The sequence below is a fragment of the Pinus tabuliformis genome, chromosome 5_2, assembly GCF_031772625.1.
Source record: "Pinus tabuliformis cultivar Carrire ecotype Pingquan chromosome 5_2, CPIR1, whole genome shotgun sequence".
Taxonomy (NCBI): Eukaryota; Viridiplantae; Streptophyta; class Pinopsida; order Pinales; family Pinaceae; genus Pinus; species Pinus tabuliformis.
The window spans coordinates 135258417-135330505 of record NC_142306.1 but is presented as its reverse complement, the minus strand read 5'-3'; the positions used below and the strand labels follow the sequence as shown (position 1 = coordinate 135330505).

The 72089-nt window shown below is 35.0% G+C and overlaps 1 pseudogene; it reads left to right on the top strand.

The window, feature by feature from the left end:
* The first annotated feature begins 38854 nt into the window (after positions 1 to 38854).
* LOC149157880 (conserved oligomeric Golgi complex subunit 8 pseudogene) lies at positions 38855 to 39899 on the top strand (annotated as a pseudogene).
* The last annotated feature ends 32190 nt before the right edge of the window (positions 39900 to 72089 follow it).

The window sequence follows — 72089 nt, the reverse complement described above, 5'->3', positions numbered from 1 at the left end:
TTTCTTTCTTTTTTTTCTTTATTCTTTATGTTTTGTATATATATATATTCTCATTCTTTATCTTCTTATTTGCTCTTGTATTCTTATTCCATATTTCTTTATTATTACTATTGTCCTAATTTGGGTTTTCACCTAAACCTATGTGTACTTTAGATTATTGATTCACATGTAGGAAAAAATACCTTTACTTATTGATTCTCCTCTTTCACTATGACAAAATGATACAAAAATTGTGATTATTACTTTGATTGTTTCTACTATTTAATCCACTATAGATACAATTAATTTTCCATAGCAACTTTCCTCTTGATCATACTAGAGCTTTGCAAGCAATTGCTCGTGAAGTGATAATTCAAATTCATAATCAAATTCAACTTTCATTGCTAGTTTCTCCTCTCTCTCTCTCTCTCACACACACACTATATCTCAAAAAAAGTTGTTTTATATTCATGTGTATATATTTAGTGGGATTCATTATCTTCATCATGTTCAAGCTTTGAAACTTGCAAAAAATCATCATTTATTCTACAATTTTTTGATTTTCTTTTTCTTTTTTTAGGGAAACTACACTCTCCATGTCTTCTATATACTTTTCTACTTTGACAATCTCTACTTATTTATGAAATCCTAAAATATTGTATTTCTTCTATTTCGACATTAACTTCTATCAACAACCCTAACACCCTACTGATAGATGTTGTAGTCCATGTTGTAGTCCACTTTATGTCACACCCTTGTTCACAATACATAAAAAAATTATTTAAAAGTATACATCACATAAAGAACTTGCTATACTACATGATTATTCCTTATGCATAATCACATATTTAACTTCATATCATATTGTTCCATACTTTATGCCATATATTTTACAGCTAGGTAGCCAATTGTCTATTCATTGTTATAACCTTGTATACGTGTACTATTATGTGGTATTATATTACGCTGTCATATGGTTTAAGACACACATTTGACATACGGTAGCTTCCAGCTATTAGTCTACCTTAGCTTGCAGTAAGTATTAATGTGGCGCGGGGTTTGGTGGTCCGGCCGCAGCCCATGCAGGTGCCAACTCACCCGTCGCCTTAATAACTTCGATACACACCACGACAGGTGGCATGGCTTGTCACTTCGGCCATGTGACACCTCGGTTACAGTTTTCTCAGCGTTCCCGCTTTGCTTTCCCGCCTTGAATGGACGGTCACGATTGCTCCCTTGGATCAAAGGGTTGGAATGTATTCGAGGGTTTAAGTCTTCATATAATTTCATTCGGGTAGGCTCAGGGTTTATTTGTTCCTTCGGCTCTTTCGGCTCCGCTTCGGCGTTTAGTCTCTGGTTCGGTACCACCGTCATTATATTTGTAACCTGCAACCTCTCCGAAGGCCGTGAAGTGCACATCATTACGCCCTTACAGGTATTGACCCTCGTCTCTTGAATCTACAGAAAGCATTTACAGTTCGTTGTGAAATGTAATGAATCTTATGGACTTGTTTCCTTTTTGTTGACAGGGCGTGCGGCTGGGTTATTCAAACCCTTATGCCGGTGCCAAGGTGGCTAAACTCGAAGGTTTAACCCTTCTCGGTGGCCACGGTAAGTTCTCAACTCTTGTTTGCCCTGCTCTGCATACGAGAGCTCGGAGTTCATTAACTATGAGCTGGTTATGTTTTGGTTGGTGCAGACCGTTGTTCGAATGAGGGTTTCCTTGCTTCGATGCCGAGGTATTCTCCAGAGAGAACCCTCACGATTGCATTCAGTTTTTCTTATTGTCTGGTTGAGTCCATGACCCGCCCTGTTAAGTTACCATCCACGGTGGAGTTTCTGAGTGCTATAGCATGCATTTACGATTTCATTTTGTTTGTTTTACTGCCCTTGTGGCATACTTGGACTTTGGTTTGATATATCTGATATAAATCATAAGGCATCGGGTCTGGCCGTAATGCACAGACCTGGACTAACGGATTCAGGTCCTGTTTGAGGTTTTCCTTTTTATTAATGTATGTACAGTTATTGCCTCTTCACGATTCACCACCCGGGTGTTATTTTTTGTAATTTATAGATGGAACTGTTACTCTGTCTATGTTCCCAGGGCAACTTATGCTTGCGTATTTTATGAATATACTCTGTGTATTTAACAGTTATCAGAACAGTGCATGGTGGTTTGTTTTGTTACCATTGGTTTCGCTCATCTCAACGACGGCAGGCTCATAGATTTACTCAGGTTATGCTTATGGTTTCCAGTCATTCGTTCTGGTGTTTGCTATGCGACTCTCGTCTTTGCTAAACTTGTACAGGACGCCCTCGGTTAGTTATGATAACAATATCATGCTTCTTCTTTTCTTTATGAAAATGTCGGAATATATGTTAGTCCAGAGTTTTTCCTTTTGAAGTAGCATGTACAGGGTTTCTGTAAAGATATCTCATTTTCCTTTATCGCTCTTATCAAACTGTTTTCTCTACTATTGTATCTGCGAGCACTTGTAGTTTAATAACGTTGATATAATGGAATGAAGTACGCTCTCTGTTTTGCACAGTTTACAAAATAAATTCTCCTTGTCTGGAATAACTTATTTATTTCTTCACATATCAACAGTCATTGTTATAATAGCTGTAAGTTTATTTCCTTCCATCGACAAGTTAGAATCCGACCACAGTCGGCGCTCTCTACCCAGATGCAGAGGGTTCTAAACTCGTTCCTGTCGACACAATATAGTAACTGCTTGTTTAAATTCAAGGTATTCTACACTGTTTGTTCCATTATTAGCTGTTATGTTATTAAAATAGTGCCTCCGTCTTTCTGACGAGGTTGTGTCAGGTCTATTATTCAATAGCCGGTTTTTGGGTAACTTCCCTTCTTATTCTATAACCAGTCTTTAATTAACTACACCTATTGAAGCTTTATTCACCACATGACTAGTTTTAAATTATGTCTCTCAATTGATAAACTGACCTTTCACTTAAAAATACACCTGTGCAGTTACTTAAACAATATAACAGTATCTAGGAGCATGAAACATAATCCTTATTTACCTACTGTAAATTCACTGTATATTTATATTCAATCAGAGACTCTGCAGCTTGAAACCGTACCTGGTTCACTAGAGTCAGGAATAGGTTCTCAAGCAAGTCACCTGTACTTTGTTTCTACTCTTCCACCCAGCCATGAGATCCATCTCTCAGACGGAATTCTCCCCCCAAGCCATATTGCAGGCCTCAAGCCCTCAACAAGATTTCTGCACCTTGTGCCTAGTTATCTGGTCCTTACCAGACTTAACCAGTTTTCCTTTTTTTTTTTTTTTCCTTTTTCCATTTCCTGGAAAAGGTCTCTTCTGTCTGTCCCCACAGCACAGAACTTCCTCCCTACAGCCAGAACTTTTCCTGTTTGGGAGGGTAGTTTCAATCAGTTATTATAACTGATCTCTTTCTTTTTAAATCCACCTCCTAGAGGCTGTCAGCATTTCAAGAAAACATTTAAATTACTTTAATAAAATAGTTTGTCACAGTTTTGTTTTTAAAACATAAACAACAACTGTCATACTGTCTTTTACCACAGTAAAATCTCACATTTACATTTTCTGGGGTCATTACATCTCCCCCTCCTGTGATTGGACATCGTCCCGATGTCTTTCTCCCTTAAACAAATTCGGGTAAGCTTCTTTAAGGAGTTCCTCATCCTCCCAAGTGCTGCCACTGCACCTTAGCTTGGAAAATAACCCGTTTCCGCAGCCGCACTTCTCTCCGGTCGAGAATGGTCAGTGGTTCGACCAGAACCTCGCCTTCCGGCTCGACCTACAATCAGCAACAGATTTAGTTATTTTCTTGTTTAAGAATGAAGCTTATCTATAATGACCAGATTAATTCTTACCCGAACACTCTGTCATTGAATCACATGTTTAGGATCGTAGACGTATTGTTTTAATACAGAAACGTGAAAAACATTGTGGATCTTAATATGGCTTGGTAGGGCGAGTTGATAAGCTACTGGCCCCACTCTTTCCAAGATTTGAAAAGGTCCAAAATAGCGAGGTGCAAGTTTAGCACACCCGCTCCACTGCAAAGTACTCCTTCTGGGTTGAATTCTTACAAACACATGGTCCCCAACTTGGAATTCTTTGAACCTTCTCTTTCGATCAGCAAAACTTTTCTATATGTCATGAGCGGCTTTTAAGGTCGTACGCACCTTTTTTACCGTATCTTCCATTTCCTTGAGCATTTCAGGACCAATTCGTAACCTATCCTCAGGTCCACCCCAACTTGAGGGTGTGCGGCACTTCCGCCCATACAAGACCTCAAAAGGACTCAGCTGTGTTGAGGAATGATATCCATTGTTATATGCGAATTCGACCAGGTGGAGGTATTTCTCCCATTGAGTTGGTTTCATCATAACACATGCTCTCAGCATGTCCTCCACTACCTGATTCACTCGTTCCGTTTGGCCATTGGTCTGGGGATGATAAGTTGTGCTAAAGTTCAGCTGTGTTCCCAGTTCAGCAAACAATGTCCTCCAAAAGTTTGATGTGAACTTAACATCACGATCAGAGATTATTACCTTTGGAAGTCCATGCAATTTGAACACATTCTGCATGAAAATAGGAGCAATTTGCACAGCCTTATACGCGGATTGCACAGGTATGAAGTGTGCTGCCTTACTTAACTTATCCACTACCACCATAATGGAATCATTATTTTTCTTCGTTCGAGGCAATCTGGTTATAAAGTCCCTGGAAATAGTCTCCATTTCCATTCCGGAACGGGTAAAGGTTGTAGCAGCCCTGCTGGATGCAAATGCTCCACCTTAATCTGTTGACATTCTAGACATTGCGCTAGATACTCAGCTACCTACTTCTTCATTTTTGGCCAGTAATATTCTTTTCGAAGTGCGGTAACCATTTTCTGGTACCCTGGGTGCCCGGAGTAATGGCTGATATGAAATTCGTCCAGAATCAGTTTCTTAAGACTATCTTCATTGGGTACATATAGCTTTTTATTAAAATACAACATTCCGACATCATCTAGCTCATACCCCTGTTGTATTTCCTTACCAGAAAGTTGTTGTACTTGATGTTTAATTTGCTGGTAAACAGCATCTTGATCAGCCGTTGTTTTTATCCTTTCAAGTAGGGTACTCTGCCATTTACTGACCGAAATCTTTCACACGCATCGTACCTTTCGACTCAATGCATCAGCTACTCGGTTCTCCTTCTGCTTTATATGCTTAATTTCAAAATCAAACCCGCTTAAGAAGTCGGCCCAACGAGCTTGTCTCGTATTTAAGGTGGGTTGGCCGAAATAGTTTGTTAAGCTGTGGTGGTCTGTTAACAACAGAAATTTTCTTCCCAGAAGGTAGTGTCGCCACATTTTCAGTGCATGAATAACAGCTGCCAGCTCCAAGTCGTAAGCAAAATATTTCTGCTCATGTTCCTTTAGTTTCCTTGATTCGTATGCAATTACTCTTCCTTCTTGCATCAGCACTCCTCCCACACCTTCTTTACTTGCGTCAGTACAGACCATGTAATCCTTATTAGGATCAGTTATACTCAATATGGGTGCGGTGGTGAGTAAGTGCTTGAGCTGTTCAAAGCTCTGCTGACATTCTGAGGTCCACTTAAATACCTTTCCCTTCTTTTGTAAGGAGGTAATAGGGTATGCTACCCTTGAAAAGCCTTCCACAAATCTTCTATAATAACCCGCTAGCCCCATAAAGGACCTAATATCTGCCATGTCCTTTGGTATGGGCCACTCCATTATAGTTCAGATTTTTTCAGGGTCTACTGCAATTCCTTCCTTTGTGATTACATGGCCTAAGTATTGTATCTCCTCCTTAAAGAAATCACACTTACTAAACTTTGCATATAATTGATGTTCTCGCAAAGTTTGCAACACCAATCTAAGGTGTTCCTCATGCTCCTTCCTTGATCGGGAGTAAATCAGAATGTCGTCTATGAATATCAACGCAAATTTATCTAAGAATCTATGAAACACACTGCTCATCAAACACATGAAGGTAGCAAGTGCATTGGTCAGACCAAAAGGTAGCACCACGAACTCGTAATGCCTATATCACGTTCTGAAAGCTGTCTTAGTGATATCCTCTTCTTTAGTTCTGATCTGATGATAACCAGATCGCAAATCGATCTTAGAGAATACCGTTGCCCCCTTCACTTGATCAAAAAGTTCGTCTATCCTGGGCAAAGGATATATATTTTTAATCGTGAGCTTATTCAGCTAACGATAATCAATGCACATCCGAAAAGTTCCATCTTTCTTTTTGACAAATAACACTGGGGCTCCCCAGGGTGATACACTGGGACGGATGTATTTTTTATCTAGCAGCTCCTGCAGTTGCATTTTTAATTTTGTTAGTTCTGGTACACTCATTCGGTATGGTGCCCGTGACACGGGTGCTGCCCCCGGAATCAATTCAATAGTGAAGTCCACACCTCTGTTAGGTGGTAATCCCGGTACTTCCTCGGGAAAAACATCTGCAAATTCTTGTACCGCCAGAATGCTACCCAGCATAGCAGTTTTTTCTTTCTGATTTGCATAACCCACCTGAATAGCGTAAATTTGACATTTCTTTCTGATGCATTTAGCTAACTGAGATGCTGTAATGGGTCGAATCTGTATGGGATGCTTGATTCCTTGTAATTCCTGCTGTTCTCCACGGTCATCCTTATAGTAAATGGTTTTTGTCTTACAATTCACTAAGGACCACTGTTTCTCCAGCCAATCCATTCCGATCAGGATGTCATATGAACCCAAAGGTAGTATGTTTAAGTCTGCCACTATTGGCTGCCCTGCTATAGTTAGAGAGCAGTTATTTATCTTGGCCAAGACCCGTCTCTTGGCTCCTGTAGCTAACTGGACCAGCCACGAATTCCTGAATTTTTCAGATTGTGACTTACACTGTTCTACTATCTTTGGGCTAACATAACTTAAGGTAGCTCCTGGATCAATAAGAAAAGCTATAGAAAGGTTTGAAATTTTACCTTCAAATTCAACCATAGTCGGCTGGTATTCCGCTTGGCGGTCCTCCAAAGCTGCATTAATTCTGGTTACATTACGTGCCACGTCCCCAACGGTCGAAGCTTCATGAATTTGGGATATCTGGTCTGTCCCCTTTCGCTGTGGGCAGTTTTTAACATAGTGAGGTCCTCCACAGCCCCAACATTGAACTGGAGGTCTGGTCATCCCTTCACCTTCTGGCCTAATAGGCTGCTCACTTACTCTAGATTCACTTATTGGCCTAGCTCGGGGTGCACTCTTTGCTACAGATCTACTGTTTAATCCTTTGCCAGCTCCCTTACTTCCATTGCTGCGACCTCCCTTGCTGCTGCCAACCATCCGACTACTCCTTTTTTCATTCCACCTTTTATTGGAAGTATCCCCCTTCTGTTTATTCTGCTGGTAGCAGATCCTTGCTTTACGAATAGCCTCATCCATGGTCCTAGGATTGTCAAACTCAATCCTCTCCCTTATATACGAAGGTAAGCTGCTCACAAACCTTTGTACCTTGGCCTTTTCCTCTTTGATATAAGGTACATAACGTAGCAGAGAGGTAAAGCGATTAATGAACTCGTCCATGGTCTGTTGTCCCAGTCTTAAATCATGGAATTCTCTTGCCTTTTCATCGTAGAAGCGCTCGGTCAGGTACCTTTCTTTGAAGTATTTCTGGAACTTCTCCCATGTAATGGTCCATTCACTTGCCCCCTTGACAATCTTGATTTCCTCCCACCAAAAGGTTGCCTTACCTTGTAACTGGAAGATAGCTAGTCTCGCCTTCAAGTTATGATCATACTCATACAACTGAAAATATTTATTCATATTTATTAACCATGCTTCAGCTGCTTCCTCCTATTCGCCATCGAAATGTGGGTGTTTAATTTTTCGAAATTCTCCCTGCAGCTCCATTCTCTGACGTTTTGAGGTTTGCTGCTCTGGTACATTGTCAGAGTGATCCTCTTTGCCTTCTGAATTTTCAGGTTCAATCTGATAGTCTTGTTCTTCTGTCATCCTCTGCTGTTCCGCGCTGGGGTTAGATAGAGGTGGATTTTGCCTATCCGACAAACTCTTCAGAATTCTTTCTTGTTCCACCGTCAAACGCGCGTTGTCTTCTCGCAAACGTGCCATCTCATTTTTCAACTCCTGAACAGTTTCCAGTATTGCAAGATTGGTACTTCGTGTTTCCTCACCCAACTGTACCCACAGCTCTGGGTTTTCTCGAGGGTTACTGCCGGTTCCTTGCATTTCGTTTCCTTTTCTGGCTTAACTGTTAGCTGTTATAATTCTGTATCTCACCCCTAAATAGACAGAACAACAGTTAAGTAAATCATTAACTTTCATATGTATGCATGGTGTATGCTTCTGCACAGTGAAACATGTCATGCTTGAGGCCACAGTGTTGAAACTGGGCTCTGATACCAATTTGTCACACCCTTGTTCACAATACATAAAAAAAAAAAATTTAAAGTATACATCACATAAAGAACTTGCTATACTACATGATTATTCCTTATGCATAATCACATATTTAACTTCATATCATATTGTTCCATACTTTATGCCATATATTTTATAGCTAGGTAGCCAATTGTCTATTCGCTGTTATAACCTTGTATACGTGTACTATTATGTGGTATTATATTACGCTGTCATATGGTTTAAGACAGGCATTTGACTTAAGGTAGCTTCCAGCTATTAGTCTACCTTAGCCTGCAGTAAGTATTAATGTGGCACGGGGTTTGGTGGTCCGGCCGCAGCCCATGCAGGTGCAAACTCACCCGTCGCCTTAATAACTTCGATCCACACCACGGCAGGTGGCATGGCTTGTCCCTTCGGCCATGTGACACCTCGGTTACAGTTTTCTCGGCGTTCCCACTTTGCTTTCCCGCCTTGCATGGACGGTCACGATTGCTCCCTTCGATCAAAGGGTTGGAATGTATTCGAGGGTTTAAGTCTTCATATAATTTCATTCGGGCAGGCTCAGGGTTTATTTGTTCCTTCGGCTCTTTCGGCTCCGCTTTGGCGTTTAGTCTCTGGTTCGGTACCACCGGCGTTATATTTGTAACCTGCAACCTCTCCGAAGGCCGTGAAGTGCACATCATTACGCCCTTACAAGTATTGACCCTCGTCTCTTGAATCTACAGAAAGCATTTACAGTTCGTTGTGAAATGTAATGAATCTTATGGAATTGTTTCCTTTTTGTTGAGAGGGCGTGCGGCTGGGTTATTCAAACCCCTCTGCGGGTGCCAGGGTGGCTAAACTCGAAGGTTTAACCCTTCTCGGCGGCCACGGTAAGTTCTCAACTCTTGTTTGCCCTGCTCTGCATACGAGAGCTCGGAGTTCATTGACTATGAGCTGGTTATGTTTTGGTTGGTGCAGACTGTTGTTCGAATGAGGGTTTCCTTCCTTCGATGCCGAGGTATTCTCCAGAGAGAACCCTCACGATTGCATTCAGTTTTTCTTGTTGTCTGGTTGAGTCCATGACCCGCCCTGTTAAGTTATCATCCACGGCGGAGTTTCTGAGTGCTATAGCATGCATTTACGGTTTCATTTTGTTTGTTTTACTGCCCTTACGGCATACTTGGACTTTGGTTTGATATATCTGATATAAATCATAAGGCATCGGGTCTGGCCGTAATGCACATACCTGGACTAACGGATTGAGGTCCTGTTTGAGGTTTTCCGTTTTATTAATGTATGTACAGTTATTGCCTCTTCACGATTCACCAGCTGGGTTTTATTTTTTGTAATTTATAGATGGAGCTGTTACTCTGTTTATGTTCCTAGGGCAACTTATGCTTGCGTATTTTATGAATATACTCTGTGTATTTAACAGTTATCAGAACAGTGCATGGTGGTTTGTTTTGTTACCATTGGTTTCGCTCATCTCAACGACGACAGGCTCATAGATTTACTCAGGTTATGCTTATGGTTTCGAGTCATTCGTTCTGGGGTTTGCTATGCGACTCTCGTCTTTGCTAAACTTGTACAAGATGCCCTCGGTTAGTTATGATAACAATATCATGCTTCTTCTTTTCTTTATGAAAATGTCGGAATATATGTAAGTCCAGAGTTTTTCCTTTTGAAGTAGCATGTACAGGGTTTCTGTAAAGATATCTCATTTTCCTTTATCGCTCTTATCAAACTGTTTTCTCTACTATTGTATCTGCGAGCACTTGTAGTTTAATAACGTTGATATAATGGAATGAAGTATGCTCTCTGTTTTGCACAGTTTACAAAATAAATTCTCCTTGTCTGGAATAACTTATTTATTTCTTCACATATCAACAGTCATTGTTATAATAGATGTAAGTTTATTTCCTTCCGTCGACAAGTTAGAATCCGACCACAGTCGGCGCTCTCTACCCAGATGCAGAGGGTTCTAAACTCGTTCCTGTCGAAACAATATAGTAACTGCTTGTTTAAATTCAAGGTATTCTACACTGTTTGTTCCATTATTAGTTGTTCTGTTATTAAAACAGTGCCTCTGTCTTTCTGACGAGGTTGTGTCAGGTCTATTATTCAATAGCCGGTTTTTGGGTAACTTCCCTTCTTATTCTATAACCAGTCTTTTAATTAACTACACCTATTGTAGCTTTATTCACCACATGACTAGTTTTAAATTATGTCTCTCGATTGATAAACTGACCTTTCACTTAAAACTACACCTGTGCAGTTACTTAAACAATATAACAGTATCTAGGAGAATGAAACATAATCCTTATTTACCTACTGTAAATTCACTGTATATTTATATTCAATCAGAGACTCTGCAGCCTTCAACCATACCTGGTTCACCAGAGTCAGGAATAGGTTCTCAAGCAAGTCACCTGTACTTTGTTTCTGCTCTTCCACCCAGCCATGAGATCCATCTCTCAGATGAAATTCTCCCCTCGAGCCATCTTGCAGGCCTCAAGCCCTCAACAAGATTTGTGCACCTTGTGCCTGGTTATCTGGTCCTTACCAGACTTAACCAGTTTTCCTTTTCTTTTCTTTTTTCCTTTTTCCTTTTCCTCGAAAAGGTCTCTTCTGTCTGTCCCCACAGCACAAAACTTCCTCCCTACAGCCAGAAATTTTCCTGTTTGGGAGGGTAGTTTCAATCAGTTATTATAACTGATCTCTTTCTTTTTAAATCCACCTCCTAGAGGCTACCAGCATTTCAAGAAAACATTCAAATTTCTTTAATAAAATAGTTTGTCACAGTTTTGTTTTTAAAACATAAACAACAACTGTCATACTGTCTTTTACCACAGTAAAATCTCACATTTACATTGTCTGGGGTCATTACACTTTACTATATCGCATCTCTCGCATATCCAAAACTTGTTTGAACATGATTGGTACTTTGGTTTTCTAAGAATGTTGTGAACTAATCCTTATTGAATGATAAATACTATTGTTTCATTGTCTTTCATGTTCTCAAATACCTAATACTTTTCATCTTAACGATCATACTATGCGATTCTTGATTCGAGAGTTTCTCAAACCATTCAACGCAACATCCCATATAACTTCTATGCTCAGTCTTATTGAAACAAACTAAAGATTAATATGTTTACTAGAGAAACTAGGAGATGGTGGCACATAAGAATTACTAAATATATCTATTTCGATAACTCATTTACTAACTTATCCACTTTTCCAAACTAATGAAGAATACAATTTCACATTAAAAAAAATGACTTTCAAAAAAATAATAGTACCTTGGAAAATAATAGTACCTTTTTAAAGTTATTTATTCTTTTATTGCGCTGCCTAGAATGAATGATATATGTAATTTCTTCGATGGTCAATTTGGAAAGTTTCCTTTTTAAAATAAAAATAAAATACATTTGAAGTAGGAAACCAAATAAGCTATAATAAGAAACAAAAATGATTGTATTTGTTTGGTTAGTTTTAATTAAAGACATTATAGAATACATTCAAAGAAGTAGAAAGCCAATGTAAGCTATAATAAGAAACAAAAATGAATGTAAGTTTTTGGTTAGTATTAATTAAATTCATTATAAAACATCAGTAATCTCATTCTTATTGTGCTTTTAATATCAATATTACAAATAGCTTCCTATATTGATATTAAAATCCACTGTGAAACAAATGCAATAAAAATATTTCATTTTCACTCTTAGACAAATAAATTATCTCAACCTTCATATAATTGTATACCTACTTTAGAGTGAAAGAAGCTAACAATAAGAAACAAAAATTAATGTATATGTTTAGTTAGTTTTAATTAAAAATAATATTAAATATCAATAATATCATTATCAATGTGTTTGCTTTGTTGGGTGTTGCTACCTTAGTTGGTTGTTGCACCCAAAGGAACATTAAATAGCACATTCCATAGGGAGATGGGTGATTTCATTTGTTCTCACTTGTCCTTTTTAAAATAAATATAAAATAAACTCAAAAAATAAAAAAATGTGGAGTATAGTAAAATACAAAAATGGATATAAGTGCTTGGTATAAAGGAGATGTGGTAAAACTATTTCACACTATCTCTCAATCATAAATAAAAATATTTGAATTTCCATATGAAATAACATAATTGTATTAATATAGAGAAATAAATTAAATAAAAGTAAAAAAACTTATATTTTTACTTTTGAGTGTGAACTAGATGTATAATTCTCATACTTTTAAAAAATATTTTAATACAATACACTATTTGAATATTTATACTAAATAATTCATTTAAGATCAATTATATATATATATATATATATATATATATATATAGGAGAGGAAAGATAATACTCAAATGTAAATTATAATAAAATACTTTAATGCACAAAGAAAAGAATAATTGAAAGTAAAAAAATCAAGTTGTTTTCTAATAAGAGTATCAATATAAGTAATTCATTGAATTCTTAATATAAAATTAGTATATGACATTTAAAGAATATAACTAATGATTAGAAACTTAAATGTGAATAGTGTATAAAATACTTTAGTGTCAATCATTATATATATAGTTAAACAAAATAATTTTTGTATATATTATATAAAGAAATTAAAAAGAATAAATGTTATGGCTAGAACATTTTTCCATTTTTCACATATATTTTTTTGGTTAATTTTGTATGAAATCTATCAATAAAAACTTAAGCTATGTAATCTAAGTAATCGAAATGGTTTCAAGAAATTAATTATATATATGAAAAGTAATAAGAGAAATATACGTAATTGTATGTATAATAAACCCTTACATTACATAGATGATATTAACCTCCAACGAAGTAAATTGATGTTCTATTTGATTTTTTGTTCTGCCACCGCTTTTTGAGGCATGAGTTGTCACACACTAGGCATCAATCTCTTTTATATATATATATATATATATATATTGATTCATTTCAGCTATATGATTTAATGTCATTTGTAATGTTTTGATATTTGTGCTGAGAACGAAGTAAATTGATGTTCTATTTGATTTTTTGTTCTGCCACCCCTTTATCACCAAAATTTTGAGGCATGAGTTGTCACACACTAGGCATCAATCTCACCTGGTGTATTTCCCATTATGGATCCACTAAGGTCTCAAATGATCAATGGTTTTGTGATTTAGGGTTCACCATCAACGAGAGTGAGAGCTTTGGTCAGTTTTTGTACAAATCCTTATTCCACCGTCGCCCATTTCACTCATTCTGCTCCTCCTCCATTGCTCTGAGAGCATCTGCAACCCTAAACTGCAAATACACAAAATATATTTGTCCAATTCTTATATGAGTTATATTGTGAAGTAGGAGAGTTCACCAATGTAAATACCAGAGGTAACAAGAGGTAACAAGAGGCAATTATTGTTTACTTCTCTTTTTGTTTCTCGAACTTGTAGAGTATCTTTTTTCTGGATAGGTTCTCTTTATTATCCTTACCCCTTTTTTTAGTGTTCAGATGATGAAGCCACTCACACAGTTCTTTCTACCCTTAAGGTTCAAAAGCAGTTTGATTTGGTGCTAGGGTTCATATCTTCAGAATCCTCACTTCAGCAATTTCTTCATGCGGAGAGTTTGTTGGCTCACTGGCAAGGTAAATATAGATTCTTTCATTTTTGTCGTGATATTAATGTTTGGAAACATTATTAACGTTTAATAATTTCCCTTTTTGGTTTTCTCATTTTATGATTTTGCTACTTAAAATGTTACGCTCGCAGGTTGTCGGGTTTTGCAATGAGAGATTTCCTTCTCCATCTGGAGTGCACATGTAGTCTTTACTTCCAGCCTAATTGGACAGGGTAAGTCTGGTTTTTTCCTCTTCTCAAATTTTCAAATTTTTGGGTTTCAATCCCCATTTTAAAATTAACATTATCCCTTCCTCCGTTTTAACATAATTTTCGCATGGGATACTCTAGAGTCTATTTCCAGGTAATTATCAGATACATTTTTTTTCAGTTGAGTTTTACATAATTTTATTTACAATTATATTGTCTCATAATTCCTTTCCTTTGACTATATGCACTGGTACTCCATCTGCACCATCGTGAGAGCGAAAGCTTATCTATTCCACAAGCGTTTTCCAGTTTTTTCTAGTTATGAAATTCTTACTTCTTTGTATAGGACAATTTTCAGTGCAAGGTCGAATTAATGATTTTCCTGAAACATTCTTGTAGGTTTTTGTATGCTACTGAAATTATCTTTATGGTTTGATTGTTGGCCCCATCCCCATGTATTTAGTATTAACGACTTCAAAGCTCCAACCTTTCTGTATTACTTGGTCACATCTTTTGAAGATTATGCTACTCTTAATTTGTATTTGTCTCTATTGGATACTTGACATTACTTAGTTCAACGACATGATGTTGTCTTTAAGCTGAAGACCTCTGTATTCATAATTTTATATAAGTAGACTTATTTGTTGCAATAGATTCTTGTTCTTGGTAGCATAGGGTTGTTGATACTTTCTTAATCTGAATCTTGTATTCTCTACTATGCTGGTTTATCATATACATTGATGAAATTCTGCTTTCTATTTTGTTATTGCTCAAAATGAAATAGTTAGTTAGTATTTTTGGAGTTTTAGATTTTATTTTGTATAAATCGAAAGTCTCATATGTATACAAAATATACCTTTCTTTGCAATTATTTTATTTATTAAAAGCCTTTCATTCTATCAATACTGGGCTAGTGAGTGTAATTATAGTTGTGCTTATATATATTTGAATACATGTTTTTATCGGTACATTAAATCTGGGAGGCTTCGCAGATTCTTACCCACGTACATGCCACCATTTTCCAAATTCTATTATATGGATCCTGGATTGTTCGAAAGTAACAAGTCCAGACCCGTAATGGTTTAGACTAACGTAGGTCACATCGTATTTATGAGTACCATTTATTGTTCAACTTATATGAAGTATAAAATCACTATTCGTTCCTAAACAAAGTGTTTTATAACACAAATTAATCTTCTAACCTTGATATAATAACCATAGAAAGAATTCTCCACATTCTAATAGATTCACGTCATAATAGTAGAACACCTATCTATATGAATTCAACTAGGCTACCAAAAAATTATTGAGGACAAAACACTGCTCCACTCGATCAACAGGTTCAGGGAACATTTACCAGTACTCCCCCAGAGCCAGTTTACTTCCAGAACAATTCTTTAGACATAGACCACAACATGTCATTGTAGAAATTTCTGACTACACATGGTTTTTCTACATTAATTACAGACCTTACAGTTCAAACAAAGAGTTGAACTCGCCAACCAACTCAAAAATTCCTTTCTTTAGCAACATCTTACCCTATCTCAGCAACATCACATCTCAAGAATACATTTCATTTCCTCTCTTGGACCTCCTCCAACCAGGTTCCAAGTTTCTAGATTGCCTCACTATTTTTCCCTCTCACCCTCTTGGCTCCCTTTTCCCAACTAAGATTATTTATCTCTAGGAAGGGGAATAAGCTTATCCTAACTAACTAGTAAGTGAAACTCACACTTAACATATTTCCTCTTCAATAATTCTTTGGATTACCATGACTAATTTTATTAATGAAACATAAAATAATCATTTATATTTTTTAACCATTCATATCAGGCCTTCCATGATAAAAATTGAAGAGAAAAAAAAGATGTGGAAGACAAATATTATTCTCACGATTACGAATTAGTTAAATAATGTTACATTGGAAACAATGGAACTAGCACACTTGGAGGGATGGCTTTGACACCTAACAAGTGGTTGGGATTATATTCTCTAACACTCCACCCTAATTACAACCACATAAAAGTTCAATTAAGGCACCTACTAGTCCATGTCTCATCTAGGCTTACAATTTCAAAAATATGCTTCAACCACATTTACTTTTCTTCTTCTCTTTTTTGAGATCCTATAGCCTCTAAATTGTTTTAGCGTTTTCTTTTTGTCATTTACTTTAAATTTTAGTTACTTCATTTGTTGGTGCATGTATTCCATTTTTCCACGCTATCTAAGCATGTCCAAGACCTCTTCAAAAAATTACTTGTATGTGAATTGTTGCCACATGTCATGTTTTGTTGTATTATTGTCATCAACAGAAGATCATAATAAAATTTCATTTCGTCATGACTCCAATACTTGAAAATTTCATTAATTTTTTCATCATCCAACCTATCTTCAAGGTTCATTTATGTAGTTTCTATGGAGACTTTTTCAAGACATGGTGTTGCAAGCCATGCTCGAAGGAATCTTAACTCTTCTTCATAATGGTCTTGTTTATGTGCAAACTTGAAATCAATGGTAAGTTTAAAAACATCTACAGAACCACATTGGTTCTTTTCCTCCCACTCTGTAAAAAGTGGTTTCTCCTATTGCGCTTCCTTATTTGCCTCCACCTTTGTCCTTGTTTTTGCTTTGTCAGCTTCCTTGTTTTCCATTGCCTCTATCTGTATCTTTGTTTTTGTCTTCTTCTTTTGTCCTTTTTTGTATCTCTTCCACTTCTATATTAGTGTGTGCTCATGCTGACAATTTGTCTTCCACATACTCAATTGGGATTTTCTCACTAAATATCATACTATCTATATGATGTGTTTGTTGCATTATCTTCAACCAATCATAATTACTAAAAAAGTATTCATCAAAGTTTACATCAGCATTGATTGCTCCAACGGAAGCTTCATTGTCATCAACAAGATCCGTTTCTAGATTCACCAAATCTTCATCAGTAAACTATCTTGCTCAATTCATCAAATTTTTGCCATGAGCAAGCTTTGTTGTTGGAATCACTAAATTGTCATCAATATGCATAGTGGGGTTCAGGAGCATCTATGTGCCCCTTCTTTGATCCTTCTGCAAATTCTTCACCCATCACCCACTTAGATTCAAAAAATTATTCATATTCAACTGGATTACTCTTTCTTATACGAAAAAATCATCTTATGGTTATATGTGTCTTCCTTGGTTTTCTATGCTTCATACATTCTTCATGTTGCTTCGACTTTCTTAGCCTCTTGACTTTTCTCATTTGTTGAGTTCTGGCTCACTACGACTCAACAATCAAAACAAAATATAGACATCCTTGTGATAAAAACGTGACTGTTTCTTTTCTTTCAGAAAGCTTTCACAAAAATAACACAATGCTCAAAAGTGATTAAAATAATGCAACATCCTCTTCTTTAATTTTTTTTTAATAAAACCTTTTTTTCAATAGCAAACTCCTTCTGTTCTCTTAAAAATATTACAAAACCCAAAATTAATTTGGGCAACATCCCTTTGTGTTTCTTTAAAAAAAAAATTCCTTCTATTATTTTGTCCCTCTTGAAAACAACATAAACAAGGACTTTTTATTAGGAACAATTATGATGCTCTTTTAAGAAATTTCATCGGCCTCCTTTATATAAAATGATAAACCCTTTTACAAATACATAAAGCCCCTTTTTTTAAAAAACTATTTTTTAAACTCATTCATATCTCATATGCACTTCAACGGAATATTAAAAGTATTTGCACTCTCTAAAATGTCTCATTATGAAACGTACAAAGCTCAATTCCTTCAAGCGTTTTAAACAAGATCCTCCTTCCCTTATACAAAAAAAAAAGAAAGTGAATGATTTTAAATAACATTGAGAACTCATTGAATAAAAATAATATGATGACCCTTCGTTTTTTGACTGAACCTTTGCTATTTGACTGAGGCTTGGATTTTTGCTCAGTTTCGGTGACCTTTTATGCACAATTTTGCCCACTCATTTAATTGACGGGGTGCGTCAATTTTAGAAATTCAACCATTTCATAATACTATCATTACTTACGCAATTTCTTCTTGGCTGAGTTGCGGATACGACACATTGATAGCTTTTTACATGTGTGCAATTTCACTTTCCCCCTCTTCACAGGTGTGGAATTCACACTTTTCTCCTTCGCTTATTACCACCCTTGCTTCTTTGCGAGCCCAAATAAAATTGAAGCTCTTCTCGGAGTCTTATGCAAATTGATGCTTCGATACCATGTCAAAAATTCAAGAGTACAAAACTATCTACCACGTTATTTCTCTTCTCAGCATTACGAATCCGTTGAATATGATTACATTGGAAACACTGGTAATAAATGACTCGAGTGAAACTTGATTAAACTAGACTAAATGAGACTGATCAAGGAGACTTGGAGGGAATGTTTTGACACCTAACAAGTGGTTGTAATTATATTCTCCAACATTCCATATGGCGAGTAGTCTACCAAGTCATTTTAGTAAAATTAATTAAAATATTTACAACTTACTAACGGGTGTTACATATTTCCCCCTTAAGTGAAACACCACCATCCATGGTTGCTTCTAGCATTTCAAAACAACCTCGCATACGCTACATGCATGAAATTTTTATCTTCCGAGGTTCCATCTTTTGGACTAAAGTGCCTTCAATGCACTTTAAAAGGTTCCATCTTTTGGACTAAAGTGCCTTCAATGCACTTTAACCTCGATGATAGATTGAAATTAGGGTATAATTGTATTGGGAAGTATTATTATGATTTTATTTCAATTTCAAATGTTACATATGCATTAATCAGGTATAAGTAAATTTTACGATAACCTGTTTTTTCCTGCCATGTTCAAGACAACTATATTGTTGTCTACTTTGTCTAAGTAAACTTAGTTATGTTCATCTTGGGTTGCTTTGCTATTTCCTTTTATGTGCAAAACTACGTGCCCACTTTGTAGCATTCCCTCAATTTTTGCGCTTTTCATCGCACATTATAGGTTGTCAATGAAATTTATATGTAATTTTTCATACGTGTGAGGTCATAGGATTTCACCCTTTCACAGTTCTGTCTGTATTGACTGTCTCACACTTTCACGTTAATTTGTTATATTTATTTTCCTATACATCGATGCACATCATGATATTCACTTTATTCAATAGTTTGTTATTTTAATACATTTAACCCATAAGGTCATGTGGAATTGTTAATAAACAACAATTTTATGCCAACAAGAGAGTAACTAATTATCCTATTGGACCACTCAATAGTAATCATACTTTTTATAATAATCACCTTCCTTTTTCCTAGGTTAAATAAATATTTTCTTAATAGTTTGTAGATTTCTGTGGTGTGGTTTTTGAGAAACTGAATTCAGATATTCCACATTCTTGATCTTTAATTCGTCGATGTTTTGAGACTGAACCAAGACTCATAATCAAGACTTCATCTTTATTATGTTTATTTTCTTACTTTGTCTCCATGATGGCTTCCAACCCATGATATATTATTTAGGCACCATCATAATTTCATTATATGAAACATGCCACAAAAAACTACCACCTCCATGGAAAACATTATATTTGTCCTTTTTCAAGTGGACCCCAACATGTTTCAAGTTAAAGTATTGATCACGGTTTTCACATTTTGTAAGTTTTCCTTATTTTTTCCTTTTTATCTCTCCTTAATATACCATTGAGATAAGAAGAACAAGGGAACGGTAAAAGAAACCATTATCACAATTTAAGGGCACAACATTTAGTAGTATGGGCATGTCTACATTCAATAAAATCTAACCAGGAAATTACATCACCAAATCTTACCAATGTACCTCTCTCACATGCCTCATCCATTATTTTTCTCACAATTATCTTCTTACAGTTTGCAATCTTCTCTATTTTTCAAATTATTGACTAAGATGGTTGGAGGTTGCATGTGCTCCGTCTTTTATCTCTCTTTTTTTTAAGGTGAAATAAGCTATGGGGTATTTCCCCCTTTGCATCTATGTGCTTATTAGTTACCTAAACATATCATATTAGTGTGTTTATCTTGACATCATGATTTTGTAAGCATATGTCCATTCTAATCAACCATTTGACAAAATTTCGCTTATGTCCATAAAATTCATATTAATGTTCTTTAAGACACTTATTAGGGGTAACGTTGACTAGCCATGTTGCACTTTCCATGTTGACAATAACTATAAGTAAAAATTATTCCATTATAATACCAACACTTTCATTGTCACAACGTAATTTTTCTTAATGCCACATTTTCCTTACTTACCTTAATAGACTATCTTCATGATTTAAATCACATTTTACATATATCCACTATTAGTCCGTCAAGCCACACTAAGATAACAAACTCCTTAAAGTATTTAGTAAAAAATTCCATTATTGTAAGTACTTAACTTTTATATATATATATATATATATATATATATATATATATATATATATATATATATTATTTGATATGCTACCCATTTTCAGTTTATAATATTTCCAAAACATTAAAAGAAAAAGTGTCTGACTAGCGAAGACCAGGTTAAGAGTTTCCCCCTTAAAGTTTATGGCTACATCATTTCGCCTTAATATATATATATATATATATATATATATATATATATATATATATATATATATATATATATTCTACAACTTTTCTATATTTTCCATGTAATCTAGCCTTCGTCTTGTTATGTTTATCTTGATGTACCAAATCATATCAAATCTTTGGATATTAGAGTTACAATTACACTCATTTCAATCAATCAAAAGTATGTTTTCATCTTTGATTTCAATCAATATTTCCCTTTCCAATCACGAGGTATTTATAAAATAGACCAATTAGCAACTCATTCCTTGATTTGATGTTAGAATTTTGAAACTCAGAAAAATATTGAGCCCCATGTGTCCATCAGACATAGAAAATTAAATATATATATATATATATATATATATATATATATATATATATATATATATATATATTTCAGGGTTGTTGCATTCCCTTCCTAGTAAATTTCCATATTCTTGAAATTTCCTCTAATCCTCGCTTTATAGTTACTAAATTTGGTGTAAATCTTGTATCTTTCTAAGTATCAACAACATTATTTCGATGTGCTTCCGTGTTTACTTGATGTATTGGAGTAACCAATATACTATTATCCACTCATTTTCTTTTAAAAGTCCCAATTATGTTTCTTGCTTGACCATGCTCGAGACTAATCTCCTTTGCATGATAATTTATTATGATTTTTTATTGCAACCTACCTACATGATGATCATTTATACCTTTTATTCCACTATTGTAACCAATATTTGTAAGGCTCCTTTGATTAGGAGGATATTGATCTTATATGTTTCATATTCATATATATATATATATATATATATATATATATATATATTCTTTTTTTTTCTTTTCTGAAATTATCAAGAGGGCTTCACAACCATTAACATGTGATCATCAACTATACAATCCGTTACTTTAAGGTTAATTTGGGATACCGCACACCATATTTTTTCCTAAACATACCTATTATTGTTTTATAATTATTTAATGATGTAGGAATTGTTACCTTATTTTATTTATGTTTGTCTGCACACGTAATTTCTCATCATTAGAGATCATGAAATTCTCTCTATACTCACTATTCAGCATGTACGAGATATAACTTATTAATTAACATGTGTAAATAAACAAATCTTCCAAGCAGTTGTCTGTTGTCCTAGGTGCTCAACATATTAATTCTTGTACATAAGGATACCTCAACAATAATTCAATTAGTATTTTCATAACTTAGGTAACAAAGCTTATTTCAATCTACGCATGACAAGATTCTTCACTTTTCATTACATTAGATTTATAACATACAAATTTATTTGATTTCTTATTTATGGTTCATTTCTTACTCTTAATTGGTGATTTATGTTCTTAATTATGCATTATTTTAAAATAACATAGTGGATATAGATCAAAGTTCTTCACATAGCTGCACCTATATCTCAAGAATTCATTTAGATAAAGGTGAACACTTTGATCTAGTAGGAAAAGTTGTCATATTTCTAATTCTTCTTTTCTATAGAACACAACACATTTTGTAATTATTTTCCCTTAAAAAAGCCACAATATTTAACCCTTTAACTCTCATAAAACTTGCAATGCGTCTTGAGCACAAATAAAAGATTATTAATCTCGCAATGTAAACATAATATATATAATGTATCAAATTTCAATTTCTTCTTTAAGTTAAAAGTTGTTACATCGCATTTATTTTATATAATGGTTATAATAATAAACCCATTTTCAACTTATAATATTTCCAAAACATTAAAAGAAAAAGTGTCTCACTAGCAAAGACTAGGTTAAGAGTTTCCCCCTTAAAGTTTATGGCTACATCATTTCGCCTTAAATTAATTATATATATATATATTCTACAGTTTTTCTAGATTTTCCATGTAATCTAGCCTTTGGCTTCTTATGTTTATCTTGATGTACCAAATCACATCAAATCTTTAGATATTAGAGTTACAATTACACTCATTTCAATCAATCAAAAGTATCTTTTCATCTTTGATTTCAATCAAGATTTCCCTTTCCAATGATGAGGTATTTATAAAATAGACCAATTAGCAACTCATTCCTTGATTTGATGTTCGAATTCTAAAACTCAGAAGAATATTGAGCCCCGTGTCTCCATCAGACATAGAAAATTAAATATATATATATATATATATATATATATATATATATATATATATATATATATATATATATATATATATATATTTCAGGGTTGTTGCATTCCCTTCCTAGTAAATTTCCATATTCTTGAAATTTCCTCTAATCCTCGCTTTATAGTTACTAGATTTGGTGTAAATCTTGTATCTTTCTAAGTATCAACAACATTATTTTGATGTGCTTCTGTGTTTACTTGATGTATTGGAGTAACCAATATAATATTATCCACTCATTTTCTTTTAAAATTGTCAATTATGTTTCTTGCTTGACCATTCTCGAGACTAATCTCCTTTGCATGATAATTTATTATGATTTTTTATTGCAACTTACCTACATGATGATCATTTATACCTTTTATTCCACTATTGTAACCAATATTTGTAAGGCTCCTTTGATTAGGAGGATATTGATCTTATATGTTTCATATATATATATATATATATATATATATATATATTCCTTTTTTTCTTTTCTGAAATTATCATGAGGGCTTCACAACCATTAACATGTCATCATCAAGTATACAATCCGTTATTTTAAGGTTAATTTTAGATACAGTACACCATATTTTTTCCTAAACATAATGATGTAGGACTTGTTACTTTATTTTATTTATGTTTGTCTGCATACGTAATTTCTCATCATTAGAGATCATGAAATTCTCTCTCTACTCACTATTTAGCATGTACCAGATATAACTTATTAATTAACATGTGTAAATAAATAAATCTTCCAAGCAGTTGCTGCTGTCCTAGGTGCCCAACATATCAATTCTTGTAGGTAAGGATACTTCAACAATAATTCAATGAGTATTTTCATAACTTATGTAACAAAACTTGTTTCAATCTACGCATGACAAGATTCTTCACTTCCCATTACATTGGACTTATAACAAACAAATTTATTTGATTTCTTATTTATGGTTCATGCTCACTCCTAATTGGTGATTTATATTCTCAGTTATGTATTATTTTAAAACAACATAGTGAATATGGATCAAAGTTCTTCATAAAATTGCACCTATATCTCAAGAATTCATTTAAATAAAAGTGGACACTTTGGTCTGGTAGGAAAAATTGTCATATTTCTAATTCTTCTTTTCTATGGAACACAACACATTTTGTTATCATTTTCCCTAAAAAAAAAGCCACAATATTGAACCCTTTAACTCTCATAAAACTTGCAATGTCTCTTAACCACAAATAAAAAACAATTAATCTCGCAATGTAAACATAATATATATAATGTACCAAATTTCAATTTCTTCTTTAAGTTAAAAGTTGTTACATCGCATTTATTTTATATAACGGTTATAATAATAAACCCTTTCATTACAGAGGTTATATTACCCCCACCACTATATCTTCTCGGTTGTAGGCTATGACGTTATGATGTTTATATATATAAATATGATCAATTTACTTTATCTCATGAGCGATGTATCAACTATATATGATTTAGATTGGTTTGTAATGTTTTGATATTTGTGCTAAGAACGTAGTAAATTCTTTTGTTATGCCAACAAAAAAATAACCTATGGTCAAATGTTTATGAAGGGTTTAAGAGTATTTTGGAAGATTTTGATAAATTTACGGGTTAGTTGGATATTATTCAGAGATAAGAGATTAAGTGAGAGGTTTATGGATTATAAGAGATATTGTAAGAGTTAGTTTAGGATTTAGGACCCATTTTGGATTGAAATTCACTTATAAATATGGATGAGCCAATAAGGCATGTCAATGTAGAAGTAAGTGTGAGAGTAAGAAATGAGAGGCTAATGATCAAGACAGTGGTTCTCTTACAAATGTTTTATTTGTTAATGGATTATTTCTGAACATTTTGTGCATATCTATTGTGTGGATTTATGTTGTGAGTTAATTTATTAAGTGAAACCCCTATGGTTAGTTTGTTACAGATAATTTTGCTCTCAGAGCTGTTAGTACGGTTGATATGCTAGTGTGGCTGATATGCTGGTGTGGCTGATATACTGGTGTGTCAAAAGTTTGCTTCATCGGGAGAGCGTCAAGTAGGTGTATCTGTGTCTATTAGCTCTTTCGTTTATGTCCGTCAAAATGCGCTATCAGGGAGTCTGCGTCTCTTTGGAGTGGTTCTATGCATAAGGTATCGTGACTATCCCAAGCCAAGCCCAGTTCGGACATCGCCAAGCCTAGCTAGGGCATCGTCAATCCAGAGATTATCCATGCCATGAGAGAAGTGAGACGGTGTCATGTGGATTCATCCCATGTCACACAATTGTCAAAGAATAAAGGTGTAGTTATCACCATCACAGAAAAGAAAATCGAGTCGTCAACTAGAAAGAAGCCATCGCTCAGGAATTTAGAAGTAATCACCACGAGGAAAATGGAAACAGAGATATTGTCTTGAGGCGAAGTATATTTTGACCAGAGACGATAGTCTCGTGAGCTCAGTGTGGAGCTTCTCTTAACTGGATCGACCAGATTCTAAATGTATGGGAAGGCGATGTCTGCTATGAACTGTTATGAATGTATGGGGAAGTCATTGCTTGCTATGAAGTACTACAATTTTTTCTATGTAATTCCCAATAAAACTACTAAGTATGTGTACAATTGTTGTTTTCTGTGCATGAGCACACAATCTGTAGGGAGGAATTGTTGTCTGGGGGGCATTAAAACAATGTCAACATCATTGCAAAAGTTCTGAAGAGTAATGACACCAAGAAGATCATTAGGGAGTAAGTATCTGTTGATCATCGTGTGGATCAATGTTGAAGTTCCATATGGTGCAAGCGCGGGAGTAGTGCTCTCGGATATGACGTTGTATGATATACGCCACTGTGAGAGCTTGATTTGAAGCCACAAGAATAGGTAGTGTGGCTATTGGGATGTTGTGTTGGCTATCGTGGGCATAGTTGATGTATGGAGAGAAGCTAAGTGGCGAGTAGGTGGAGTCGTATAACTAAATTTGAAGGAGTCGTTCCAAGACCACGCAAGATCGTCGTTGTATCGTTGTTGTTCATCAATGTTAGATTGCTACATGAGGATTTCTATCTGAGATTAAATGTCGCGTTCTTTGAAGTATTTTTATTGTTTTTAGAGAATGCGTGAAGGTGAAGTACGTGAAGACACCTGAGACGGAGAACGGAGATTCATTGCCATTATTAAGAAAGGAGGATATCATTGCAAGAGAGTAGTGCTAACCATCAGAATTAGTTCCTTGAATTGTTGTGTGGTATCTGCGTGGTACCCATTCACCATTGCAGATAGTATTGGTTCTGTGTGTATTTCTCTATCTGGAAACTGTGATATGGATCCATCACTGTAATTTGGCTGATGGAATGGATTTTTCGGCTCGCCGATTTTCTAACTTATAGAGAATTTAACATAATTGGACATTGGATGAAGTTGGTCTGAAGTTAAAGCTTTCCTCAGAACTGATATTTTTCAGCCCCACGTTTCATTTTCTTCTAGGGAATTTCGTCACACTTCTAAAAGTGGTGGAATTCCTATTCCTTGTTCTGTATTTTGTTTTCACTTGTATCCACACTACGCTAAGGATTTGTATGCTTACGCATATTCCATGTTGGTGCATGAAGTCTCGATCTGTCTCCAACTTGTAATTCGCATTTGGCATAGCGGAAGTGTGGTGGCCCATGCAAGTAATCCAAGCTATTGTGGTGTTTTTAAGTGGCATTCTTGTTCCAAAAAGTATGTTTAATATCAACTCGATGCGGAGATTTAATTCTGGGACTTGAGACTATATAGAAGAATATTGTTCGAACATTTTTTAACTGTTGATTATTGGGGCGTTGATTGCCGGAGCATTGAAAAATTATGTAGTCCTGAGCCATCTTGAGCCCGAGAGCGTTGGAGAAACTATTGCAGGCATAACGACCAACTGTTTTGTTGTGATATTTCTTCGCAGGTGTGAGAGCCATCGTAGAGCCACTTCCCTTTGTTTCCAATCGTTGTGTACAAATGTTGAATGCCGGAATGTGGATTTTGTGGAAAGAATACTATGTTATGGAGTTGTAAATGTGCCGCGGAAATAAATCGAAGGCGGCGTTGAAGTATTGTTTGCAGGAGGAGTGGAAGACGGTTTTGTCATTGGATTAAAATGAAATATGAATTATAAGGGAAATATGATTATACAGGAATTGTAACTTTATCTTTTATAAAGTTATAGGTTTAAAGCATCTGAAGTTTCTCATATTACCAAATACGTGAGTGGAATGTGGACCATCATCATCAATGATAATTTTTAGTGATAAACTAAAATCTGAGATTCATTATTGTTTGAAGGAAACAATCAATCGCTTTATGTGATTTCATAAAGTTTTTTAAAATTATTTTGAGGTTCATGTAAAAGCATTTTGAAAAGAAAAGAAGAGAAGGTGTGTTATTTGGGTAGAGTAATAAGGTAATTCTTTCATGGAGGTGCGAGGTAATTAATATTGGAGGAGAGAGACTTAGTGGTGAGATTTTAAAGTTGGGTAGAGTAATAAGGTAATTCTTTCATGGAGTTGCGAGGTAATTAATATTGGAGGAGAGAGACTTAGGGGTGGTGAGATTTTAAAGTTAAATTGATGGTTTGTAAATGTGTAACGGTTTGTTTTTATTTTGGTAAGAGAATTCCCGGTGAGAGAAAAGTTTAAAGGAGTGTTGGAGGAAAGGTAGAGTAAAAGTTGATAAAGTTATGATTTCAAAGTTACATCCAAGTCCAATTAAATTTCGAGAATTCATTTATATATTGCCTAAAAAGGATGTACCTGACACCCAAGTTACATCCAAGTCCAATTAAATTTCGAGAATTCATTTATATATTGCCTAAAAAGGATGTACCCGACACCCAAGGTTCATTAATGAAGAGTTGATGTCAGATTAGAAGAATGCATTTAAAAATCCATAAGTCAAATCAAAAGTGTGTTTAAGTTTAAATTATTAAATGTAATGGGTGCATGATCGGTGGACCCTGGCACCCAAATTCTAGTTAATGCATATTGTAGTTGTTGCAACAAGGAAGGAAAGGGTAAGAAGTGCTTAGAAATAAGGTTCATGTGAAATGAACCATTCACCAAGATTAGAGAATATAACATGGAAAAGTGTTAGTTCAATTGCAACTTACAGTGAAGAAGGCGAAATTTGTGAAAGGAGGAGATTAAGATCATTATGCATTGTCATTTGTAGAATTTAGGGAAAAACCACAGCTATGCCATAACAGTTGGTGTACATGGTGAAAAGTTCGGGAAAGATATCATTGAATTAAAGGCATGACTTGATGTGTTCATGGAGCTACTAGAAAATCATAAACATTGATGGATAATGAAGAGGACAACTAGATTGTGAATTAAGCAATTGATTGCAAGGAGAGAAAAACACAAGTTGAAAGGTTTGTTAAGGGAAGCGAAAAAACTCCAGATAACAGATATGAATGTATGCTTTTGTGAACCAGAAAAAGGACTCACGCTTGGTGAGGAAAATGATGATGATGGAATAATTTTTTTTAATGTGAACGTCGGTTCAATTCCCACAGATGGCACCACAAACTATTTAGAATATCATCATAAAGACTTGAGGAAAAATTCATCTATCGAGACTATAAATCCTTATGTTTTTAAATCCAACAATTGGTTTGTGGATGCAAAATGTGTTGCAGATGATGGACATGAGATTAATTTTGTTTCATGCATGGATGAAGACCAATCTACTGAAATGATTTATGAACATGATCATAAAATTATTATGAAATGTGAAGAAGAATTACAGTTGCTAGAGAAGACGCTGATGGAACCTGAATCTATGTAAGTTGCAAAAGAAAATTGTTCAAACAGTGCAAATGTGGAACTTGAATGTAATTTGAAATTTAATGATGATGAATTGATATTCCAAGGCAGTAAAAATAAATTTAAGTTGGAAACTAAATTATATATTGAAATTGAACAATTAAGGAAACTAATGGAAAAAAAGATATTTCAATATGGGGCAAAAGGGAAACAACAAGATACATTTGACTGCACGAGTATTCATCAACAAAGAAGGAGGAGGATTGCAACATAAAGTTTGGAAACGTCATGAATTAAAATTCACAACCATTGAATAATGGATGATCAACAAAAGACTAAGGTTTGGGATCGAAGAGGAATTTTGATCAACTTATAAAGACATATGGTCAAGAGACCATGAATTTTCCTTTACCCGGGGAGTCTGATGTAGGTGCGTCTAACCTAGGGTCAATGTTTTACTAAGAGATTTAGTTTCTTAAATTAGGATTATTATGATTTAATTATTTGTCATATTTCCTATAGTTTTAGGAGAGAATGAGAATTATTGTAAATAGGAAAAGGTTCAAGAGTATTTTGGAAGAGTCAAGAGATTTATGGGTTAGTTGGATATTTTCTAGATATAAGGCATTAAGTGAGAGGTTTTATGGATCATGAGAGATATTGTGGGGAGTTATTTTAGGATCTAGAACCTACTTTGGGTTCAGAACCACTTGTATAAATCTAGGTGAGCCCACGATTCATGTAAATGTATAAGTAAGTATGAGAGTGAGGAATGAGAGGCCAATGGTTCTCCTATATATATTTTATTTATTAATGAATTATTTTTTAATATTTGGTGCATACCTATTGTGTGAATATTTGAGTTTTAGTGTGTGATAATTTCGAAGTTGCAACACCTATGCCCTGTGGCATCACTTTATCACTAAATGTTCCAGCGATGTGAGCTATCACACATCGATGGTCTCTTTCACCTAACTTTTTTTCCCTTATGGATCCACTAAGCTACCAAATGATCAAATGTACAATGGTATAGTGTTCAAAATCAATGGTTGTGAGAGCTTTGGTTAGTTTTGGTAACTAAACGCTTATTTGGTCGTGCCCAATTCAACTCATATTTCTCCTTCTCCATTGCTCTGAGAGAGTCTGCAACCTTAAACTACAGAGACACAAAATATGTCCATCCAACGCTCTCTGAGATATGTAATGCAGTAGGAGGGTTCAATGATGTGAAAAATGAAGGTAAGAAGTAGAAATTATACTTTCCTTCTCTTTTTATTTGCCAAACTCTCATATTATTTATATTTTTTCTCAAAAATTTCTCTTTATGAGTATTAAACCCTTTTTTTGTGTTTAGATGATGAATCCTCTCAGAAAGTTCTCTCCACCCCTTAAGGTTTAAAACTAGTTTGATTTGGGCCTAGGGTTCCTAGGGTTTAATGCCTTCCCTTCTTAGGTTTTAATAGAATTTTCTCATGGGATGTGCTTGAGTCTATTTCCAGCAAAATTATCGAGCACACTTTTTTATATTTGAGTTTTGTATCATTTTATTTACAATTATATTGACTCACAATAACTTTCCTTTCATTGTTTTCACAGGTACCCCATAATGGGCCTCCATATTAGAAATAAATTAAGGTCCATATGACTATCCTTCAACACATTAGATCTCTCTTTTTGCACTAGATGACATATTTTTAGCTTTAATATGTTCATGAGGAAGTTTTAGATATAATTGCATATTTGTCCTTAATATTATCTATTTTTGTAGAATATTGTGAGAATATTGGGAAAATTATGGAGATTTGGAGGAAGAGCCAATCTACAAACTTGCTCCATACTACATGGGGATCAATATTAGATAATAAATGAAAAAAATATTTTTAAAATATTGAAAATTTCTAGAGCTCTAATGACTGAGAAAATCTAGGAATGTGTTGCTTATCATTTAATGCAAATTCCTGATGTTGGCAACCAGATCCACTATTTGTGGGATTTTGGAGGAGAAATCTTCGTCCTTTAAAGGAGAATTATTTCTTATCATTTTGGATAAGTAACAATTCAAATATGGCTCTAGAGGGATGTATTTAGTAGTCTTATTGTCAAGAAAACTTGTTTTTTTACGGCTCCACTTTCATTTCTAGTAGGGATGTACTTGGATTGATTCAAATAATGAAGCTTAGTGCCATTTTTATCTTGTAAATCTTGTTCTCCTTCATAGGACTTTCAGTATCCTTGGACTTGGCCATCCCAGGAGCCTCAGATCCATTTTGTATAATTTCCTTTTATTCTTTTCACTTCTTATTTAGATTCATATCTTATTCTTGTTTTTCCTATTTCTGCATTTACTATTGATGCCCCTTTTGCTGTAGGATTGGGTTAAATGATTGAAGTAAGGTATTTTCAGGTTATTTAAAGAGTGACACACATGATGCATCCTAATAAAAACTTTGAAAAATTATCTTTGTTAGACACATACATGGCAACAACATAATATGAATGATAAACATGGGAGTATATCTATTATTACCAAATGATATACATTTATAGTACATCCATATGACCTTTGGTTTCATATTCCAAGGTCTATTGGACTTCCTTACACTATTCAGCTTCCACACCAACCCGTAGAGGATTAGGTGTCCAACATCCCCCCCTAATTCGAAGGGTTATGTATGAGTCCAAGAAGAGAGCTATACTAAAAAAATGTGTGAAAATGCATGGCAGCACTAGGCTGAATGTGCTCTCTGAAATGTTGGTATAAGGGAGGTGGTTTATGTAGAATTCCTGCAGAAACTCCGATAGATCTAGAATTCTAGTTGAATTAAATGCAAAAAAATTGCTAATATTCAAGAGAGGACAGAAAGAATTTGATCCATAAAATAAATGTATTAAATTAATGAACAATAGTAATACATGGGCAACCAAACATCTAATCCCAAAGGGAGGTGGTTATATAGAAATTGGCAAATCTAGAAAACTAGGAAAAAACTAGTAAAAAACTAGAAAAGGCTAAGAAAAGCTAAAGGGAGCCCTAAACTAGCAACAATGACTTAAGACAACCTATGCCAATTGTCAGCCATGAGGAAAGAATGAAGAGGGCTGCATTTCCCAAGGAAGGCAACTTTAAAACATGCTAAAATGGTCCGGGGGACCAAATCCCTTGATTTAAGGAGGAATCTTCATGTGGGGTGCTAATCCTCAAACAACTCAAGTGGATGAGGTGTGGTTAGGTGTGAACATGCACTTAGATGTCTAAATGGTTTAGGAAAGTATTTGGACCAATATTTCCATAATATTAAGCCTTTAAAGGCAAAAATCAAGGGAAAGTTGGTCCACCAAGCTAGTTTACCAAAACCCAAGTGTGAACATGATTTTTAGTGCATGTGGCTAAGTGAAGGACACTTAGGCTAAAAAATAAATGTATATGTTAGGATTATATTCCGACACCATCCCCCCCCCCCATCCTAGCTCACTTCTCTAAACTGAGTCTTGACCAAGATGCCATGTTAGGTACTCAGACACAATAAATAAAAGATCATCATAAAACGAGGAAAGAGGGAAAAGCTCGAGGGAAACCCCCCCCACCCAAAAAAAAAGAGGAAAAAAGGGCTAAGTGGCTAGAAGGGCCTACTCAGCTGTCTCCACCACTCCAAGCATAGCTCCTAGTTCTAATAATTTATTTTCAGTGAAAGACTTGGTGAAGATGTCTACAACCTTCTACTCAGTGGGGTAGTACTAGAGTGATATGACTCAGTCACAAATCAGCTCGTGGATGTAATGCATGTGAATCTTGATGTGCTTGTTCCTTTGCCTCTGAACTGGATCAGTCGATATCTGAATGGACCCATAATTATCACAAAATATGACAGTCGGAAGTGGATAATGAATACCAAACTCGGAGTGAAACCCCTACAACAAAACAGCCTATGTAGTTGCATTCGCTGTACCTCTATACTCTACCTCGGCTATAGATAAATAAATCGTGGATTGCTTCTTGCTAGACCAACAAAACGGCCATGAACAAAAGCTAAAAACATAACCAGAGGTGGACTTATGGTCTGTACCATCGCCAGCCCAATCAAAATTTGTGTACCCAATCAGTGAAATTGGGAAATCTGCACCATAAAAGATACCAAAACTAGAAGTACCTTCCACATATCTAAGGATTCTCTTTGCAGCTTTCCAGTGAAGCTCATGGGGGTCCTACAAATATCTGGAACAAATTCCTACTACAAAATATATATCAGGTATGGTGTGAGTAAGATACAACAAACTCCCAACCAACTGCCGATACATTGTACTATCCACCAAAGGTGTAGTACCTGCATCCTCAAATCTAATCCCTAAAAGAAAGGGAGATGATGTTGACTTGCATTTTTTCATATGAAAGTGGACAAGTAGATTCGATGTATACTTACATTGTGTCATCTGCATCCCGAAAGTAGACTGAGAAACTTCAAGATCAAGAAAGTAGTGCTACAGTCCCAAATCTATCATGGAAATTCGATCGTGCAATGTTGATTTTGCCGAATCAATAGTTGAGGTAAGGTTCTCTGTCATCAGTAAATCATCTACATAAAGTACTATCAGCAAAATGGAATCATCATGTTGCATCAAATAAACATTCGGATCATATTCGCATTGAATGAATCCAATGGAAAGGAGGAAAGAATATGTCTTTGCATACCAGGCTCTAGGAGCTTGTTTTAGACCATACAAAGATTTCTCTAATCTGCAAACGAGGGAAGAGTTTTGAATGTATCCCTATCGCTGCTCCATATATATTTCCTCCTTGAGATATTCATGAAGAAATGCACTCTTCACATCCATGTGATGGACTTCCCATATGCGAGAAGCAACTATGGCTAAACTAGTCGAATGGAGTCCATTTTTGAAACATGTGAAAATATCTCTATGTAGTCTATGCCTTATACCAGTGAGTATCCTTTTGCAACAAGTCAAGATTTTCACTTTCTGATCTCACCATCTACAGTAATCTTTTTTTGATAAATCCATCGACATCGAACAAGCTTTCTTCCTTTTGCAAGTGGAACCAAGTCCCATGTGTTGTTTTCCATGAGAGAAGAGTACTCTTCATCCATGGCAGCCTCTAAAAGTCGGTTTCCAGTAGCTCAGAGTGTGGTTGTGGATGTAAACCAAGTGTCATATAGAAATGTATGGGAAGAAATGGTTCGGTGGCAACTAGGGCTTTAGGAGCCCCAAGAAACTGTGATCTAGTCCTTCTCGCATCCGCAAGATCACTGATTAGTTCACCCGCATTTTGCAGGGTTTTCTCTACCCAAGTTGGCAGTTGAGTTGGAGTAGCCATGACCTGATCCTCATCCTATGAATCAGACCCAAGATGCTTCTCTGATGGATGCTCTGAAGTGCTTGAAGAAGTTTTGGACTCTTCCTCATCAGTGGCAACAAGTGGTTACTCGGCAGGGTCTACTGAAAATCATGCAGTGATTGTTCTTCAAACTTCACACTTCAAGCTATAAGGAACTTTTCAGTGTGAGAGTCAAACAATATATAACCTTTGACACTTTCAAGATATCCAACAGAGATACATTCAACACTTTGAGGCTCCAAATCCATCCTCTTATCTGTCGGAATGTGAGCCCATGCTCGTGAAACAAAACTGCGGAAGTGTGACGCTTTCGGTTTCTGACCGGTCCAACATTCAAATGGAGTGGTGTCTTTGAGTGCTTTGTAAGGAATGCAGTTCTGAATGTATGATGCAAAATTAATAGCTTTAGCCCATAGCTTAGGAGCTAATTATTTGGACTGTAGCATATAATTGGCCATCTCTTTTAACAACCGGTCTTTCCTCTCCGCGACACCATTATGCTGTGGTGTATATGGCATTGTGTTTTGTAGCTATATACCTGCATCAATACAAAGTTGTTGCACATATTTGTTGAAATAATCCCCCCCATTATCAATATGGAGTATATAAATCTTACACCCAGACTCATTCTCAGCAAGTGCTTTAAATTCTATAAGGAATTCAAATACTTCCGATTTTAATTTCAGAAAAAATACCCAAGTAAAGCGAGAGAAATCATCTATGAAGGTGAGTACATATCGAGCCTTACTGATTGAAGGTTGTGAAAATGGGCTTGTGATGTCACTGTGAATCAGCCCAAGAGGTGAAGAAGCTCTCTATGCCCTCCCTTTGTCAAACTTTTTCTCTGGATGCTTGCCAAGAATGCATCCTTGACATACACCGCTTGTGAATTTAATAGTGGGCAATCCTTCTACCATGTTTTCCTTGCTGAGTTGATGCAAGTACTTATGTTTTAGATGGCCAAATATTTCATGACATAACCTATTGATATCATTATATTGGGACATAAATACAGTGCTAATAGATTTAGTAGCAAAGTGGGAGAATAAATACAAACAAGAACCATGATCTGCAATTCCATGTGCAAGTTGTGAGCCCGTGGAAATGTCGGTAATCACTCTGGAGTCCGGAGTGAACTCCACCTTCCTTCCAGAGCCAAAATGAGTGATCTGATATATTTAGAGAAGATTTGTGGATAGCGAGGGAACATGAAGCACATTTGTGAAGCAACCCCCTTCAGGGTCTACAATTCCTTCTCCACACACCTTTGCACATGTGGCATCTCCCAAGTAAATTGTGGATCTGGTGCTTTCTTCGATGGAGGAAAATTCATCTTTTGATGTAGCCATATGGTTCAATGCACCTAAATCAAGGATCCAAGCTGATGGAGTGGATGTGACAACCATTAAAGCATGACCATCTCGTGCTCTCCCTCTCCCATCTCCCATTCTATTATCATCCTTCTTCTTGGCATTCTCAAGCATGGTGATAATGTGTTGCTGCAATTACTTAGCCATCTCATCGATTGTTTTCCTCATGCAATTTTCTTCAGGACGAAAAAATTTGGAACATTAGCTGTAAAGTGTTCTTTCCTTCTTCTTCTTACCCTTAGGAAAAGAAGAGCTCTCTGAAGATTGGACGGGTCTCTCCTTCTTCGATTCATTAAATTTACCCTTCCCCTTTTGCTTGTCCCTTCCACTACTCTTTGGAGCATCAGTAGCCGCAAGTGCTTGGTTCTTTGAATGCTTGATGGCACCCATTTGGGCTAACTTAGCTTGCTCTTAAGTCAATCTTGTAATGAACTCATTCAATCGAGGCATTTTCTAGTTTTCCTGAGTCAATTTAGATGCTTGAAAATACAATACAAATACGAAATATTCAGGGCATAATTTTGAGAGAATCAAAACGATGAGTTGATATTCCTCTTTCTTGACTCCACATGCATCATGTTCATTGACGAGGGATTTAAACTTGATGAAGTATTCTTGCAAGTCGCTGAAATGAGCTGAAATGAGGGATATGAGCTCATTCTCTAGTTGATGCACTCTTATTTCATCCTACTTACTGAATAATCCTTCCAATGTGGTCCGGACCGCATCGAGAGTAGTGGCTCCACTGACATGAAAGAGGAGTTCTATGGAAATTGATAGGCATATCAACCCAATTGCTTCATCTAATTTATTGAAATACCTGATCTTCTCTACTGCAGAAGTCAGTTTGGTCTCTGTTCCCATTGTTACCTTGTAAAGCCCTTTGCTTCGGAGGAGTAGAGTAATTTATGTCTTCCATTCGAAGTAATTGAAAGGTTTTAGAATGATTTTTTTGGGATGAGTGAGATGATCCATTTTTTCTTTCTGCACCTCCTAATGAGCGATAACTACAAATAAAACTGTGTACAATCAACTAGATTCGAACTAGCTCTGATACCATGTAGAATTCCTGTAAAAACTTCGATAGATATAGAATTCTAGTTAAATTAAACACAAGTAATTTACTGATATTAAAGAGATGAGAGAAATAATTTTCTCCATAAAATCAATATATTAAATAAATGAACAATATTAATACATGAGAAACCAAACCTCTAATCCCAAAGGGAGGTGGCTATATAGAAATTGTCGAATCTAGAAAACTAGGAAAAAACTAGTAAAAAAACATGAAAAGGCTAAGAAAAACTAAAGGGAGGCCTAAAATGGCAACAATGACTCAAGACAAGCTATGCCAACTATCATCCATGAGGAAATCATTAGAAGGGGTTCCTTTCCCAAGGAAGGCAACTTTAAAACATGCTAAAATGGTCCGGGGGACCAAATCCCTTTATTCAAAGGGTGATCTTCATGTGGGGCGCCAATCCTCAAATAACTCAAGTGGATGAGGTGTGGTTAGGTGCGAACATGCACTTAGATGTCTAAATGGTTTAGGAAAGTGTTTGGACCAATATTTCCATGCTATTAAGCCTTTAAAGGAAAAAAACAAGGGAAAGTTGGTCAACTGAGCTAGTTTACCAAAAAGAAAGTGTGAACAGGATTTTTAGCGCATGTGGCTAAGCCAAGGATACTTAGGCTAAAAAATAAATATAGATGTTAGGATTATATTGCACAATTTAAGGATGACCACAAACATTGGAACGTTTAGTGTCGTTCCCATAACTCTTCCAAGTATTGCATGAAGCTCAGGCCTTCTGCTAGAGGAAGTGCTCCTGATGTTTTGAAGACAGAAACCTTCAACCATGAAAGGGAGGTATCACCCCTCATAAAAGGGAAAACCTCAACCTGAAAGGGGGGTCTCAACCTATGATGGTTTAAGGATGGCCAACAACTCTCAAATGCTTAATGCAATTCCTGGAACTCTTCCAAAATTAGCAAGATGTTGAAGTCTTATGCTAGAGGAAGTGTCCTGAATTCTTTGAAGAGGTATCACTCACTGAAGGCATGCTCAAGGGCATATTTTTCTCTGGCTACAACTCTAAATTTTGTTTGGCAGTTGTGGCTTAGAATTGCTTGATGTGGCTTTGAATATTGTAGATGACCATCGTCCCCCCCATCAGATACAACGTGAGAAGATGAAGAGATCTCAACTGCAAGGCTTTTCAATATTCGAGAACAAATCCTATTGTATGAGAGAAATGTATTCTTGGCTGTTGAATCCCATTGCCAAGAATCGATCCATCCAAGATGAATCTTTGTTCTTGCAGGATGTTTTTTTCTTAAGCATTTGTTTTAAGAATGACTAGTTTTATGACAATGCTTACATGGATGAAGATCAAAACAATGATCTTTCATGTGGCCAACTTGGCCACAGTGTTGGCATTTCACAATCTGTTGTCGTTGCTTTGGAAGAGGGGTAGAATTTGGAACAACTGAAGGTGAACTGTCATGAAGGAATCCAACACTTTCAAACTGGATGGGCTTTGAGTAACCTAGAATATGAAAGGACACATCCTTGTCATATCCAAGACAAGTTTTTTGCTTGTGGTGGACAAGATCTTCCCAAGGTCTGATGACCGACTTGGGAAGTGCAAACTCAATTTTTTCATCTGCATGTACAACTGCTTCTTCATTGGGTACTAAATCTAAATGAACTTGAACAATATGGGAGTTTACCTCAATGTTCTGAATAGAATGATGCTTACCATGTCATAGCTCTTCTTTTTTTAGATTTGGCTCAACCTGAAAAAACTCAATATTCTCTTGTGCATTTTGGAGACAAATTTTAATATTGGAAAGATAAGTTTTTTTGATCTTAACCATCTCATCAATTATGGAATGTATTAAATTATTCAGTAGTTTCAATACATCATCCATTTGATCCATTTCAAACCAATATAATGATGTTATCTTCAACTACAAATTGTCCTATAAAATGATAAATAGCTACAACTATTAAATGAGTAGCAGGATACCAATATCACCAAATCACTGTAGTAGATAGCTTAGTATCAATTTAAATGTAGCAAATGACTCGCTACTGCAATGCACTTACTTCTCAAATTATGCAGACTACTCACACTGTGAAAAAGAGATTCAATCTTTGATTTTCTTTGCAAATGAAATTTGTCAACAGTTCTAGTAGTGCCTGGTTTGTGTCATAAAGATACCAAAGACAATCAATTCCAAGGAAGCTTGACCGAACCCTGCGAATTGATTCCTCTTCGCCAAACTAAAGCTGCAAAGAATCAAGTACCTTCACCTAGTGCTAGAATTAGGAAAAGTTTGAAACGATCAACGAAGTATCTTTAACGCAATGATTTGTCAAACCTATTTTTGGAAGGTCAAAATTCAATAATTCATCAAATTTAACATTTTTTTGCGAAGTAATGGCGTCATTAGTTTCAAATGCTCAACCATCCATGGCTCTTGAATTTGTCCCCTTGGCAAATGCATCAAAAGGGATACAATTCAGATGCAGAGCGCTTGAGAAAGCAAATGCAAGAGGTCGTTGTTGGTAATTATAGAGCATTCATTGCTACAACTGACGTATTGTAGTCAGTTAGGGAAGAAGTGAGTTCAGTTGACAAACATTTGGAGTCATTGTCATCAAAAGTTCCAAGGCTTACTAGTGGATGCAATGAGCTTATGGAATCAGCTCAGCAAATATTAGAGAAGCGAAGGTTAAACCGTATTCTTCTAGAAAATCATAGTACACTACCTGATTTGCTTGAAATTCCTCAGCTTATGGACATGTGTGTACAAAATGAAAATTATGATGAGGCTCCTGAATTAGAAGCTTTTTTCCTAAAATTAGCAACCATGCATTTGAAATTGTCTGTGATTCAATCTTTAGCAAAAGAAGTTAGGAAAACAACATAATCTATGCTATCACAACTTCTTTAGAGGCTCTGGGCAAATATTCAGTTGTCAGAATGTCTTTGAGTGATTGGATACCTTTGTCGTTTAGGAGTATTTAATGAGCATGAAATGCTCTTACAATTCTTGAAATGTAGAGTAGCATGGCCTATAGCTATCATTAACGATTTGGACCAAGGGAATGTATATGAGTTCTTAAAACGAATGGAAGATCGCCACAGAGTGCATCTTTTTGATGTTGTTACACAATACTTGGCTATATTTGCTGATGACACATCTGGGAATGAAGAGAACTATGATGGTGGTCTGCTTTTCAGTTGGGCTATGCACAGGATAGCTTCACATTTAAATACACTTCAAACTATGTTACCAAAAACAACTGAAGGTGTATCATTAGCAATTATTCTTGAGTAATGCATGTACTGTGAAATGAGACTTTCTTGGGTTGGTTTAGATTTCCAAGGTCTTCTTCCTTCCCTTTTTGAAGCCTCGGTGCATAATTTGTTTGTGCGCAATATGGCTTCTACAATTGAAAATGTTCATCTTGTGTTGTGAATCGGTGGTAGGGGGGATAACAATACAATGTTTAGGAGTAGTGTGTTGTATGATTCACTATGGTAGGTCAACCAAAAGGTGTTGTGGGAATGTAGTGAGGAGATACCTATGACTGGAGATATCAAAGAAGCCAAGTGTGGTATGTCGAGGGACCAGAGTGCAGTCCATAGATATGTCTTCATTGCTTAGACTTCCACCTCTATTTACCACTTGTTAGACTTCCTCAACTCATTCCAGTGATATTCCTTATCGTAGAGCCATGTGAATATTCATCTCACTACTCCCAGTGTTCTTGTATTATGTATGTTCATTGAACACAAGTGGCGCAGTGGAATCGAACACGAAGCCTATTGATCAATGCAAACCCCCAAATGTGACTCCAAAATACCTTTGCATAATAAGGAAAATGATACGAGGCAAGCAGGTAGGCAAGATATAGGTAGTCAGTCTCACTCCCTGGCTCATTTATTCTCGAATACCAAGTAAAACAACTACTATTGCATCGGATACAAACACCAGGCGACTTGTCTATCGGCCAAGAAATTAATCAAAATATAGTAACAACTAAGCTTGCATTGTCAGAATGCACAACACTGTTAGGATGAGCCTATTTCATGATGAGGGAGCATTAGTGTAGTACAGTCTTAGAACAATAACATAATTAAATGTGCAAAGAATATGGTAGAGGCATTTTTGCTATTTGAGACCCTGGATAGAGAACCCAACACGAGTCTTGCTCAGAGGTCAACCTGATAGTGCACAACATGAGATAGGCATGCACAAAATAATCACAGTTCTATCTATAGGAATGCAGAACTGACATGCATAGAGAGGCCACAACTAGCTGCTCAAATTTGAGAAGGGTAGAAATTCGCCTGCAACTCTAATACCATGTTAGACACATACATGGCAGCAACAAAAGATGAATGATATTCATGAGAGTATATCTATTATTATCTAATGATATACATTTATAGTACATTCATATGATCTTTGGTTTTGTATTCCAAGGTCTCTTGGACTTCCTTACATTATTCAGGTTCCACACCAACCCTTAGAGGATTGGGTGTGCAACAATATTCTTTGTTGAGCTACTTGAATTGGTTTACTAGTTCACAAATCTAGAATTTCTAGAAGTATCTTATAAAAAAATAGTAGTAATTTGTTGTCACTTTTTAGAAAGTGTTAATGAGGTTAATTTGAGTTGATTTGAATTGCATTAAGTCTTAAAAATGTTTAATATAATAAAAAAACTTACCCCAATTATTTTTCACTTGATTTGGTTATGAGTTTGGTAGGATAGCTAGCTCACTAGTTCTTGAATTTCTAGTTTTTAGAGTAGTAATATTATACTATTTTTTAGCATGTGTTAATAGGGGTATTTTGGAGTGATTCCACTTGGGATGGAGACCTAAGACACCATAATTAATAAAAAAAATTCCGATCCTATTTTCATTTGATTTACTTGGTCATTCGGTGAATTAGCTTCCCCTGTATCAATTTTGTTTCGCCTATAACAATTATGTTTCATAGGTAGCAACCTCATGTAGCACTCCTATATCATGTGTAAAATTCACCATATTTTCTCCAAAATCTTTATTTTTGTCTCTTAGGCTTCAATCATGACCCCTAGGCTCTAAATCCATGATTGAGGAAGAATAAACACCAATTAGTACATGTCTTTTTACAAAATAGATTAGGCCTATGTATTTGAATTCATGCTCTGAGGATTTCAATTACAAATTGTTGTTCTTGCCTAGGCTTAACTTCTTTTCAATGTAACATTTCAATTTATGCAAGTAGTTTAGGATTTGATTTCATGACATTGACTCTATTAGATCAGATTAATGAAAGAAGGACACATTGTATGCTACACATATAGTGCCGACACCTCTTAAGTTTTCACAAACCCCATGTTGATAATTTAAGTTGATAGCATTGGGAGTTGCAACATTCTTGTTGAAATACTGAGGCTCGTCACATTTTGGTGTCATTATCAGGGAGGTGTCAAAGTATGCATTGTTTTATTCGATAGTTGCTTTATTTCTTTTACTTTCTGCAAAAACAAAAAAGCTTCATTAGCCATCTTTCATTTAAATAACAAAAATTGACATTGCATTAGCATTCTTATTAAAAATATATATATATCCAACACCAACCCCCCTATTTGATCAGGTGGTGTAGTAAGAACCACATCACCATCCACTTTTGCAGGTCGAAGAAGAAGATGTGGTAGAGTGACAAGGTATAATAAATGGATGGAGATGATGACAATGAAGAGAATTCTCTTAGATTTTCCATTCAAGATACTAATGTTAGTGGGCATATGAAGAACATCCCTCCATATTTTTTTCCCAACTTCCATGGTATGATGTCATACGATCTGAAAACCTTTCTCTTTGAATTTGAAATTGTTTGTAGATCTTATGGTTACTTGTTAAACACTCAAAAATTGAAATTTTTTCCAGCCACACTAAAGGATAGAGATATTAAATGGTTCTTGAGTTTAGAGACTAATTCAATAATATCACAAAATGATATGAAAAAGCTATTTCTAGAAAAACATAAGATCATGATCTTAAAGAAGAAATGTTTAGAATGAATAAGAATGAAGACGAGATCCTTGAGGACCTAATAGAGAGGTTCATGTATGATGTTAAGAGGGAAGGATTACATAATTTAGGATTTGACACACTAAAAACACTCTTACTTAGAACAATTAGGGATGAGTTGATTGACATCGTTGATTTCTTGAGTAGAGGTGATGTATACCAATTATCATTCAAAGAAATTTGTGAAAAATGCAAACACATACCAAGGGGAAGGGAAAGAGTAAGTAAATTGATATGAATATCAGTAAGTCAAGATAAACTTGGAAATTTGTTTGATGAATTTAAAATACAAATTCTTAGCAATCTAAGTGAACAAGTAGAAATGATAAGAATGCTATATGAGGAAAAAGAAGATGTTGATATCTGTTTTTCTATGTAGAATCACATGCTAGTAAATATTGCCCATCATTACCAAGGTTGAAGGAATTTTACCAAGAGGACAATTGAGAAATTCAATCGGCAAAGCGACTATGTTATGTAGCTCCAAGAACACTATGACATCTTATTCAACCTGGTATGGTGCAAGAGCCTAATTCACAATTTCTAGGTTATGCACATCCATATCAAAGTAATTTGAACACACCCTTTCCTTGGAAAGCTTAGCGATCTCAACCCCAAAACCAATCTGGGCAATAAGGTTGGAAAGAAGATTAAGGGAGAAATCCACAATATCATCAATATTCTCCTCAATATCCTCCATACCCAACTCCATGCTATCCATACAATCCATCTCCACCACAACCACATCCACCACGAAGACCCACTCCCATTCAAAAGCTTGTACACCACAAGGAAGTAGCTCAACCCACTTACAATGATCTTGAGGTACAACACATCCTAGCATCTCCTCTTGATCTAAATGGTATTCATCTTAGCTCAGGAAGAGTATTGAAAAAATAGATTCTCTTGATGTCATTGAAGGAAAACATTTAGGAAAATAAGATTCAAATGAGAATATCAAACAATCATGGGCTGCAATTGATGAAGAGAAGACATTAGAATCAAAGTTTTAGAAAGTTACCTCATGTTTACCATGAGATCCTCCATGTGTTCCATAGAATAATCAACAAAATGAGGAATATTTTAATTTCATGGTAGAAGAATACATGAAGAATTATTGATTTGAGAAAGAAAATGAAGGGAATCAAAGCTATATTGAGGTTTGGTTCCAGAAAATCAATAATATGGAACATCACTCTCTTCGTCAATAGTACTTGATATTGTCAAAGTCAAAGCATTTGGTCTCTAAAATTTAGGCACATGTCAAAGCATACATTTCGAGCCTACACATGAGTTTATATGTCATCTTAATATGCACATGGTTCCATTGGAAGTATTCCTATACTTGAAAGAGACATTGTTTTTCAAGTAGAGTATGAGAGAAAAGAAAAAAAAAAGAAAAATAAGAGGAAAAAAATAAAATCTTAAGCAAAAACCTCCTTTGAGATGCCTGATCTTGGTTTATTGATTGAAAACCTCCATGAGGCAGTTAATGGGTTGGAAAAACAGAAAAAAGAGAAAAAGAAAAGATCCTAGGTGAAAAGTTTGTTTGAGGGGCCTATGCAGGCCTACTAGTTGAAAACCTCAATGAGGCAGCTAATAGCCTAAAATAAATAAACGAAAAAGGGAAATATTCTTTGCTACATGTATCTGTCTCTTATGAATGCATGTGCTCTCCAACCTTTGCAAGAAACAAAAAAAACTAGTACCAAAAGAAAATTTTTGTCAAAAGTATAGTCACAAGAAGTCAAACTTGGGCTTTCTCCTCCTTTTCTTAGATGCTCCAACAAGACCAAGGCCATGTCAATCCATCAACATAACCTATTTCCAACATACACCCATAATTCCCAATCATTTCTCATGAATTTTCCATGTTGTCCTAAAATTCTATAGGAGGGATCTATTTTGCTACAAGAGGCCAAAATACATAGAGGAAAAAAAATGTTTTTATCATATCTTGAAAATTGTGAATCCATTTTCTGAGTTGTTTCATGGGGAGATGCATATGGATGATGATAACATGTTCAAGCAATTTTAGTGAGTTCTAATGTACACTTTTCGAGAAATCAACCTCCATCACCTACAACCATTTTTGTTTTTTCCCGAGATTTGTGCATCCATTGGTCGAGATTTTTTATGGGGATTTTCATGAGATGATGGAAACATCCTAAAATTGCCTTAGGTTAATCCAGTCTAGCATTTCATATATATGGATAAAACAATCTTGCTACAAGGGGTTGTCCTCAAATGCTACAAGAGGAGCTCAAAATGCAACAAGAGGCGGATCTCATTGGAAAAAAGGGCCAAAAGGGCATGTCTTCAATAATAAATGTTGGGTGAGGTACACCTATATGACCTTCATAACTCATCCACTCCATATAGCCAAGAGTCATGTTCAAATTCCACTCTTTCTTACATGAAAAGAGAATCAAAAAAAGCTTTGTCATCAATGTTTTCACCACCTAAACCACCCCTTTATGATTTTAACCCTATCTTTATAACTCCTATGACTTTTCATCAATCGAACATGCAATAATGAGATATTGAAAAGGAATTAAATGACTACTACAAGAAGAGGATTCCTCTTGTAGCAATATGTACAGTTACAACAAAATTGAGCATCAATTCTCTTTTTCATTGACAAAACACAAGATCTAACCACCTTGAGAATTATGAAGCCACTTCTGATGTCGATAAGGGGCACACCCTCCTTAGGAAGTATTCAATCCACCCCACCAGCATCATATTACAAACTTAAAAGAAACCTCCACACAAAAACCTTACCAATCAAAGAATCATCAAGCTATGAAGACTCGTGCTTAACAAAGAAAAGGAAATTAACACCTCCAGAGAAGCATGGATCAATCAACAGCTCAGTAACAACATACATGCCTCTCCAAAAACCATTAGGTAGGTACATGTATGCAATATTATTCACCTCTTCTCTTGAGTGTGTAATGGTTAGAAATTTGTTGTGAATGCATGGGAGATGAGGTTTAATAGGCTAAGGACGGGTCAACAGTCTCGTCCACCCTCAACCAGTTAAGTGCAACTAAATCCCTCACTCATGCAGTGTACACATCTAAATTAAGAAGGGTGATGATTATGATGAGTGGGGACAAAAGTTAAAAGAAGAAATTCATGCAAGGGCCTAGTCACCCAAGCACGTCGAACCCACTATCATAGAAATAAATAGAATAACAAGGCTTAACTTCAGTTGTATCAATGCTCATTCCAAAAACAATTAGAGACTCTAATTAAGGCCTCAAGGGTCATACTAGATGATACTAGGGGTTATCTAGGGTGCTACAAAATAAATACATAGTTTATTTGTAGGTGTTATAGGATCGGGCATAGCTTCTATAGGAGAAACATGGCTTCTACATGAGAAAACAAAGATGGTACACAAAGGCAGAAGTTGATGCAAAAGACCCCGATTTTGAGGAATTTCACCCCCAAACCTTAGGATTCGAACGAAAACATCCAAATGAAGGGTAAATACATATTCATCCTTGCTATATGTGAACAAGAAGCCTGCAAAATTTTGACTTTTTTTAGTAGTACAAGCTATGGAAAACTTTTGATAAATGTTTACAAATAAAAAAATGAAATGTGGATGTTTCCTTTTAATTGAGCTTGATAAGAAAGGGAATTGCAATTATTTTTGGGTGAGCCTGAAATCAACCTTCCTCCAGGAAATATAAGAAATATGTTTAGATATCTTTTTTCTTAAAAACTGTCATTGAACATATATATCTAAAACTTGTAACATAAATAGAGAATTTACTTGCCAACTCTGGAAAGTGGTATGGAAGCCTATTGGGGGTGGATATAACCATATAAATACCACAACCAATAAGAAGGAAAATAAGATTGTAACAAAGAAGCATAAGAAGATGTAGAAGAGGGAGATTAGATGAAAGAAAACTCAAGGAGGAAGAAGGAGGAGAGGAACCAACTATGCTAGAAGGAAAAATAGCAGTGCCTAACATAGACCATATCAAAGTTGGGAACTCCAAAGCCTATTGGGAAATCATCTAGGCCACAAGAGAGAAGAATAAGGCAGCACAAGGCAGGAAGGCATTCACCATCAAAATATAATGCAAACTGCATTGATGAAAAAAGGATTTCCAAGAGGTCTATAATCTCTTTCTAGCTTGTTTCCAAGGCTTAGAAGATGTTATAGAAAGGTATAGAGGAAAAAATTAATCATGTGGTTCAATTTTGGTCAAAATTTGATAGATTTTGTGATACTCTACAAGCCTACTACAAGTTTACTATAGGATGCATTGAGTTTCTTTAGAATCTCATTTGAGGATACTTTGAGGGGTTAAAAGGTGTCCAAATGGTGAAAAATGGTAGCAGGAGGTTGGAAAAATATTTGTAAGAACTTTTGAAACCAAAAAATCTTCAAGAAACCATCTTGAAAAATGGGAAAAGGGAATCCTAATGGTATCTAGAAACATTTTGATTTTTCTATGCAAAAACATATTTGGAAAAATGAGTGAAAATGGAATGAAGGTGTCAAGGGAGAGGGTGTGAATGGAATGGACCTACAAGCCAACATATTTCACTTCTAAATAATAATGAAAAGAACAACTATATTCTTGTGCGTGTCCTTGCTGAACCTACAACCAAGCTTCCTAAGAGAAAGGAATGAGTAATGTACAAAGGAGAGGCCACCAAGGCCATGATGAGGCATAGTTAGTTCAGTAACTCACTCAGATGATGAGTGACACTTTAACTAGGGAGTATGATGGGCCTCCAAATTATACATAAATTAAGGCCCATATGACCATCCTTCAGCACATTAAATCTCTCTTTTTTGTATTAGATTACATATTTTAACTTTAATATGTCTTGATGGAAGGTTTATAGATAACTGAATATTTGTCCTTAATATTATTTATTTTTGTGGAATATTATGAGAATATTAGGTATATTATGGAGATTTGGAGGAAGAGATCATCTAGAGACTTGCTACCTACTACAGGAGGACCAATATTAGATAATAAGTGAACAAAATATCATGAAATTGTTGAAAAATTCTAGAGCTCCAATGATTGAGAAAATCAAGGAATGTGTTGTCTATCATTTAATGCAGATTCCTAGTGTTGGGAACCAGATCCACTATTTGGGGGATTTTGGAGGGGAAAATTTCCTCCTTTGAAGTAAAATTCTTCTTCATCATTTTCTATAAATACCAATTCAAATTTTCCTCTAGAGGGAGATATTTCTTTGTCTTCTTGAGGGGAAACCATATATTTTTGCAGCTCCACTTTCATTTCTAATGGGGATGTACTTGGATTGATTCAAATAATAAATTTTGGTGCCATTTTTAGCTTTTAAAGTTTGTTATACTTCATAGGAATCTTAGTGCATTTGGTATTTTCCATACCAGGATCCTCGAAGTCCTTTTCTATAATTTTTTCTTCCTCTTTTCACTTCTTATTCACAAGCATCTCTTATTCTTGTTTTTCCTATTTCTGCATTTAGTATTGATGCTTATTTTTCTATAGGATTGGGTTAAATGATTGAAGTAAGTTATTTTTTAGGTTATTTATAGAGTCACAATCATTATGAATCCATATAACACGTTTGAAAATTCATCTTCATCATTCCACTACTTAGATTGGTTTACTAGTTCATAAATCTAGAATTTATGGAAGTCCTTTATAGAAAAATAGTAGTAATTTTATAATATTTTTAGAACATGTTATTGAGATTCATTTGATATTACTACACTTGTATTATTTCATAAATACATTCGATTTAATAAAAAAATTTACCCCAATTTTGTTTCAGTTGATTGGGTCAGGTGTTTGATAGGTTAACTAGCCCACTAGTTCTTGAATTTCCAGTTTTAGAGTAGTGATTTTCTTCCATTTTTTATCACATGTTAACTTGGATATTTTAGAGTGATTCCAATTGGCAGGGAAAATTTTAAGAACCCCCCCTAAATTTACATGTATAATAAATGGGCGAATCTCTATGGTATATAGGAAAAATGGAAGGCGATTTTATCAATAATATGATATGTATATATAATTTTTTGGCGAATCTCTCACCAGACATGGCGAATATTTTACTCAATTATAAAATCCTGTGTTTATTTAATACAAAAATGAAATCATTGCATTTCTTTAAAATATCTTTTGAAATCAAAATTACCAAAATTACATATCGATAACCTAGTGGGTGTAGGATAAAATTCACCCGTGCCATTCACACAAAGCATGAGAAAGAACCTAATACTATATATAAAACCAAGAAAAATTCAAATTCATCACTTCTAGGGACCTCGTAACCACCCTGCCAATACACAAGTATGTTCCTGTTTGCAATTAGAAAAATTATCCAAATTACAATCTGTTTACTCCACTTCTAGGGACCTCGTAATCACCCTACCAATACACAAGTATGTTCTTGTTTGCAATTAGAAAAATTACCCAAATTACAATCTGTTTACTCCAGCATATGTTGGAAAGTTATAGAAGGATGACTAGTGCAATCAATCCATTCCTTTTAGCCCTGGATTTGTTTCAGTTTAAAATAGAAGTATACAAATATACTTGTCCAATGTCTATGCTTTAACCATTCACCTTAAGATGTTTTTACAATATAATTTCCTAAGTCTATTTAATGTCTTCATTATCATAAAAGCCAACCTATATCCATCTTAACTCCACATCTACCACTCTTAGGGGGATGGAATCTATTTATCCCTCTAAGCACTTGGTAGACCCAGAATTAAGATGCATCTAAGATAGAATTTCCCCTTTAAATAGTCTATGCTCACATGAATACCATGGGTCAATACCATGGTTTATCATAAACCTGGAGCTTAAAAATTACTATTAGTAATTTATAAAAATTACTAAAATTAATAGTTGATTTTTATTTTATGTTTATTTTAATCAAGCTAAAATGTTTAACATACATTAAATTACAACATCCATTTTTACTCTTGATCGGATCAAATATTTTTTCACTCTATGCTAGTTTGCATATCATGATATTTGATACCTCTCGGGGGTTAGTAGATCCAGAGTAAAGATGGATCTATGCTGGTTTAATTCCCCCATTTAAATAGGCTACATTCCAAGTGAATACCATGGGTCAATACCATGTGCCATTTTGGTGAATACCATGGGTCAATACCATGTGCCATTTTTATTTTTATTAATACTAATATTAGGGTTAATAATGTTTTTTTTCATGGTATTAATAACAATCTAGTCCATGGTATTTGTCCCATAGTATAAATATAAGGTGACTTATGGAGTAAATATAAAAAAATGTTTTATTTGTTTACCATACCTCTCGTTTATTTATATTTTTATTAATTTACCATACCATTCATAAATACAAGGTGACTTATGGAGTAAATATAAAAAAATGTTTTATTTGTTTACCATACCTCTCGCTTATTTATATTTTTATTAATTTACCATACCTCTTTTACAAATATGGTATTTGGCCCATAGGATTCACTTAAATAAAACCTCTTTCTTGAGCCTTCATAAATAGAACGAGGGTTATGGACTAAATATAAAAAGATGTTTTATTTATTTACCATGCGTCTAGTCTATTTAAATTTTTATTTATTTACCATACCTCCACTTTACTTGTATTTTTATTTGTTTACACCCTTGCATGTATATAAGGTGACTTATGGAGTAAATATAAAAAATGCTTTATTTATTTACCATACCTCTTATTTATTTATATTTTTATTAATTTGCCATACCTCTTATTTACTTATATTTTTATTAATTTACCATACCTCTTTTATAAATATGGTATTTTGGCCTTTGTCCCATAGGATTCACTTAAATAAAACCTATGCTTGAAAATGGGCGAATGGATTCACTTAAATAAAACCTATTCTTGAAAATGGGCGAATGGAAGTTTGTAACTCCTAATTTCAAGGGCTAAATTTACCTTTTTTACCCTCTCCCTTAAAATAAGGTGGGCTATCTGAGGTGATTTGTAAAAATGTACTATGATACAAAATTTTCGACCACTAAAAATTTAAAACCCCTTAATTTCGCCAAAGGGCGAACATTCACCCCTAAAATCACCCCTACCAATTGGGATGGAGACCTAAGATATCCTAATTAATAAATAAAAATATCCATCCCATCTGCACTTGATTTACTTGGTCATTCGGCGAATTATCTCCTCTTCTAGCAATTTTATTTCGTATGTAGCGACCTCCTATAAAACTCTTGTATAAGACGTAAACATGACCAAATTTTCTCCAAAAGCTTATTTCTTTTGTTTAACAGGTTTGATTCATGACCCCTAGGCTCTAAATCCATGAATGAGGAAGAATAAACACCAATTATGACATGCCTTTGTATAAATTATATTATGCCTATTTATTTAAATTCATGCTATTAGGATTTCAATTACAAATTGTTGTTCTTGCCAAGGATTAACTTCTCTTAAAAGTAGCATTTCCATTTCTATAATTATTTTAGGCTTTGACTTCATGAAAATCAGCCCATTACATCATATCAATGAAAGGAGGACACATTGTATGGCCCACATATAGTGTCGGGACCTCTTAAGTCTGTATGAAGCCCCGATTGATAATTTAAGTTGGTAGCCTTGGGAGTTACATAATTCTTGTTGTGATACTAAGTCTGATCATGCCATCTACAACATCATGAGAGTGAAATATTATCAATTACGCAAGAATTTTTGAGGTTTTTGTACAAGAGAATTTTCATTTCAAGGTCAAATTAAGTCTTTTCCTAAAAGATTTTAGTAGGGATTTGTGTTCTTTTGAAATTATTGTTATGTTTTGATTGTTGGCCCCATTGGCATGTATTTAGTTTAATGGATTGAGGGTTTCTAACATTTTTTTATAACTTGTTCTCAAGTTTTCAATATTATGGTACTCTTAATAAGTTTTTATTTGTCTTTATGGGATAGTTGACAACGCGTTCAAAGACATGTTGTCATCTTTAAAATTAATATCTTTGTCTTCATAATTTTATATAAGTAGACTTTATTTTTGTAGTAGATTCATGCTCTTGATAACAATGTTTGTTGATACTTTCTTAATCTCTAGTTTATATTATGTGCTATGCTTCTTGTTCATGTATATTTGTGAGCTTATTCTTTCTACATTCTCTGTTACTCAAAAAGAAAACATCAATTAGTGTTTTTAGAGTTTTATATTATAGTTCGTATAAATTGAAAGTCTCATATATATACAAAATATACCTTTTTGTGTAATTATTTTATTTATTAAGGGCCTTTCACTTTATCCCTACATGGCTAGTGGTTATAGTTACAATGTTGTTTGTATATATTAACATACATGTACTAATCGTTATATTAAATTTTAGACACTTGGCATGTTCTGACCAAGAGAACTGCCACCATTTTCCAGATTCTACACATCGAGGGTGGTACCAGTTTGGACTAACCATGCCCACACCCTACTTATGAGTACCATTTAAGATTTAAATTATATGAATTATTAAATCATTATTTTTTCATAAACATATTTTGTATAACACATTTTAATATTCCATCATTGATATAACAAAACCAAAAAAAATGTTCACATTCTAATATAATCATATCGCAATAGAAGAAAGATTATATGTTTCAATTCAGTTAGGCTACCACAAAATTACTGAGCAGAAAATACTACTCCACCTAACTAAAAAGTTCAGGTAACCTGTAAGAGTACCCAACCCCCCATCCAGTCTACTCCAAGAACTTTTCTTTACATAGGGACGAAAATAGGTCCACCTAGAACTTTTTAACCACACCAAGTCTTTTTAGGTTTATTAGAGACCTTACATGTAAAATAGGGAGTTCTAGTGGCATCAAGCTCAAGAATACATTTTCTCAAGAATACCTTTCTCTGGTAGCTTTCTTCCCTTCCTCAACAATGTCCTATTTAAAGAATTTGTTTCATTTCCTATCTTGGATCTCCTCTAGTGAGGTTCTAAGTCTCTACATTGCCTCATGCTTTTTCCCTCTCACCCTCTTGGCTCCCTTTTCCCAATTGATAATACCAACTCATATCGTAAGTGAAACTTTCACTTAGCATATTTTCTCTTCGGTAATTTTGTGGGTAACCACAACAAATTTTATTAATGAAAGATAAAATAAACACTTACATTTATTAACCATTCATACTAGGCCTTCCATATGCCCCATAGTCGACCAAGTCATTTCAGTAAAAGTAATTAAAATTTTTACCACTTACAATTAGAAAAAAATAATGTATACATATATGAAGTAATTCAACTAAAAATATTTATGGTTAGAAATTTGTAAGTAGTCTTGCTATGTTTTAAGGTATACTCCTAGATCAATTTTCACTAAAATTATTCAAACGCTTGTTGAAATTGTAAGTCCAAGCGATGTACTATATACAACCCAAGTGCATAAAAGGATTATATATAGAAGCCAATGTAATAAATAGTATTTAAGTTCGCCACGTATTGAAAATCACTTTATAAGTTAATTAATCCTTCAAACAAACTATGCTTTAAGTGAAAAAGAATACAATGTTTATCATGCATCTTGCATACCACATAATCGTAAAGAACTTTACGAAAGCACACAATTAAATATGTGGTAATGTGATTTACGATATTGCATCACAATAAAAAAATCAACATTCTCCCAAATTAAGTCTGCCACCTTAACAGTTTTCCTTCTCCTTTTGCGATGTGGTACATTAATGAGAAATAAAGGCAGCAATAAGGAACCATTAGTGGCTATTTAATATAGGTTAATGGCATTTATTTGAAAAAGCGGCTCGATGTGATACGATATCTCTTCATCTGTGTTTGATTAAACTCCTTTCTTTTCACCTTTTCAGGTTATCTGTATCATTCATTCTCATTGTGATTCTTGCTTGTGTCTGATAACTTCCACCTTTCTCCATTTTAGGGAAAATCTACAAGGAGAATCGTTAGAGGCAATGGGAAATAATGGAAAGACAACTGCATCCAAGAAATCCTAAATTCTCCATATTTTCTCTGATACTACGTGAAGTAGAGATGGAGGAAAAACAACATGGGAGGGCATGTACAACTTGTTAGAAGAGGAGAAAACGAGGCCACTGGTAACAAAGGCCACAACAGATACTCAGGAGTCATTTGATGCGTCCTATTTCAAAACGAAATGTTCTTTCCCGCACTGAATAGTGGCATGACCAAAAGTAATCCCATACACGGACATGGTCAAATGGGTAATTAATGAGGTAGACATCACATATCAAACATTCAAGAGTCATAGGCAAACGGTCATGGGGACCTTCTCAGCAGATAACCTATGACTAATGTACCAATTACTATAGATGTGAAAGCTCTACAAAAAACAGTTCCTTAAGAAATTTGTGAAGGAAAATAAAGACCTGGCGGATGTCACACAGACCTGGACATCAAGTGAAGGCAAGCTCAAACGGGATAAAATGGGTATGTGCTCTACGACATCCATTTCTACCCCTCATAATTTCACAACAACATTAATGCTATGTAGATTGTTCGGTAAACTTGATAGCACCAAGTTTTCTTTGGAATGGCTTCCATTGATAGATGCAGCAGTGAATGCAACAATAGTGAACTCGGCACAAATTCTATCAGATAATTTGGCTAAGGCCATTATAGAATATAGGAGAAAAAGAAGTTCCTCTTTAAGGGTTTATCACCCATTTTTTATGACTGGTTTTTTAATGGATGCAATCTATTTTAGTTCTATTTCCCAATATGGGATGGAAGTGGACTGTATAGGATCCACTTCCCATGCATATGTACCATAAGATTTTGTGGGAATCTCAATTTCACCCCCATTTTTATAAAACCTGTCAAGGAGTTATGCTACCCATCCATAAATAAGTGTACAATAGAACCACCCTTAGGTTTTTTGAAGAGGTCAGAGTAGATATCTTGCCAATAGCCGGATGGTTTGGGGAAGAGACATTCACCTACATCAGAGTATTTGGGAGTTTTGCTTCTACACATGTTCTCCCATATTGTGTCCCCAACAAACTAATGGCCAGAGAAATAGCCTATCAAACAACAGGGGAGGACGGATTAAGTAAAGAACTGAAAGTGTAGAAGAAGGCCATTTGGCCTACTTTTCCATTACAATGTGGTGCATTTGCGCTACATGATTTTGGACATGCATGCAAAGAAGCAAAGATCATTAAGTCTTTGAAATTAGCTACAGCCCCAGGAAAGAAATATGACCCAAATGGCACTATTAAGGACTTTATTGCTATTGTAAAAGTAAATTAGTTCGCCCACGAAGAAGACACCTTTGATGACCTGTTCCTAAACGCATAAATTTTTTCACAAGTGACGCATATGGAATCACTACTTTTTGGCCTAGATTTGGTTAAGGCTTTCCATGTGTACAAGAAAAAGATATTATTGAAGGTTCCATTGGACCTACTATAGATTGAACCAATAAGGGGGCCAACACCCAGTGTAAGCTTGGAGGGAGCTCCAAAGAAAACTCTGAGAAGAAACCCAAGAGAGATCTATGCATGATTCGGAGAACTCAGAGAAACAGTCTCAAAATGGGGGAGGAAACACCAATAAAGAGTTTGAAAAGGACACAGCTGGAACTACAAAGGAAAAGTTTGAGTAAACTTCAGCAAATAAACCAATTAAAGTTCCCTCTACATCAACTTAGTTAGCAAAATCCCCAATTGTTGATTTGGAATAGGAATGGGAACAGTTCAACAAAACACTTCACACTGATTCAAACCCTAAGCAAACATCTAAGATATAGACTCTAAGCAAACCCAGCACAAATCAAATCCAGAAATGATAGGGGAGGGAGGTACGGGCACTTTGGACATTGAGATCATTCCTACTACTACCACTTCATAAATCGTTTTGAGAATTGAGGAAATACCTCCGCTAGATGTATTTTATAGTCCTACCCACAAATATGTAGTGAATAGGAAATGGAAGAAAAGAAAGTTGGGAATTTTAGCTGTTATGACCCGAGATAATGAACCAATGGACATCGTATCGAAGGACTCGCCCATGGACCGATTTGAAAATCTCACAAAATTGTCAACAATTCATAGTATCCTATGCCACAACAACTATTGAAAAAGTGATAGAGCTCCAAATGCTTCTTAAGGAAAAGGAGCAAAAAATTATGCTGCTAGAAGAACAATTAGCTCAAGAAAAGTCTAATCATCAAGTGCAATTACAAGTAACCTAGCTTGAATAGGAATTTGAATAGATGAGAATACAACATTAGGACAGCTTAGTAGGAAAAGATCATAGATACAAGATATGATGGACAAGTTTAAATATAATTCGCAAATCGACAAATTCATCAAGGAAGCACTCATCCTTAATTCCCTACCAATGCAGCAGAAGGAAGTACTGTGCCAGAAAATCTCACAGATAGCTCCTTATTACAAGACCAATGATAAGTTAACAAATCAGGTTATTGACATGAGGCTCGAGTACAATGAAATCCATAAAAGTATTTCTGATTTTATCACCTAGCAAGAATCTGAGGGTGGGATAAGGGCTGAGCTACTAAAGCTGGAGGAATCTCATAAGGACATTCTTTTCATGGATTGGGTTTCTTAGTTGAAACCAGCACAAAGGGAAATATTAATAGCAACAAACAGCATAATAGAAGACATCAATGAAAATATTCATGGAGCCAATCTTGTTACGAAATGTATAACAGGATTTATTCCGAACATAAAATAGTTAGAGGAGGAGTGGGGACAGGCAGCATAGGAAGAGCAGCAAATTAGGCAGGTAAACATGTTGAATTGGGAAGCATACTGGGAGTTTTTAGTGAAAATCAGATAGCCAGTGGATGACTTTGAGGTTCTTAATACCTCTACCCAAAAGAGGGTTCCAACACTATTAGACACCATATTTGCTGGGCAATTAAAATCTGCGATTGACCACCCGACTCAGCTCAAGCCAATGACTGATATTTGCAATCTTAGAGATCAAGTCCAAAGGAGTTAGTCATTTAATTTATTTTTCTGTTAGTTTTATTTGTGCATATTCTTAGGAAGGTCGTTTAAACCTCCTCAACTATTTTATGTAATAATCTATTTTAAGACCTATAGTTTAGTCTTTGAACCCCTCTCATGCATTTGAAGAGGGGTCAAATTTTTTTGTCAGAAACAGTTTTGAAAACATTGCACTTTTGTACCTTTGAGGAGGTTTTGATTAAATGAATGGAACATTATCTATTTTCTTTAAATATCTAGCACACTTTACTGAAATTCACTTTTGCAGTCTTAGAATGTGTTGGATTGATTGAAATTGGGTCAATATTGCTTATCATACATGGTATCTTTATTGTATGATTATGTTTTATTTATGCATTAAGCAATACTTCTTCTTGAAATTGTTTTATGTATGAAATTTTGAATTACAGTTTAGCATTGTTCCACTTTTGTATGATGTTAGCTCTGATTTTATTCTCAACACATGAATGATTTTATATGTGATATATTTCTATCAATTGTTTTGTTTAATTATTTATCCAAAATTATTATTGTTAAATGATTTAATTTTTTATTGCAGTTGAATGATCTATATTACCAATTCCTGTAGGAAATCATTGTAGATTGCATATTGTATTTAATTCCCGAGTATATCTATAGTCAAATAATGTTAAATTAGGATATATGCATGTATTTACTAGTTAGATTAGATTACACTTAGCTCAATTGTTTTTTTGTTACATCATATATCACCCCACGAACACTATCAAAATCTTTTCTAGGAAACTGATCCCATCATGCCCAGTTAGAGACACTACACCAAACGGAAAAGGAACTACTAACCAAGGTCCAGACCCGGTGGTTTTTCCCCATGCTGTTGCATTGATTTCCGAGGCTTCAACATTTTGGTGCTAAAAGGAGGGCCTAACTATGAATGGAAAGCAAGTATAAATTAGTAAGCCATTCCAAGAGTAAAAATCCCTCACCATCAGCTCCAACTTCTCAGTCACATTCTAAATCCACAAATCCTAAATAATAAGTTGTAAAGAAATCCTTAGAATCCACTACTGACGTCCCAAAGAAGTTAGATTAGTCTTTAATCCATAAACTCCAAGGGATTTCAATATCTCAAGAATAATTTGAGTTACCTCAACCTAGTGTTACTTCTCAGTTTCCTTCCTCTCAAAGGTTAACTAGATCACAGAGTGGAAAATTTGGGATTACTTCAATTTAATTCCCTCCACCAAACTGAAGGAGAACTAAGAAAACAAAGTTTGAAGCTCATAGTGAGGTTCTCTCATCATCACCTAAAACACCTTCATTCATTCCATCCACTTCATCTAAAAAACAATCATCCACCTCACAACACCAGATCATGGTTTACAATGGTACTGGAGCACAAACCTCCTCTACCCAATCACCTTCAATTACTGGAATATCTTCCTCTACAAAGATACCCATTATGGCTTAAAGACCATGGATAAATCCATAAGCTATTCAAATGGCAGGACCATTACACCCATACTAGCTCATCCAATGAAATGGTTGCTAAAATTTAACCCTGATGATGGTCTACCTGCTCAAGAACAGATAAACAATTTTATGTTGTCCATAAATTTGAACGCAATGGTAGAAGAATATGAACTTGTCATATTATTCCCTTATACTTTACAAGGATCAACAAGATCATGGTATTTTTCAATACCATCTGGTTCCATTAATAGTAGGGATGATTTTCAGGAACAGTCCTTAACCAAGTTTGAAGATGACCGAACGACAACTACTCTTGTCAATGATCTCTCCAACCTAAAAGCTAAACCTAGAGAACCCATTAAAGACTTTAATCCATGTTTTAATAAGTTATTGAATAAAACCTTGATGGCATCCAAGCCCAATGATGACATCCAAAATCAATGGTATATTTCTTCTCTTCCGTCAAACAAAACTATTGTTGTTGATAGGGATGCCAAACCAACTTTGGTAGAAAATATGAAAGAAGCCATAGCTGCAGAAAAATGCATTTTAGCTTTAGAAAAAAAGAATGCATTAGAAGAATGAAAATCCAAGAATGTAACTTTTAGGGACGAATCCAAGAAAAAAGCACCTAAAGATCCTTTCGATATTGAAGGTCTACAAAAAGACCTTAAAACCATGTCTAATGAAATGGTTGACATCAAGAAGTAGGTAGCAAAGATTTCCTCAAGGAAAGATTTCAGACCATACAAAAGAAACCCTACATCTAATCCTAAGCCTCCAAGCACAATATCAAATGTTGAGTCAGATGTGGGGGAATAAGAAGTCTCAACGGCTCAAGAACAAATCGATAATGAAGTAGTTAAGCTACAAGGGATGTGGGATTTTATTATTCCTAGTGAAGAAGCATAGCAAGCATTACCTGTTGCAGCTAGGAGTATAAGCACTATAGATTTGCCACAAACAAATCCAAAACAAAAAAACATCAGTACCAACTCCCAAAGGCAAAGCAATAGGTAAGAAATCTTCCCCTAAATCCACTCAAACCGCTCCTACTCAATCAAATTCTTCACCTTCAACTAAAGCCCTGCTAGTCCTTGATGAAATGGAATACAACATCATTTAAGATATGAAAAATACTAGGGAAAACATTACATTCCATGAGCTTAGCAAGTTAAAACATCAACACAAGCTATTACTCAAAGATTTAAAAGCAATCCCTACTTATCCTCTTCTCGCTATTGTTATCTCACAAGCTGCTCAGGAAATGGGAAGGCCTCCTACTACCTCATTAGATAAGGTCAGTTCAACTAATATTGCTCTAATAGGAGGAAGATCCACATCCCACACTCCTTCATATTTTGACTTTTGAAGTTTGCAATAAAAATCTACATAATTGTTTAGTTGATTCTAGAGCTTCATCCAACATTCTACCAAGAACAGTTTGTGCAAAATTGAACGTGGAATCCCAAAAATATGTTGTTCACATTATGAATTTAGATCGACCACAAGTCAAAGTTATAGGGGAACTCAATAAAGTCACTATTTGACTCTCATCAAACCAAAAAGTGTGTCAATTCATTGACATCCTTATGGCTAATATCCTGGAATTCTACGGCCTGATCCTCAGTAGAGATTGGTCATAAAATCTTCATGGCTATGTCACAGCCAACTGGTCCCACATGTGGCCTCCATATAATGGTAAGACGAATCAAATAAGGGTTTACTGAGAGAAAAATCAAAAGTATATCGTCAAAAAATTAGAGGAAGACAATGAACCAGTCACATATAATAGTAATATCATTGGAAATTACTCAATTGAATCATTTCTAGGAAATTTTAATGCAAATTCTTCACCCTTCTCAGAAAATTCTGTTACATCACAAGTTGAAAATTAATCTCAAACAAATGCTTATAAATGTATAAATTTTGTAGATATACCTATAGTTAAATCTTTCTTTTGGAATTATATATTGATGGATCTAGATCTAATGATGGAGCTCGAGGAGGATGCATATTAGTTAGCTCAGAAGGGGAAAAAACTATGTTAGCACACAGACTTGAATTTGAATGCACAAATAACACTGTCGAATATGAAGCATTAGTTCAATGGATATATAATTATATCCACCTTAATATCAAATATCTTCAATTATTTGGAGACAAAAATGGTAATTAAGCAGGTGAGGAATACAATACACTTCCTCTCTAGACACTTGAAACATTATCAATCATTGGTCCAGGACCTCACCTCTCATTTTACAACATTTAATATTTCCCCTATCAGTAGACTCCAAAATGCAAGTGTTGATCTTTTGGCTAATGTTTCATCTAAGCTCATTCCACAAAGAGATTATAGCCCTGATCGATTTTCTATTGAATTAATTTTTAGGCCCTCTATTCCTGATAATATAACCAATTGGAGAATATTCAATAGTGATTTGGATACCATAAGTTTTCTAGCAACTGAAGGCTCTTACAATGACCAGACAATGAATGAAGATCAACATGACAGACAACTTAAGAAAGAAATGAATGCAAATTCCATGCCTAAATCTATGGTTAAGCTTGAAGACTTGTATGATATTAAGGACATGTTCAAGAAACCCAGTAACTCAAAGCTTCAAATTTCAAATTTGATATTGGAGTTAGTCAATCATGGAACTGGCCTTAAACCTCAAAATATCAATCTAGGACTCAGTCTTACACTAGATGAAAAATCAGCCTTTGTTCAGCTGTTAAAGAAATACAAAAATGTTTTTGCATGGAATTATGAAGATCTCAAGACATATGATACTTCCATTATTTAGCATACCATTCCCATGATATCTGATGAAATCCCTTGCAACAGAACTTGAGAAAGATTCATCCAAATTTAGAAAAACAGATCAAATCTGAATTGAATAAGCTTTTCAAAGGCAAAATGATTTTTCTTGTAAGGGATTCAAGGTAGGTTTCTAACCTTGTCCCATTTAGGAAAAAGAATGGTGATATTAAAATATGTATAGACTTTCACAATCTCAACAAAGCTTGTCAGAAAGACAACTTCCCATTACCTCCTATGGAACTGATACTGCCATCAGTTGTAGGCTCAGAACTAATATCTTTTCTGGATGGATTTTCAGGTTATAATCAGATTCTAGTACATCCAAATGACCAGCTAAAGACTACATTTTGAACCAAATGGGACACCTATGCCTATCAAAAGATGCCATTTGGATTAATCAACGCTGGTGAATTACTCCAGAGAGCCATGGACATAGATTTCAAAGATTTGGTGAACAAATTGGTGGTAATCTATTTAGATGACATAATTGTGTATTCCAAATAGTGCAGTAATCATTTAAAGGATTTAAAGAAAATCTTTGAGCCTTGTCAGAGGTATGGAATTTCTCTCAATCCTATGAAATCTTTCTTTGAGTGAAGGAAAGCCCCTTGGATTTACGGTATCCAAAGAAGGAATTCTTATCGATCCTGATAGGATAAGAGAAATTTCTGAAATCTTTTTACCTCATAACAAAAAAATCCATCCAATCTTTACTAGGACAGATATATTTCGTCAAAATATTTGTCCCTAACTTTTCATGAATTGTTCTACCTCTCCAATCTATGATTAAGAAAAATTATGTTTTAAATGGGGACATACTAAGAATGAATCTTATAATTTGATTAAACAAGCAATCATAAATGCTCCCTCTTTAGAACTCCAAATTTTTCTAAACATTTCGTTTTATATACATTTTCTTCTGAGACATCGTATGCAGCTATATTGACAGAGGTCAATGAAGACAAAATCGAAGCACCAATTTCTTCTTTTAGATCGAATTTGTAGGGGGCTGAATTAAACTACTCAGATGTTGAAAAACAAGATTTTGGTGTTTTCAAATCAATAAATAATTTCAGACCCTTTCTCCTCAAAACTCACACCAAGATAGTAGTCCCATTCTCAGTAATGAGAAATCTATTAATGGAAAGAGATGTAGGTGAGAAAAGTAAAATTTGGGTAACAACACTGCAAGAATATGACATTAAGATCAGACTAGCTAAAATTGTTAAACGTCAAGGTTTTTGTAGTATGTTAGAAGGAGCATCAGACTTACGAGCACTACAAGGTTCATGTGATGATATACAAGTATATGAGGTAAGCCTCAATGACACTAAATCCACATACGTTGATATTACCTTGTATTTGAAAAATGGATATTCCACTACGCAACTAAGTTGCAAAAGAAAAAGGGCTTTGAGGATAAAAGCTAAGCAATATGAAATCATCAATGATGTGTTGTTTAGAAAAAAATATGATTTTATTTTTCTTAGATGTCTTAAAAAATCTGAGGCGGAAAAGGTTTTGCAGGAACTCCATGATGGACTAGCTAGTGGACATTTTGGGTGTGACACAACAGCACACAAAATCCTACATGCTGGCTATTATTGGCCAAACTTATTCAAAAATACACACGGATATGTAAGGAAATGTAAAATTTGTCAAACAACTGCTGGAAGATAGAGGGAACCAACATTGCCATTGCAGCTAGTTAACATTGAACAACCATTTGAGAAATGGGGTCTAGACATAATAGGTGAGATCGTTCCTCACTCCTCAAAGATATATATATATATATATATATATATATATATATCCTTACAGCAACGGATTACTTCACAAAATGGGTGGAAGTTGTTAGTTCCAGTCTTCGCAACCTATCACCAGGGATCAACATGAGCTCTTACTATGTCTGGTTTTGTTAGTTGTTTTTCACATGATGTTCAGCACAAAACATGTCACAAGTGTGTCCATCAAAAGAATCTTGGAAAAATATTTCCAAAGGTATATCACACTCACGTAACCGGTTCCTGGATTAGAAGAAATGAATGAGTGATTCTTGGTTATGCATGTTTTGAGGTCAGTTGCTGCACACAATGACAAGTTTAGTACAAAATCAGTTTCTGAAATAATGGTAAGGAATTTTTCAAAAGTGAAAGGTATTTTTGTTCATCACATACTAAATAACAAAAACCTCCTTCAGTTTATGCACAGGAGCTACTATGTGGGAGATATACAGTGATATTTGGAGCCTACATTAAAACAAAGCAAAATTTTCATAATTTTTACTGTTTTAGTCATTTTAGTGCGAGGTCATTTTACAACAGCTGGAAAGTAATTTTGCAAAACCAAAGGATTTTTTTTGTTAAGCACGAGCCATATAACAAAAACCTCTTTCAGTTTTTTCACAGGTGTCATGGATTGGGATATGTGACTAGATATTTACGCTCATTTTCACAGATTTAAATTTTTAATGATTTTCTGTTTTAGAGACGATTTTGTGGAAATGATTTCGAGCTACTGGAAATGAATTTACAAAATTTGAGAGAGGTTTTTCTCCAACGTAACCTTGTCTACAAAAAATTGTTTCAGTTTTGTAACAGGTGCTATGGTTTAGGAGATACGAGTTCATCTTCAACACCTATTTTCATAAATTCGGCCCAAGTTTAATGTAACTAATTCTATCTTGAAGAAAATGGTTGAGCTCAATACCTTAGTACAAGGATGAGAATATTTATATATTTAATGAATTTCATATGGTAGGGGTTGGATTTTGGTAGAAGGTTTGACACTTGGGATTGCTTGGCACTTCATTGTACATTCATTTTCAGCATTTTTGGCAAAGGAAAGACCAGGGTTTTGCAGCACTTGTTGGGATTTACTTGGCTCTGTGTTTTGATGGTGTTTTCTTCATGTAATTACAAGTTCATTGATGTTTTATGTATGCAATTTTCCTTCTCTCTACTTCTGAAATTAAACAAATTTTGTGACAAAGATAGAATTCATTAGCTTGGTGTGCTCTGCCTTAAACTTTGTTTAGTTTTACATGTTTTCATCTCTTTGGAGAGGATTCTTGCATCCTCTTTCCCTCCTCAGCTCCTCAGTGGTATTTTATATCCATTCATTTAATCTAAAGCATCAAAACTACTGCCTACCTTCCCCCAACCAGAACTCTGAAAAAATTTGGCCTCATCCCTGGACCCAAATTTGCCTTTCTCCTTTTCCAACAAAACCCCCAAAAAAAACTCAAATTAAATCCTTGCACTTCATACCTAGCCTAAGATTAGTTGTTAAATCAGTCATCTCAAGCCCCATATGATTATCTTTTGCTGAGATTGACCTGGAGAGAGCCCTCTCTTGTCCTTTTAGGGCTAGATACGAGGCTGAACGTGGTTTTATGTTGGTCTTGGATCCTGCCTTTTCAGCCTGAGGTAAATCTAGGCACTAACATAGTTGCGACCATACTAGGGAAGAAAAGTTTATTTGTTTGTTAGTGTTCTTTGTTTTATAGACTACAGACGGAGCTTGAAGCTAGCCAGATAGCATTCGAAATGCTCTTACTTTGCATTAGCGAAAGTATATAAAAGATGCTTCAGTCAATCTCCGGTCTAGTCTTATGAACTGAACATTTGACTTGCAAATTGCCCCAGTACATGTATGAAGTTAGATTTGATTGTTGATGGTGGACAACAGTCAGACACATATGAAGGCTGAAACATTCACCTGGAGACTCTAACTCAATCCAGATATTCCAGCGCTCACTAATTCGTTCATGCACTAAAATAAAATGGTAGGGCATGTGATAGACCCTGTGTTTTGTGAAGCTTTAAAAGAAGTTAGAGATGAGTTAGAGGATTTTGAAATTGATGAAGTATTTTTCATTGTCATGCTTCAATGTTTGAGATCTTCGAAGTTTCCTCCTAAAGCTAAAACTGGATTCTTTGAGTTAGTTGTTGAAAAATTTGAGAAGGAGATTCAGTATTTAAATGATCAGATCCAATAATATGAATTCTGAGATCCCAAAAAGTTCTTGGAAACTCTTCCTCCTTCAAAACAAGAAAAAATAGAGCTGCCCGTGGATGTTTTCATTGACAGATTGCAGTTGGTGGTCTGTGTTGAGGAGTTAAGGCAGCAAATAGAGTCTGGTTTCTTCGATCCTATTGTCACATATATGGAGTATTTTTTCAGTTTGAATGATAAGTCAGATTGTCTTTTACATAACCAGACTCATTATGTGCATGTATGGCTGTCAGCATTTACATTTGCGTCCTCGTTGAAGCACTTCCAAGTAGCATCCTTGTCACAATTACTTGATTGGTTGATCTGGCATTATGTCGTTACTTGATCTATCAATTTTACAGCAAAGTGGGTTAGATTTGTACATAAATAAGCTGCCCAAGGCAGCATTTCAGTTTTCGGTGTTTTTTTATGTACAAGTTGCAGTATGTATATGTTTTTGGATTGGTATGAGTTGTTTTGGGTTTGCAGTTGTTTGACCATCCATACCCAATGGAAGAGGCACTGTCTACTTTCCAAAGATCTGTAGTTCTTGGAACCTCCAAGGAGCTACCATCCCCATTGGAGCCGATGTTAGTTCCAGTATTCGCAACCTGTCACCAGGGATCAACATGAGCTCTTACTATGTCTGGTTTTGTTAGATGTTTTGTACATGATGTTCAACACAAAACATGTCACAAGTGTTTCCATCAGAAGAAGCTCAGAAAAATATTTCCAATGGTATATCACACTCCTATAACTGGTTCCTGGATTTGAAGAAATGAATGAATAATTGTTGGTTATGCATGTTTTGAGGTCAGTTGCTGCACACAATGACAAGTTTGGTACAAAATCAGTTTCTGAAATAATGGTAAGGAATTTTTCAAAAGTGAAAGAGGTTTTTGTTCATCACATACTAAATAACAAAAACCTCCTTTATTTTATGCAGAGGTGCTACTATGTGGGAGATATATAGTGATATTTGGAGCCTATATTAAAACAAAGCAATTTTTTCATATTTTTATTGTTTTAGTCATTTTAGTGCGGGGCCATTTTACAACAGATGGAATGTAATTTTGCAAAACCCAAGGAGGTTTTTGTTAAGATCGAGCCATATAACAAAATTTTCTTTCATTTTTTTCACAGGTGTCATGGATTGGGATATGTGACTAGATATTTACAACTCATTTTCATAGATTTAAATTTTTAATGATTTTCTGTTTTAGAGATGATTTTGTGGAACGGATTGCAAGCTACTGGAAAAAATTTCCAAAATTTGAGAGAGGTTTTTATCCAGAATTCCCTTATCTATAAAAACATCTTTCAGTTTTGTAACAGGTGATATGGTTTAGGACATACGAGTTCATCTTCAACACCTATTTTCAGAAATTCGGCCCAAGTTTAATGTAACTAATTCTATTTTGAAGAAAATGGTTGATCTCAATCCCTTAGTACAAGGATGAGAAAATGATATATATATATATATATATATATATATATATATATATATATATATATATATATATATATATATATATATATATTATGAATTTCATAGTGTAGGGGTTGGATTTTGGTAGAAGGTTGGACACTTGGGATTGCTTGGCACTTCATTGTACATTCATTTTCAGCATTTTTGGAAAAGGAAAGACCAGGGTTTTGCAGCACTTGTTGGGCTCCTTGTGGCTCTGTGTTTTGATGGTATTTTTCTTCATGTAATTGTAAGCTCATTGATGTTTTATGTATGCCATTTCCCTTCTCTCTGTTTCTGAAATTAAACAAATTGAGTGACAAAGGTAGAATTCATTAGCTTGCTATGCTCTGCCTTAAACATTATTTAGTTTTACATGTTTTCATCTGTTTGGAGAGGATTCTTGCAGCCTCTTTCCCTCTTTAGCTCCTCAGTGGTATTTTCGATCCATTCATTTAATCTAAAGCATCAAAACTACTGCCTACCTTACCCCAACCAGAACTCTGCAAAAATTTGGCCTCATCCCTGGACCCAAATTTGCCTTTCCCTTTTTCCAACAAAACCCCAAAAAAATAACTCAAATTAAATCCTTGCACTTCATACCTAGCCTAAGATTAGTTGTTAAATCAGTCATCTCAAGCCCCATATGATTATCGTTTGCTGAGATTGACCCAGAGAGAGCCCTCTCCTATCCTCATAGGGCTAGCTACGAGGCTGAGTGTGGTTTGATGTTGGTCCTGGATCCTGCCTTTTCAACCCTAGGTAAATCTAGGCACTAACAAAATCAATTCCAGTTAAGGTAGCTAATTCTGGAAACATCATTGAATTTATTGATCAGTTTATTATTACCAATTTGGTCTACCATTTGCCAGCTACTTGAAAATGAATATTATTTCACAGACAATCCCATGACAGAATTTTCTCTTAAAATAGGTTTTAAACTTAAATAATCTACTAACTATTATCCTCAGGGAAATGGCTTGGCCAAATCTGCAAACATAAATCTCATAAGAATCATCAAACCAACCATTGTTCAAAGTCAGAAAAACTGGCACAAATCTTTAACATTTTCTCTATGGGCAGATCGAATAACATAGAAGGCCTCAATAAGAAATTCTCCATTTAATTTGATCTATGGAAAAGAGGTTGTCCTTCCTACAAATGTAGTTATTCCCTCTCTAGACCTACTTCAATTTATTGAAGAAACTCCTTCCTCTTCTATGCAGTTAAGAAAATCACAAATTCTTAAGCTCGAAGAAGAAAGGGAAAAAGCCAGAATCACACATTCACATCATCAACAGTTAGGCAAATCATCATTTGATGCAAACTCTATAAGTTCAAAATCATTTTAGCTTGGAAACCTGGTATTAAAGTGGGATAAAGAACATCAGGAAAAAGGTAAGCATACTAAATTCCAGAGAATGTGGCTTGGCACATTTCAGATTGTGGAACAAATAGGCCCATCAACTTTTTATTGCAAGATTTATCAAATGTAAGAGATACGTTTCATTTTAATGAGAAGATTCTAGAAAAATAGTTTTCATAGAGGATAACCTCTTTTATCCCTTGTACACTACTGTCTTTACTTTTTCTAGGAAAATTAAAGTTAAATAGAATTTACTTTTGGCCTTTACAATAATAATATATTTTATATTTTTTTCTTTTCATTTGTATAAGTAGGGATTTTTAATAACATGATTTTCACATTTGAAACATAAGCTAAGTTCTATAACTCTGAAATCTTCTTGTACTCTACCAGAATTACTTGTCCTTTGCTAAAACTAAACTTTGTAAAGAAACCTTTGTTCTACCATCAGTCATGAAAAGTATTTGTATCCTTAACTCTAAGATAGTCATCCAGAAACTCTTATGGAGTCAATGATTCTCCCCATCTAGTAATATTTTCTCTTTTTAGAGTGTAATTTTAAAATATACTTAAACTTAAATGATAAGAGGTATCATTAAGAGCCGACTTACCATGGTCATAGGGAAGTAACAAGCCGATATTACAATTACTACACATCAAAACAGGGTAATGGCTTAAGATTATGTTAATCAAAATACAATGGGCCTCATGACGAGCTAGCTTGTTCAGTTATGTTACAACAAATGAATGGCATTGCCAATTTTGGCTACCAAACTAAGACAATGACCTTTAAGGAGAAAAAGTAAAACTTTTAGAAAAATGAATTGTTTAGAAAAGAAAGGAAAAAGGAGTAAGTATATGAATATGAATTTATCCCTAAAAATTGCACTCTTATCTTGATAGGATACGTAATCATTTTTGGCTGAAAGGTAACGCTCTCAAGGCTATGGACATTTACTAGTAGAAGAGGCTCTACCTATGACAACTGAGTACATCTAAAAGATAATTTGTGAGAACCCCCTGCTTTTATCTTTAAAACCAAGTAATGACTGATGTAGATGAAGAAATTTTCATATTGAAGAGGGTAACCAAATGGATGATAATTATGTAGATTCTATCTTCATTATTCAGAGAAACGTTAATTATCTTATATTTCATGGGTTTCCTATTTTTATGAACTATCTCTATTTTGAAAGTTTTAGAAATTTTAAAACACCATCAGAGATAACTAGTTCTTCCAGCGAATTGCCAATTGTTGGGTTATTCAACAACCTGCCCCACCATTTATTAGTTTAATAGCTAATATTCCATTAATAAATGGGGACCCTTAATAGAAACCATGTAAAAAGGAAATTAGTACTTAGGCGCTTTCCTTTGAATGTTTAGGAATAAATCAAGATATCGAGACAAAACCCTTTGAAAGCTAGCAATTCTTGCCTTTTTGAATACTGCTAGACCAAGTGTCTTAAAAGCCTTATTAACGAACAAAACTTGTGAATTGCGATCAAAAGGATTACCTAACTTAAATTATATATCATTTAACTTTTTATTCAAAAGCTAAGACCTAAGGAATTTCACATAAAATAAAGCTTTTCTTGCAATTGTATATCGGGGCTCACAAAGGACACAAACCTAGAAAACACATTCAAACGTGCGAAATGTGATATTGGGATAGGAAAAGTCAACCATACTGCATCACATAAAAATACTTAAAAAATGTCTAATTCTTATGAACTGCGTGATCTTGTGAAATGCGATAGAAGCCGAGACCTGATAGAAGCCAATGTCATAAATGGTATTTAAGTCTTCCATGTAGTGAAAATCACTTTATAAGGTAATTACTCCTTCAAACAAACTACGCTCTAAATGAAAAAGAATATACCGCTTATCCTGAATCTCGCATACCGTAGAATCCTAAAGAACTTTGAGAAAGTTCACAATCAAATAGGTGCTAATGTGATTTGCGATATTCCATCGCAATCGCAAAATTGGCATTCTCAAAGATTATGTCTGCCACCTTAAATGTTTTCCTTCCCATTCTGCGATATATTACATTAATGAGCAATAAAGATAGTGATAGGAACCATTAGTGGCTATTTAATATAGGTTAATGGAATTTATGTTAAAAAGTGGCTGGACGTGATACGATATATTTTCATTTGTGTTTGATTAAAACTCCTTTCTTGTCACCTTTTTAGGTTATCTGTATCATTCATTCTCATTTTCATTCTTTCCTGTATCTCATAACTTCCGCTTTTCTCCATTTGCGGAAAAATCCATAGGGAGCATTATTAGAAACAATGCGAAAGAAGGGAAAGACAACTACATCTAAGAAATCAGAAATGTTCCGTCTTTTGTTTGATACTATGTGCATTAGAGATGGAGGAACAGTGACATGGGAGGCCATGTACAACTTGTTAGAAGAGGAGCAACCCTAGCCACTGGTAACAAAGGCCACAACAGATGCTCAGGAGTCATCTGATGCCTCCTATTTCGAAATGGCATGTTCTTTCCTACACCGCATAGTGGCATGACCAAAAGTAATTCCATACATGGACATGGTCAAATGGGTAATTGACGAGGTAGACATCACAAACTGAACATTCAAGAATCACAAGCAAGAGCTCACGGGGTCTTTCTCAACAGGCAACCTACGACTAATGTACTGGTTATTAGAGTCGTAGCAGCTCTACAACAAATAGTTCCTTGAGCAGACGTCACGCAGACCTAGACATCATGCGAAGGCAAGCACAAACAAGATAAAATGGGTATGTACTCTATGCATCCATTTCTCCCCCTCACAGTTTCGCATCAAGAATGTTATGTAGATTGTTTGGTAAACCTGTTAGCACCAAGTTTTCCTTGGAATGGGTCCCATTGATAGATGCAGTAGTGAATGCAACAATAATGAACTAGGATCAAATTCTATCAGACAATTTTGCTAAGACCATTATAGAATATAGGAGAAAAAGAAGTTCCTCTTTAAGGGTTTATCCCCCATTTTTTATGAGTGCTTTTGTAGTGATGCCATCTGTTTTAATTCTAAATTTCCCAAAATGGGATGGAAGTGGACTATACAAGATCCACTTCCCATCCATATGTACCATAAGATTCTGTGGGAACTTCAATTTCACCCCCATTTTTATAAAATGTGTCAAGGAGTTATGCTACCCATCCATAAAGAAGTGTACGACAGAACCGCCCCTAGGTTTTCTAAAGAGGCCGCAGTAGATATCTTGCCAGTAGTCAGATGGTTTAGGGAGGAGACGTTCACCTACATCAGAGTATTTGGGAGCATTGCTTCACTACATGTTACCCCATATTATGTCCCCGACAAATTAGCGGCTAGAGAAATAGCCTACCAAACAATAGGGGAAGGCAGATTAAGTAGAGGACTGAAAGAGAAGAAGAAATTCGATTTGGCCTACATTTCCATTAAAATGTGGTGCATTCGCACTACATTATTTTCGATGCATGAAAATAAGAAGAGATCATTAGGTATATAACATTAGCTACAGTCCCAGGAAGGTAATATGACCCAAATGACACTGTTAAGGACTTTACTGCTATTGTAAAAGTAAAGTAGTTCACCCACGAAGAAGATGAGATTGATGACCTCTTCTTACAGGCAGAAACATTTTCACAAGTGACACATATGGCATCACTACTTTTTAATCTTGATGATGCTAAGGGTTTCCATGTGTATACGAAAAAGAGACTATTGAAGGTCCCATTGGACCTACCATAAATTGAACCAATAAGGGAGTCAACTCCCAGTGTAATCTTGGAGGGTAGCTCTAAAGAAAACTCTGAAGAAGAAACCCAAGAGAGATCTATGTGTTAGTCAGAGCGCTTAGAGCAACAATCTCAAAATCGGGGAGGAGACACCAATAAAGAGTCTTAAATGGAAAAAACTAGAAATATAGAGGAAATGGCCAAGCAAACCTCAGCAAAGAAACAAGTAAAAGCTCCCTCTACATCAAATAAGTGAGAAAATTCCCCAATTATTAATTTGGAATAGGAATGGAAACAGTTCAACAAAAAACTTCACCTTGATTCAAACGGTGATCAAACATCTGAGATACACACTCCTAAGAAAAACCAACACAAGTCAAATCCAGAAATGACATGGGAAGGAACTAGGGCACTCAGGACGTTGAGATCATTCCTACTACTCCCACTTCTGAAATTGTTTTGAAAATTGAGGAAACACCTCCTCTAAATGTATTTTATAGTCCTACCCACAAATATGTAGTCAAGAGACAAAGGAAGAAAACAAAGTTGGATGATGTAGTTGTTACGACTCCATATAATCAACCAATGGACATCGTATGGAAGGAATCACCCATGAACCCATCTAAAAATCTCACGAAATTGCCACAATTCACAGGAGGCTATGCCACAACAACTATTGACAAAGCGACAGAGGTCCTAATGCTTCTTAAGGAAAATGAACAAAAATTT